The sequence below is a fragment of the Sorex fumeus genome, unplaced genomic scaffold (genome assembly GCF_029834395.1).
Source record: "Sorex fumeus unplaced genomic scaffold, SorFum_2.1 ptg000072l, whole genome shotgun sequence".
NCBI classification, from domain to species: domain Eukaryota; kingdom Metazoa; phylum Chordata; class Mammalia; order Eulipotyphla; family Soricidae; genus Sorex; species Sorex fumeus.
The window spans coordinates 20,022,004-20,094,092 of record NW_026606129.1 but is presented as its reverse complement, the minus strand read 5'-3'; the positions used below and the strand labels follow the sequence as shown (position 1 = coordinate 20,094,092).

The 72,089-nt window shown below is 38.0% G+C and overlaps 1 pseudogene; it reads right to left on the bottom strand.

Annotated features, from left to right (window-relative positions):
- Nucleotides 1-38,372: 38,372 nt before the first annotated feature.
- Nucleotides 38,373-38,523, bottom strand: LOC130038005 (uncharacterized; annotated as a pseudogene).
- Nucleotides 38,524-72,089: the final 33,566 nt, after the last annotated feature.

Below are 72,089 nucleotides of genomic sequence, written 5' to 3'. Positions count from 1 at the left end.
TAGTGGAATGTAAAAGTACAAGAAAACAAATAAATAATTAAGTGTGGATAAGCATAAGTAATCAGTGACAAGTAAAACAAACATAATAAATAATATCACTAAAATAATAGTTTATGGATGAGGTTAAAATATTAGAGAACAATATTTAGGTGAGAATAATTTAACTAAAAAGATTATAGCATTCTTATAAATTGCCTGAGATAAGCAGAGATAATATTTTCAGAGTATTTTATGAAAATCTATAAACCAACTTCTTACAAAAATTAATTTAAAACATATGAGTAGATTTTTTAAAATGAAAATAAAATTTTGTATAAGAAGAGAAAATTCTGACTAAGGTTGAAGAGATGAAGAGAGATGGAAAGAAATTATATGATAAATATAAATACAAACTAGTAAAAATATGTCAATGCAAATAATTAAGCTTTAATAAATATAAACAAAGAAGATAAATATTTCATGTTATTTATGAAAGGTATATTTAAGATATATTGAGACTTAACAAAGAGTAAGACTCAAAGGAGAACACTGAACTAAATAAACAACTATAACAATATTAAATAATCAAGATAATTTAAAGTCTATGGAATTATTTGAAAAAATTATTACTGAACCATTTACACCAAAAGGTATGAATATCCTATCAACATACATTAGCTAAAATGGAAAGAACTCTCTGAAACTGATAACCTTCAAACTTAGATGGAGATTTTCATACCTCTTTAAGAAACTGATATTTATGAAATGGATTGGAGAAATATACCTGAGTTTAAGTCATGTGCCTCGTGTGCAACCAACCCTGGTTTAATCACTGACACCACACAGTTTTCTCAGCATCACTGGGTGTAGCTCACAGTGCCTCCTGAGCACTATTTGGGGAGATCCCCACCCGAGAAAAGAAACAGATCAGTTGGAAAAATTAAAAATTTTGCCAAGTTTGTATCAGTGATGAATTCAAGTCAGTCTGTGTGAAACCAATGCACTCTATCCATGGCCTGTGTTTCTCATTTCTTTAGGTTTAAATATTTTGTGCTCTTTGTGCATCTTTCCCATAGCCATGAACTACTCTGCTCCCAAATTAACAATGGTAAACAATATATAACTTATATAACTTCACGTACCTCTATTAGATATGTCCTACTTTAGGATATACCATAGAAATACTTCTTTACTCTGCTCATCCAAGGCTGCGGACCTTCCTAGTAGCATATATATATATATATATGCCGCGCCTGGCTGTCCTCGCTAGGATCCCTTGGAGGAGGGCGGGTTGAATTTCCCTCCCCACCCCGAGCAGAGCCCCGGCAGCTGAAGACCTCCAGAACCAGCCACAACCATGCTGCAACCACTCTCCACTTGCATGAAGGAACCGGCAGAGGAACAAAGGCATGCAGGTCCCGGGGCTGAGATTCCCAAACCTGCTCGGATTGGGGCTGAGCATCCTCCATCCAGAGACTATAAAACCCAGTTCCAGCGAATGTGGCCGCTCAACATCTTATTATCTCATTCTTACTTTGGACAACCTGGCAGGCTACCGAATGTAACTTGCCCACACGGCAGAGTCTAGCAAACTTCCCGTGGCTTATACCAAATACCAGTAACAATGATGGGTCTCATTCTCCTAGCCCTGAAAGAGCCTTGAATATGGCACTTTTTAAAATCTCAGAGCTAGGATGAAGGAGACGTTACTGGAATCTGCTCGAGGCAATCGACGAACAACAGGATGATTGTGATCATGGTCGTGATACATATATGTGTATATATATACATCTATCTTTTATTATTGTTTTTTGTTTCACCAAAACCCACCACTCTTTTTTTTAATAAAGTTTTATTTTAAGCACTGTGATTTGCAGTATTGATAACAACTTGGTTTTAGGCCAAATGCATTCTCACCACTAAACCAAGCTTATCTTATCTTTCCTTGATAAGTTTGAAGCTCTTGTAGAGAAGTGGTATTCTTTTTCTTTTTTAAGAGTCCAATTTCTCTGAGGTTTCTGCCACCCTCACCCTGTAATTTGGACGTGTATTGCCTCCTTACTATTTTTTTTATACACCACATATGAGAGAGATCATTCTGTATCTGTTCCTCTCCCTACTGACTTCACTCAGCATGATTTTCTCTAGTTCCATCCACATGCATGACTTGCTCTTTTCATATAGCTGAGTAGTACTGATTGCACGTGTATGTGTGTGTGTGTGTGTGTGTGTGTGTCTCACATGCTATTTTTATGCAACTTTGTCATCCTCCAGACTTTGTTCTCTATTGTCTAGCAGTGTCCTTCATCTATTATAAAAATATGTTCTGAATGGATTATTGTTTTCTTTTATTGTATTTCATTTACCATTGCTTTCCAAGAAAAAGAAAATGGAATCTCAGGGTAGATATGATCCTATTTTGGGAGAGTAGAGGTGAAAAATAAACATTTTTCCTTGTGTTTAGCATTTTAGTCATCATATAATACATCAAATCACTTGCAGAATGTGATGATCTATTGAAAAATCTACAAAACATAGATTGTAGGCAACGTTTCTGCCTGCTTCTGAAACAATATAGAGAATGGGGAAAAAAAAAACTAAAGTAGCCAAATATATTTTTTCCGGTTGATTGGAGCGATAGCATAGCGGGTAGGGCGTTCGCCTTACAAGCGGCCATGTTGGCCGACCCGAGTTCGATTCCTCCGCCCCTCTCGGAGAGCCCGGCAAGCTACCGAGAGTATTCGATATGCCAAGCACAGTAACAACAAAGTCTCCAATGGAGACGTTACTGGGCCTGCTCGAGCAAATCGACGATCAACGGGAGGGCCTTTACCTTTACCTTTACCGGTTGATTATGACTACTCAGTTTTTAGCTTATTTACAGAAATAAACTTATTTCATCTCTATAACAACCCTATAAGTTATGGCATTGTTTTCCACTTTATAGATAGGGGAAGAATGTAATGGAATGATTTATAACTTTCCCAAATCACAGACAGAAGTTACTGAAGGATTCTAATGCTGAAAATCTAGCACCAGAAACTTCACCCTTATATTACCCCATCCCCAATATGACTCTGTGGTTATGCACATACATATCAGGTCATTAATTTAGAAGGAAAATCACAACCGGGCAAGATTCCTGCCACCTCAACACTACAAATGTTGTGTCAGCTTTTCTCTAAGGAGATTTATGCATTTCACAGAAAAGAAATACATTATGGGACATGTAGTGATTGCATTATTGTTATTGATATAGTTCTTTCCATTAGGGGCAGAACATATTTTCCATAATCCCATCATTATTTATGTCAGGTTTGAACTGCTGATTCCCTGTTGCCACTAGAAAACAAGTCAATGTGACAGCCTGTTTCTTAGACTCAATCATGTATTTATTCTCTTTCCTATATATATACCATTTTCATGAGAAAAGCATGCCTTGAGTAGTCACTGATTCAAGGACTACAAGAGGCTCTTAGGACAAATAGAAACCCAACTTTTACTTGGATACAAGCAGGGTCAAACCCAACTTTTACTTTAACCAAACCTTAGTTATTTGACAAACTTAAGAATGAAAAAAAAATTAGGCAGCTGAGTAGGAGTGATTTGTTACACAGCACTATTGTAAGAATAACTAACTGATACAAGGTGTAGAGATGCTTTTGCATCAGTGGTTAGAGAGTAATTTTCTTTTCTATTAATCAATACAAACCTGAAGATGACTGAATATGGGGTTCTAATTAGCAGAGCAAATGTCAAAGTGAGAGAAAAATACAGTTGGGAGTTTTCATTTTCTGCCATGTTGGCATTTTACTCACATTAAAAGTCCCTGAAATATCGCTTGTTGGCTGTGCTGTCACGATGAGTTCTATAGACATTTTGATGCACTTTATTACAAACTTTAAAATCATATTAGCAGCTGTTATTTTATATCACAATGGATTAATAAGATGCATTTTCACAAATAAGACACATTTTATATAGTTTTGAAAAAATTTCAGTGTGAAAATCTTGTGCCAGGATTCCACATTTTAAATGACACATTTCCAAATAGCCTAAAGTGAAAATGCTCAAGTAATATGCCTATTTGTACTGTGCTTAAAACGATCAGCACCTACCCCACCCAGTCCCCCACCCCTGCCCAAGAACCTAGGAAACACATAACCTTCCTACATATTGTGTTGTTTTCTATTGTGGCATATGAAATTCAGGGGAAAAAAAAATCTCCTGTTCTTTGTTTGCAAGAGAACTCCGTGTGTAACTCAGAAAATAAAATAATAAAAATAAAATAAATATTTTGTTAGGGTTTTTGTCACAAAACTTGAATAAATATACATGAGAATTATCAGAAAAACATTGATTTCCCCTTCAACTATTAAAATAATGGAATGTTCTATTGCTTTTTCATGTGGAATAATTAGTGAAGATAAGGATTTTTTTTTCTTGGAGACAATCCTGCTTCCTATGGTGTTGCTAAGGAATAGGGAATTTTCCTTCCAACTTATCTTAAAAGAAATATCTAAGATCTATATTGCCTGTTTATGGATTACAGCTAACTTTACAGTCATGAGCAAACTGTACATTTGAGTGCAGTAAGACATGTCCCTCGTCTCACAATAAACATATTAAGGAACATTATATTTCCATATAGTAATGGTATTCTTATTTTACTAGTAGAAAGGTACAGCACTAATTTAATTGACTAACAAAAAGTCTCTCAAGTAAGATCAATACATTATTTTATCAACAGTTTTCATAGACAAAGATTTAATTCAACCTCTGTTCACTGGCCCCCAAGACATAGATGAAGGGCAGTTGGCTGACCATTTTGCTCTCTGTGGCACAGACATGACCCCCAAGAATCTCATGATGCAAGCAGTGGATTTTAACTTGGCTGCACATTTGAATCACCAAGGAATCTCTTTTTTTAATCATTATTATTATTGACATTACAAATAATATTTATTTGGGTGGGGGCTCATATCCAGAAGTGCTTAGGAATTACTCCTGGCTCTGCACTCAAGGATCGCTCCTGACAGAGCTCAGAGGACTATATGGGGTGCCAAGGATCATATCCATGTCCTCTGTATGCAAGACTATTGCCCTCCTCATTGGATTATCACTCCAGCTATTACACCAGGGAAGCTTTATAAGACTTTAACATATAAGTTCCTCCTCAGATCTCTCAGATCAATTAAATAAGAATTCTTGGGGGTGGTTTAGGGTTCTAATATTTCCAAAGCTCACCAAGTGATTTGAGTGTGCCACCAGATTTTCCATACGTTGATTCAGGCTTTGAATTTCAGAAGCCCTAGGCACAAGCTAAGATCTCAGATCGATGGGCTCACTTGGTTGCCTGCCCTGTATTCTTGTTCTGGTTGCTAAGGGTAGAAATTGCCCACTCAGTGCCCATATTAGGCAGATTTTCTTGTTGATGGTGGTATTTTTTTTTCTTTGTACACTGTGGGTCTTTATTGCTATTGCTTCAATGCTTTTGAGTGCAGATCTCCCATTGACATCGGTGGGGTGCTGATCTTGGAACTAGTTTGGAATACACAATTGAGAGCTCCTTGGCTTACTCAAAGAGAGAATTTTGCCTTGAGCTTTTTATAAGTACCAGGGTTTGGGTTATTATCTTTCTTCCTTTACTTCCTTTATGTTAGTTAATCCTGCATTCTCATGCCTGTATCTTGTGATAGTGAATTTTTACTTTGGAGTTGTTTTTTCTCTTTCTCTAAACTTTTTATTTTCTTTTTTGGCCTCATGAGTTTCACCCTGTTGTGGGGTTTCCCCTGAGTCTGCAGGCAGGAAGAGACATGTAGGTTCAGTTTTCATCCTGATCAAAGTCAGATGTTAAGCTAACAAGATCCATTGCTTAAGGTTCAGTGGATTGAAGGTACTGAATGAGAAAAAACTCTACAGTTCCTTCTGATTAGGAAAGACAATTTATAGGTTCAAGAATGTGGCTCAAGTGGTAGAACACTATTTTTCATGTGTGAGGTTGAGTTTAATCCCTGGCACCATATGATTCCCAAACAATGTGCTAAGAAATCCTTCCCTCCCCATGCTGACACTCCCTACCCTCTGCTGTCCCAAATATGCCCTACCAGATGCAGATTAATAGAAAAACTTTATTAAAGATGGGAACTAAGAGTCTAATATTATTGAACATGTAATTATCCTATAATCTAAAGAGAAAATAATATGTTTGAACATATAGCACAGCGGGTAGGGCGCTTACCTTGCACGCAGCCAACATGGCCAACCCGAGTTCGATTCCTCCGCCCCTCTCGGAGAGCCCGGCAAGCTACCGAGAGTATTCGATATGCCAGACACAGTAACAATAAAGTCTCCAATGGAGACGTTACTGGGCCCGCTCGAGCAAATCGATATTAGTAGGGGAAAGAAGGTAAGTGATAGTTACTTGGGAATTTCTCGAAACTTCCATGGAAAACTACTCATGAATCTACCATTCTGCCTTCTCCCAACCTACCAACCTGGTTACTACCCTATCAACACTATGGAAACCTATAGTGGGGCTCTTTCTCCAGGAGTAGTACAGAATTCTATCCTGTTATAGTAGGCAGCATAAAAACGTATGACTGAAATGATACTCAATCTTTAAACATATAGCCCAAACCTAGGGTGGGAGAGGTACTTCTAGTCCAGCCACACACATGGTTTTCAGAGTGTAGGATTTTTTTTTTTTGCCTTTTAAATGATCTATAAAGTAACACTTCTGATGATATTACATTATATAATATGGCATTCACTCCAAACATTTTAATGGGATGAAGTAAAAGACCTCTTTTGATAAAGAATATTTTACTTTAATCACCTTTCCTTTCCTTGGATATTCTTGAAATACTCTAATCCAGAAATTTCAAGAATGCACGACAGTTCATATCACTGCAAATCCAAATTGCTGATTTATTCTTTCATAGAGGAAAGTGGGTATTTTCATTTTTAATCATGCTGTCTCTTGAAATTTTGCTACAAATTCATGTCATTAGAACCGAGGACAGAGTTCTCAGCAGTGTGGGATCAGCTCTGTGGTTGGATTCCACAGAATCTGCCAGAAGCTTACATTGTGTTGAAAGATTTTTTCCTTTAATGAGTTATTTAGGGGATATTTTCAAATAATGTGAAAAATAGGGAAAGTTGAAGATAAAACTTAATTTAAAACATTCTATGTTTTCAGATGGACTTGTGTTATAATAGTTAATAGTCATGCATTTTATCTAAATAAAACCTTGAAAAATTAATAATCATAAAAATTAACACAACCCTTCACATTTCAAATATGTCTGAGTGTATGTGTGCATGGTTGTTATTTTCTGCCTGCAACACAGAGCAAGCTGTGACCAAATAGTTTGGGATGGGAAATGCTAAAGTTTGACACCCAGTTGATCAATAATATTTCTGGTAATTAAAAAAAAATAGCCAATTTGGTGGTTTTTAATAATTTTCTGTCCTTTAGTTCAGTGGTATGGAAAATAAATGCCTTTTTATAAATTGTGGATTTTCTGCTATTAATTATTTAGCAAAACAAGAGCAAAAATACAGGCTCACTTACTTTTGTAAATCACACATACCAGTGATCTCCCAGAAAAAGTGATTACGCAGAATCAGAAAAACAAAATTAGAAATTTTCAAATTTACATTGGTATATGAGTTTCTTTTGTTCCCTCTGTTTTTGAAAATGGAAAGATTTTATTGAAAAGCACAAGAACTAACTTAGGGCAAATATATGGGGAACACATGGCCTCCAGGTTTCCATGCCTGAAAGGTCCATGAAATAAGCAAAGGAAATGTAGGTGAGAAAGCTATAGATACAGGGTATCTATAGCCACTCTGGTGTTAGAAGACAAGCAAGACACATGCCTCACATGCCAGCTCCTCCATGCTTCACTTAGTGCTTTTCATCCACAAAGAGCAAGAGATTGTGAATGGGGAGAATCTCAGAACCAGGTGTTCACTGAGCAGTATCAAAGCCTGTAACCCATTCCCATGATGTTCTGAGCTGGGCAGAGTCTGGACAGAAACATCTGAGTAAGCAGTGAGTAGTGAATGCACAGCTACACTCATATTTAAGAAAACCAGGACTGTTGCTTAGCTGATCAGATAATTAATGCAAATAAAGAGTGGATAAGAGGCTTCCAACATATTAATCCAAACATAGGTTTCATCAAAGGGTTTGTTATCAATATGGTCGATTAGTTAAGAAGATGAAGATAAGGAAGGAGGGAGGGAAAGAATGAATATAAAGGAAGAAGCAAACAAATAGTATGAAATTTAGAAAAAAAATGTACCCGATGGGAAATCAAATATCTGGCTAGAAAAATGTAAATTTGACTGGACTAGTACATAATCTATGACTAGGTAAGTATATTGTTCACCCTTTGAGTTACTTACATCAGGACTGCTGGAATGTTTCCTTTGACAAAGGACAGACTATCCTTCTGGAAGTTATAGTGGTAGAACCTAAAGTCATTCTAAGAATTTGTTATTACATCTCTGAAATCCATAGAAAGGTGATATTCTTGATATTTTCATCCTAATTTCATCCATCCATATCCATATAAATTTCTTTCCAATCTAGAATAGTCCATGTTCCTCATAAATGAAATTGTTTCACATCCATGATTCACACTTTAACCTGGAGCACACATAGTCCAGTTTGGAGGAACAGTGATAAGGAAAGAGGAAATTAATTCTCAGCTACTAATAATAATGGGCCTTGACCTATACAGAGGTCTGAATAAAATTAACATCTACTCCTAAGAGGACTAAAGAGCCTTGAGTTTCTAGGAATATTTCATCATAGATTCTGGGTCACCAAAGGTGTAACCCTGATCTGGTAAAGAGAGTTACTGCCTAGGAAATAATGAATGACTGGGAGAGTAGATATAAGCAGAATAATGATGAAAGTGAAATATTAATAGATCATATCCACAGATTCCATGTTAGATTAAAAAGTTTCTCCCAATCTCTATCCCTAACACCAATCATTCTTATCTGAGGCTTACCAAATTCTAACATGCATCAGAATTGCTTGAAGACCTTGTCAAAATTAAAACTTCCAGGGCTCCATCCCTGGATTTCTGATTCAGTAGGTCTGGGCATGAGGCCTGGAAATCTGCATTTGTATTGCCTTTTTTTTTTTTTTTCCCTTCAGGTGTTGCTGATGCTGCCATCCTGTGGTCTACACTATGATAAACATGGATCTAAGTCATTGCTGGTCCACGGTTTTAAGGAAGGAATGAACAATGGAAATTTGAGGAACAATTATGAGATTTGAATACTAAATATATTGGTGGGAGGAGAGAGACATAGTGCATAGACAAAAAATTGGACAAATGTCCAAAGAACTAGTAGCAAGTCACTTCCAGAGGGGAATAAATTTAAGCTTAGATGCTGAGGAGGGTCCTTGAGAAACAATTCTTGGTGCTGAAGGCTCCACTTCTGAGTACGGGGAATGAAGATGGTGGAAACACTGTAGATGGGATATGAGAGTGTTAGAAACCCATGCTTCTTTTCCAAAGCAGAGACCTAGAAGGTAGGGTTGTCTAACAAGATCTGCTACTTGTTATAACTGATTCAGGAATTAACAAACCTTTTCCTTAGGGTCTGATAGGAACTTTATTTTGAACTTTCCATGCCATATGAACTCTGTCACACCAATTCAATTCTGCCATCAGCACAAAAGTTGTCTCAGACAATATGTAGATAAATGAAAGTGGGAATGTTCCAACAAAAGTTTCTTTGCATAAACAGGGAGGGGTCAGATTGTCCTATAGGCTGTAGTCTGCCCACTCTTGATCTAAGATGACAAAACTACCCAGATCGAATGTTCTCACCCGGAAGGGAGCATAACATGACACTTGCCATAACTATGCTGAGGAACACTGAGCCATGCTGTTTCACTCAGGGAGTCCCAGAAAGGGGAGGGTTAGAACCTCCCTGCCACAAGGGACCCAGCCCTGGCAGCGAAAAACCTCCAGAACTCAACCTCCACCATTCTCACAACCGCTCTTCACACCTTCTCACCCACAAGTGAACCTATTCCTGAACTGCAATGGCCACACTTATGGCGGTACCACAGTTCATAAGACACAACCTACCCATCCTCCAAGAGTACCACACCACATTTGATGGGGTTCAAAGTAGTAGGCAACCAACATTAGAGGGAATTTTTTTTTCAGATATACATGCGATAGCACAGTGGATAGCGTGTTTGCTTTGCACGCAGCAGACTCAGGTTCAATTCCTCTGTCCCTCTCAGAGAGCCCAGCAAGCCACCAAGAGTACCCCACCCACACGGCAGAGCCTGGCAAGCTCCCGGGGCGTATTCAATATGCCCAAAACAGTAACAACAAGTCTCACAATGGACACATTACTGGTGCCCACTCGAGCAAATCAATGAACAACAGGAGGACAATGCGACAGTGCTTCAGTATATATTTGGTGGAGCAATAACACAGTGGTGGGGCGTTTGCCTTGCGAGCAGCCACCCGGCCGGCCAAGTCGGGTTTAATTCCTCCACCCCTCTCGGAAAGTCCGGCAAGCTACCAAAAATATCTTGCCCACACGGCAAAGCCTGGCAAGCTACCCATGATGTATTCAATATGCCAAACACAGTAACAAAAAATCTCACAATGGAGATGTCACTGGACCCACTCAAGCGAATCGGAGAACAATGGGATGACAGTGCTACAGTGCTATACACACACACACACACACACACACACACACACACACACACAAGGCTCAACCTTTAATAACATGTAGTGATCTCTTATAGAAGGGCTTAATGACCTCTGGATGAAACACAATAACCTTCACCCTCTTTCCCCTAAGGATTCATTTTTATAGCATTTTCAGCGGTTTTTCATAAGAAGCACTACAAAATCTATTGTTTTGGTTCTGCTTTGGGGCAGGGATTGGGGTTGGGGATGGAAACATCTGAAATATGGTGGTGGGAAAGTCCAATGGTGGTGGGATTGGTGTTTGAATATTAAATGTAATAAAATATTGTGAACTACTTTATAAAATAAAATAAATTTTAAAAACTAAATCAATAGAAATAAGATGACAAAATTTAAGGTAGCCTAAAGGAACTTTCTAACCCAACTTGTTCCAGGAGGTGCAGAGCTCTACTAGGTGTGAGAGAAAACAATGGAAGTTGGAAAGGACCTTAAACATCTTTGAGACTAGCATTGACCCCGGAGAGAGAAGGAGCAAACAGATGAGGAGGGAACCAGACCCCTTTTCCCCCACAAAGTCCTGGAATCCCAGGAAAGTCCCCAGCATGTTTACTACTGTCAGCAAGTCGATTGCATTTTCCTCATTCTTGCAGAATGGAGGTTCAAAATAGAAAGTGCTATTTTTAAAAGCCAGGTTTATGCTTTATTCTTGTTTGCAGAGAAAACATACTTTTCTTTTGCTGTTCCTAATTAAACTTTTAACTTTTATGGTGGGGGAGCACATCTAGCAGTGCTCAGGACATGATCCTGACTCTTAACTCAGAGATCACTTTTTTTTTTCTTTTTGGGTCACACCCAACCATGCACAGGGGTTACTCTTGGCTCTGCACTCAGGAATTACTCCTGGCAGTGCTTGGGGGCCCATATGGGATGCTGGGAGTCGAACCCGGGTCGGCCACATGCAAAGCAAATGCCCTACCCACTGTGCTATCCTCCAGCCCTTCAGGGATCACTCTTGATGGGATTAAGGAAGCCATATGAGGTTTCAGGAATCAAACCCCATACTCAAATCCCAAAAGCAGCCATGGGCAAGGCAAGTATCCTTCCCACTGTACTATCATCTGTCCACCCCGTAACCTAAAATATGTATGTTTGTTTACTTTCGTTTTTGGGATCACACCCAGCAATGCTCAGGGATTACTCCTGGTTCAACACTCAGGAATAAATCATTTCAGTGCTCAGGGGATCATATGGGATGCTGGGGATCAAACTCAGTCCATCTGTGTGCAAGGCAAATGCCCTACATGTTGTACTATTGCTCCAGCCCCTATGATGTATGTTTACTTATAACACACTATTAGCTTCATTGCAAGTTTTCATAGCCATATGTGGCTACCATATTTGACTAAGCAGAACTAGGTACCTATATTATTGCTTTGCCCTTTTGGGCAATCAGAATAACCCACCAACTCATGAGCTAAGAATGAGGCAGTTGTGCAAGGAAACTGCAGCAGGTGCCCAGTGCAAAGAATTGGATGGAGGAAAGCAGAACATTTTAAAAGCCTCATTTTAGAGGCAGTGACAAGATTAGGAAGACAAAAGAACTCCCAGAACAGTCAGGTATAGGGAACTTGAGTATTCAGGGTTTCTATCAAGGTTTCTATGTGTGCCTATCAAGGAAAACCTGCACTGTGTCTTAAGTTAAAATATCTAAATATAGCCAATGTTCACTTTTAATAATTTTCAAGAAAGAATGATTTTAAATAATTTACTATCCACAAAAGATAGTAAGCAAATAGAATAATGGTAATCACACATGTCTAAGAGAAACAGCCCTAATTTACACATACACCCCAACATATAGTTTATAATGCAAACACTATCTGTGAATTAAAGTTTAAGATTGGATGTGTCACCCTAACAATAGTAACTTAGATAATGATAAAATCATTATATGCTCCTGTAATGATTTAATAATAGAGTGACTATTAGGTATTATCACTGGAATAAATAATAGGATGTTTCATAGTTTAGGGTGCATTATGAATCCTACTGTATGTTGAATTATTCTTATCTGTGTGCTTCATCTCTAGTCCAGTGGATTTGGAAGTTAAAGTGACACTCAGGTCTCAGATGCCTAAAATTTTACCACCTGTACCAAGTCTGGAAATAAAGAGTCTAAGTTGGACTAAAGAACCCGTCTGGTGGATTTGTATAAATCTGGGACACTGGAAACTCTGAACCTTTTTTTTTTTTTTGCTTTTTGGGTTAAACCCAGCGATGCACAAGGGTTACTTCTGGCTCTACACTCAGAAATTAATCCTGACAGTGCTTGGGGGACCTTATGGGATGCTGGGAATTGAACCCAGGTAGACAGCATGCAAGGCATATGCTCTATCCATTGTGCTATCGCTCTAGCCCCAACTCTGAACTTCCGAAGGTTATAAAACATTTGCATTCCCATGCACTCGAACAGTTTATTGATAGCACTTTTATTATTATTATTATTATTATTATTATTATTATTGAAACATCATGAGGTACAGTTTTAGACTTACAAACTTTCATGCTTGGGTTTCAGTTATACAATGATCGAGTATCCATCCCTCCACCAGTGCCCATTCTCCACCACCAATGATCCTAGTAGCCCTCCCACCCCCACACCCCATCCCCCCACCCCACCCTGCTTCTGTGGCAGGGCATTCCCTTTTGCTCACTCTTTCCTCCAGGGTCTTGTAGTTTGCAGTAGAGGTATTGATGATAGCACTTCTTTTTAACTGTACCCAAATCAAGTGCACTGCTACTGGATTTTCATGAAAATTAAGAAATGCTTGTAATTAGTGAAAAAAGTGCTTTTTTCTGGTTTAAATTGAATGTATGAGGTGACAATGAATTATTGTGGGGTTTTATCTGGGCAACGCCTCTCCTCTCTCTCTATATGAGTACCTTCCTATAGAAAAAGGCATCATGCACCAAATAAAGGGTGTTTGGAGGATCCTCCCAGGAGGGGAGATGCATGTCGAAAGTGGACTATGGACTGAACATGTTTGCCACTCAATGCCTCTTTTGCAGACCACAACACCCAAAAGGAGAGTGAGAACACAGGGGATTGCCCTGCCACAGAGGCAGGGGGATGGGGGGATGGGGGTGGGGGGGATATTATCCATAGTGGTGGAAAATGGGCACTGGTGGAGGGATGGGTATCTGATAATTGTATAATCGAAACCCAAGCACAAAAAATTGTAAATCTACAACTGTACCTCATGGTGTTTCACTAATAAAAAAAAAAGGAAAAAAAAAAAGAAAAAGGCATCAAGCCTCTGACATCATTTTAAATTTTCTAAGAGCCACATGTATAGAAAAGCCAAACAAATGTAAAAAATAAATACTATTATGTTACCTAGTGTATTCCAAAAATTTTATTTAATATTTTATCTATCAATCAATCAATCAATCACAACCATCCTGTTATTTGTCGATTGCCTCGAGCAGGCCCCAGTAATGTCTCCTTCGTCCTAGCCCTGAGATTTTTTAAAAAGTGCCATATTCAAGGCTCTTTCAGAGTTAGAAGAATGAGACCCTTCACTGTTACTGGTATTTGTCATATTGGGTACACCACGGGGAGTTTGCCAGACTCTGCCGTGTGGGCAGGTTACATTCGGTAGCCTGCCAGTTTGTATGGAACATTATTAATGAGATACTTCACATCTTTTTCATAGTAAGTCTTTGGAATCTGAAGCATATTTAGATTGAACGCATGACCTGGGCCATATTTAAAGAGCTGAATAGCCACACGAGTTCTGTGAACACCAGACTGGACAGTGTCACCAACGACACCCGTGATCAGTAAAGAATAATAAGAAATAAGACCTGCTTTCTGGCAGACGTGAACCAGACATTTTCCCCCCGAAACCAGCACAAAGATGCTTCTCAAACTGAGTTTGGTGCAGTCAGCACATTTTACTGAATGGAGACTCTTAATATCACTGATTTAAACATACATGCTTGTGTGGAGACCCTGATTATTTCCACCCACAGAATAGGAATCACGCTTAGTTGTTAATGACAGCTATGTGTCAAGTAGCAAACACTCAGCATGACACCTAGAGCTGATCACATGCCCTTTATCTCTCTCTTTTTAAAAAGAAATCTTTCAAAGGTTTCTTGAAATTGCATGCTTCTTATTTTTAGATTTTCTAAACAGCCAATGCATTGAGAAGCAACTAGGATAAGTTCGTGTTCTTTTGCAGTTGACATGCTTTGCTGGGAAGAAGTTTCTGGGAAGTATAGTTAGAGTAGAGAAGAAAGGAAAATCTCACTATATTCCCATACTATCTAACTTGCTAGTGTATCTCACTACAAAAAAAAAAAACTGACCAAAAGAGACATGTGTCACTTCAGGTCACCAAGTGCAAAATTGGTGTTATCAGGATTAAAATATGCCCCCATTAATGTAAAATGAAAATATGGTTTAGCATAATGCCCAAAAGCAAAGAGAGAGTATGGAGAAAATTGTCTGCCATGGAGGCGGGGGAGAGTTGGAAAGGGAGGGTATACTGGGGGACATTGATAGTGGAGAATGTGCACTGGTGGAGGTATGGGTGTTTGATCATTGCATGATTAAAACTCAAATATGAAAGCTTGTAACTGTATCTCACAGTGATTCAATAATACAAAAAAATTAAATATGGTTTAGCTAGTGTACTAAAGGGACTGTTTTCTTGTTTCCTTGGAGGAGAGAAAGCAAAACTGTGCCTTCAAGAGAGAAAAGCTTTCATATCAACCAAGATTCAGAAAGTATGATTCTTAGAATTACTAGAATGAATGTGGTCAGAACTAACTCAGTCATTTGCCAGGTTTCCTGGGACCTTGAGGAGGCTTAGTGTGTCTCTCTTGTTCTCTGTGAAGAGAAAAAAAGGTGTAGTCTCTTTGGTTTTGAACCACACAGATTGATAAGCTCAAAAGCATCCTCAGAGGAAGTCAAGGGATGTGTCTATACCACCTGAGCTAGAATGAACAAGGCTGAAAATGTTCTATGACCTGGCTGGCTGAGTTACCAACTTGGCTCCAGAAGGCACAGCCAGGCCCAGTGAGCAGGAGCTGCTGGAAGTAGTTTTCAATTATTTATTTAGAAAAGCCTTTTAAAAATTAAGAATCTTACAATAGTACAGATTCTGGAAGAAGAGAGCTTCAAATCAATGTGACATCCAGGCAGCCATAGGAAATCATTTCTTAAACAAATAGCCTAGGAAGCTTTTGTGTTCTATAGGGCCATTTGGTAAACGTTTCCTGAGAAGCAAGATGTGTTCAGAAATGCAATAGCCATGATCTTGGCCCTAAAATAACTCTGAGGTTCATGATATTTTAAATCACGGAGTGATGATGCGAATTTGGTGTATGTTAAGCAATTTGCCCATTTAGTGTCCATGTTCATATAAGACCTCTCACTCCATTAACACATAGAAATTAATCAAAACATTAGGACTGACACATTTTAGGTCATGCCAGAAATCTACTTTTCTTTTTTTTCCCTCATTTTATCTATTATCTCTCCAGTACCAGGAAAGGCCCTACACCTCCACACACACATTCCTTCCCTTCTTTGACAATAAACTGGAATTGATTTATAGTCTTGAAAATCCTATTTAATACAGTCAACACCATCATGCTTCAGTCATTATGCCTACTTTCCCCCTTTGCAATAATATTGTAAAATTTGGGGCAAGCGCAATCTGCATTTTCTTTATCCTTTATTCTGTCAGTTATGTTTTTGTATGAATCATACAAATGAAAATACACTTTGTACAAATGAAATCTTTCAAATGAAATGAAAATTCAAAATGAACAATTCTGACAAGTCAAATGTATTATAAATAAAATAAAATGTGAAAAAAAAGTACTTCCTGGTATTTAGGAAACAAAAAAGCCTAGTTCTAAAAAAAAAAAAGGTGAAAATGCAAAAAAAAATCCATACTATGGTAATTCAAATATCTGCTGAATTACTAAATTAATTACTACCTGAAATTCAATACATACATAAATGCATTTATACTTGGAATTCTGGGTTTTGTTGCATATGCTCAATACAAAAGACTGGATTGGGTGATTTGATTTGATTTGATTTTTATTTTTTTTATGTGTGTGTGCTTTTGGGGTCACACCTGGTGATGCACAGGGGTTACTCCTGGCTCTGCACTCAGGAATTACCCATGGCAGTGCTCAGGGGACCATATGGGATGTTGGAAATCGAACCGGGATCAGCTGCATGCAAAGCAAATGCCCTACCCACTGTGCTATTGCTCCAACCCTGGGTAATTTGATTTTAAAAAATCATGTCCCTCTCATGTTCCCCCACCTAGGATTTTCAGATGTTTACTGATTTCAATATAAAGTCAACTCAAAGCCATCTTCATATTCTCTAAGTATTTCTTCAAGGTACTCAAACATTCCACAATAACACAGGCCAAACAAACCATGATGTGAAAACCTACCTAAGTTCTTCCTTTGGAAACGACTTACTCTTCCCCAAACTGAATGTCATTTTAAACTGGTATATTTCAATCTTCCTCACCTTTCCACAAAGTAAAGCTATAAAAGCATCCTAGTGTTGTCTGAATACTGTTGATCACTCTCACGTGGCCCATATGGTCTCAAACACCACAGGGTTCAAGCAGCACTGCAACCTCAGGTCCTAGCATCAACCCAATGTTCCAGTTATCCAAGAATCACTGGAAGTGACCCCAAGAATTAATGGGAGTAAACTCAAAAATCATTGGGAATTGGATTCCTGGTTCTCCAGGCCTCAGTTTAAGAATATATATATATATATATATATATATATATATATAGTTCTACAGATATGTATATATATATATATATCTGTACCTCGTTGTGATCAAATAATTGTAAACACCACTATCTGGGAGCTTACAATTAATAAACTTTTATAATTGGTAAACGTTTCCTGAGAAGCAAGATGTGTTCAGAAATGCAATAGCCATGATTTTGACCCTAAAATAACTCTGAGGTTCATGATATTTTAAATCACAGAGTGATGATTCGAATTTGGTGTATGTTAAGCAATTTGCCCATTTAGTGTCCATGTTCATATAAGACCTCTCTCTCCATTAACACATAGAAATTAATCAAAACATTAGGACTGACACATTTTAGGTCATGCCAGAAACCATGCCAGGGTTTTATAGTCTCTGGGTCTTGGCTGTTGATGGGATTACATGGTGCTGGGGGTCGGATGGTGGGTGTGACCCCTGCCTACTGGAAGATGGAGGATCTGGGTGGAGGATGCTCAGTCCCGATGCAAGCAGGCTTGGAGATTCAAGCTACTTCCTGATGGTCATCTTGAGCTTCACATTCTAACTTACTTACTTAATTTTCTTGCTATATGTGATTCCCTTACATGGTTCAAAAATTCAAATAATGAAGAAGGAAAAATGATCTCCCTTCCACTTTTCCCCCACATCCATTTATTTTCTAGAGAAGAGATTTTTTTTTATCAATATGCTTTTCTGTCTTTAGTGAGATGTTCTTTGCATATAAAGTACATTTAAAATATTTTAATATATTTATTAAGATATAGATGTCCTTGAACTCCTTGTTTTTCTCACTTTACCATGGATTCTGGAGATCAGTTCAAGACATTACATCCTTGTCTTTAAATTTTTTGTTTACATCCCCTTTATTGCTATTTTAGTTATCTATTTTAAATTGATTTACTACTGATGTAATGTTTCAGAAGTTTAACTTCATACTCTGATAAGTGATATACTATACAACATTCTACTACCATAATCACTATCAACTTGATCCCTACTTCTTCCTACCTCCATTCCCACCTTTTCGATAGCCACCATTTTTTAATTGGTATTTGAGAATTTTATTGCATTTTATTAGCAAGGTTGACATTTTTTAATATTGTACATAAGTTAAATAACTCTGTATTTGTGTTTGTTTTTCTCTTTCTTATTTATTTTGCTTAGTATAATCACCTCATTTTCCATGTGGGTTGTTGAAAAAGCAAAGATTTCACCTTTTTCTAACTAGTCGAGTAGAATCTCACATCTTTATTTAGCTATATATTGATAGGCATTTAGGTTGTTTTCATGTCTTGGCTACAGTAAATAGTGATTAAGTGAAGATAGAGGTGCATAAATCTTTTTGAATCTTTTTATATTCTGCAGAAAAATATTTAGAAATAGAATTTCTGGATGCTTTGGTCCTTTTAATCATTGTCCAATTTTCCATTGTATGAAAACAGCAAAATTTATCTGTAGAATCCTCTGGTGAAATTTTGTTTCCAAATTTGATGTTGAAAATGCTGTAACATTATACTCATATCTCTAAGCAACAATAAATTTCCCCCTCCCAGGGACTGTTTCTGGCTCTGTAATCAGGGGTTTTCTGGTGGTGCTTGGGACCACATGTAGGGGATGGAACTGGGATTGGCCACATGCAAGGTAAATACTTTAACCCCTGTACATCACTCTGGTCCCAACAACAGATAAATTCTTAGGAGTGGAACTGCTGAGCCAAGGGGGTTTTCATGCCTTTCATAGATATTTTAAAATATCCAACTGACATATATTTTCTTAGTTTGTTTAAGTTGTTGGGTGCAAATCGCCAACAGTAATTTTTTGGTCTCTGTGTGTTTATTCTAATGCAACTAATATGGTGAAAAATGCAACTCCTGTGTGTTGGGGATGGAGTGGGAGGGAGCAGAATGCGAGCTGTATCACCAAACAGAAGAGATAAGGGTTGATATTTGGAGGAAAGAGGGGAGAAACTGAATTAAAGCAAGGGGACAGTTGGAGGTATGCCAAAAGAAACACTCTTTTATCATTCTGAGGAAGCAAATTCTATGAGGCATCTTGAGGATCACAGTGATCAAAAAGGCAAAGGAGAACAAAATCTGCCTTAGGTAAAGCCAGCACCAGGCAGTGAAGGGACTAATTAGGAGAGTAAAGAGACAGAGGCTCACTCTCACATATGGAGTCAATCTTTAATTGCTTTAAATAGGTTAAAGATTCATTATGATTTTTCTCCCTAGACGCTTTCTGATAACAATAGATGCTTTATCCTTTCTCCCAAATTGGACACAATCAGAAGAATTAGAGTGGCACATCCAATGTCTCTGCCAAACAGCAGGAACTTCCTTTCTCCAAGTATATCATTGATAAAGAAGCAATATCCCATTCTTTAGATTCTTTCGTTTAGGAATATACCTCTTAACACATAGGGTGTGGGGTCTCTCTTCCTGCCCAGGCAAGAGGGTGGAAGAGAGAGACAGTTTCTTCTTCATAAAGCAGCTGGACTCCAGGGACCAGATAATTGAGGAGTAGAGCATTGAGAGTTCACCCATTCTGGATGTTCTCTAATCTCTACTCTTGATATCGACCAAGTTCAATCTCCCTTTCCCTTACTCACTTGGCTTCCGAGATCCAGGTCTCAGTAATATGATCGTTTCATTAAAGTTTTCTAAATAAAAGGGCAAATTTTTCTGTTTAAAGGGAGTTTGGATAAGTTCAAGCTGAGTCAATAAGAATACGTTGCTGTGGATGTAAACTCTATATTTCTATCACAGTAGACTTTTGTTGTGCATTCCTGATGTCAGCCAAAGGAAAACATAGATGACAGGAAATAAACCTAGAAATGCTTTTAATTGACAAAAGAATAAGGTAATATAGGAATCTATGATTCAGACTGAGTTGATTAAATGACCCTTTTAAAAGACAAGACAGCCATTCATCTTCTTAAAAACACATATTTTGCCATAAATTAGCCTTGGCTATTTAGACTGACAAATATTTCCCTCTTAGTGCCAGGAATAGAAACTAGGAGGCAGGAATCATATGGTAGGGTAATGTTGAGCCATAAAGGCATTTGAAATGTATATTAGTCACGACTTACTTGAACCGCCTGCCCAGAACAAGTGTTTCTGTACATATCATGACGCATCAAGCAAGAAGTAGAATCTGTCTTCCAAATGTAATAAAAATAATTCTATAGTTCTATATATTTTAATATAGTTTGGTTTGAACAGAAACAATTATATCCAGATTTTCCATTTTAGAAATAATTATGCTGCATGATTTCACCTTCAAAATTTAAGTCATATTAAAGGAAGTTAAATGGCCTAAGAGAATTTGCATCTGTCAAGGAGAATAAAGGAGTATTCCAATTTGTTCAATCATTGTCTATATAATGGTCTTTTCTCTATCTCTTTTTTTTAAAAATTATAATACCGTGATTTACCAAGTTGCTCATAATACAGTTGTTTCAAGCATTAAATATGCCAACACCAGTCCCACCACCAGTGTGACCTTCCTTCCACTAATAACTCCAGTTTCTCACACCCCAGCTTGCCCCCATGAAGGCACAAGGAAATTTACTTCGCATTGTTTGTTACAACACAAAGGAGAATTGGATGATCAAAACTTAGATCTATAGAAGTCAATTTGCGATAATTATTATATCTCGCAATGGTGCTACTAAACTCATAATTTGAGGATTTACTGGGCTGGTTGGTGCTAGTTGAGTCTTCTATGGTATGTTTAGGCACATTGAGCTTGGTGGTCTTCTGTGCAAATTTCCCATTAGATTTGCAGTGATCCTACTGGGCTGACAGTACTAAAATTTGGTGGTGTCATGCAGCTTCCCAGTCCAGGAGCTATAGAGTTGGAACATTTTGGTGACTAGGCAGTTTGATGAGGTTAGGTTGTGGAGCTGAGCCATTTCTACATCATTTCTGTGTTGAGTGTCAGGTGTTGGGTGTTCATGGGCTGCTATAACTTCAGGCAGAGAGGGAAATCTACCTCCCCTGATTCCAAGAAAGCCCCAGAATTGTCAGTCTGGACTAGTTTACCTGGGAAGATTCAGTGATATCATGTTCTCTTATTATTACTTTTCATTTTTTTAAAATTAAGGAATGGTGTTTTACAGTTACTGATAGTTGAGTTTTAGGCATATATTTCAACACCAATCCCAACACCACTGTTGAATTTTCCCCACCTGTGTTTCCATATTTGAATCCTCCCTGTCCCAACCCCCACCTTATTCTTGCCTCTCAACTTTGGCACATTACAAAGGTTGCATTTTAGATCTCATGTTTTTGGTTCTGTTGAATCTGTGTTTTGTGAATATGGCTATATCACTCACCTCTATCACCAGTATAACTAAGGCCCTTATGCTTGCTCACGCATTACTTTCTGTTCTCTTCTTCCCCACTTGATTCCTTCCCTTTATATTTCTCCTCTCTAAACATTGGGGTCAAGTGTGACCTACACATTCCCTTTTTGCTACAGTACATTTACTCATCCAGTATTCTATACATCATAGATAAGTGAGATCATCCTGTATTTGTCTTTCTTTTGGCTTACATTCAACATGGTATCCAAGTTCCTACCATGTAGCAAATTTCATGATTCCATCACTCCTTGCAGAAAGCCCCAGAGTTGTCAGCCTGGACTAGTTTACCTGGGAAGATTCAGTGATATCATGTTCTCTTTATTATTTCTTTTCACTTTTTTTAAATTAAAGAATGATATTTTACAGTTATTGATAGTTGAGTTTTAGGCATATATTTCAACACCAACCCCAACACCACTGTCAAATTTTCTCCATCTGTGTATAATATTTCATTGTGTATGTATACCACATCTTTGTAATCCATTTATCTGTCATTGGACATCTAGGTTGATTCCATCATGCTTGATCTATAGTCTACTTTCAGCACACATCTCCCATCCCCAGTGGGTCTTCCAAGCATCCTTTAGTTGGTGATCCCTTCTCTATCTGAGCTGTATTTTCCCCCAGCATGTGAGGCAGGCTTTGAAGCTATGGAGCAATCCTCCTGAGACCAGTTTATCTTTGCTTTTTGACCCATATCCAGTTGTGCCTGAGACTGCTCCAGGCTTGGTGTCTGGGGGTTGCCTTAGTAACCATGCAATGACAAGACTTAAAGTCAGGGTTCTTGCATGAAAAGCATGTATTCCAGGCCCTTGAGCTATCCTCCTGGCCCCCAGAGACCAATGCTTACCCATATAATGTAAATATAAATGCTGTGTTGTCGGTTACTTCTGGTTTGATGAAACCAAGAGAAGGTGCAACTTTTACATACTTTCACCTTTCCTGCTTCAGCAATTCTAGAGAACACTTGTTTGAGATGTCAGAACTAGAAATGAAGCAACCTGGATCCCTGCTAGCTAAAAGAATGCTATGCTGCTAGCCCACTTCAGACTCTGTCTGACATAGCAAGCGTTAGATCTTTGCTATGTTAAATTTGCTCAGCATATATGTCCACTCTTTGACTAATGCAGACTCTCAGCATTTTGGTAAATTGGCTTGGCTGAGGAACATGCTAGAACCTGTCTAAGCAGATGCTGATACTTACACATCTGCAGACATGGCTCGTGAAGTGAATGATCAGCTGTCCATTGAACAGTGTCCAGAGAGATTTTCTAGACTTGAGGGCTGGTGTCCAAAATTTTGCGTCTAATGAGAAAGATAACTTACTGGGATTTTCTGAGCAACCAAGATATTTTAAAGTCCTAAGGAGCACCAATGAGACTCCTGGCTCCAGATAGCTGTGTTTTGAAGCAGTATTCAGTTAGCTGCTAAGAATATGCTGTCCAAGGGGCTGGAGCAATAGCACAGTGGGTAGGGCGTTTACCTTGCATTTGGCTGACCCGGGTTCAATTCCCAGCATCCAATATGGTCCCCCAAGCACTGCCAGGAATGATTCCTGAGTGCAGAGCCAGGAGTAACCCCTGAGCATTGGCTGGGTGTGACCCAAAAAGCAAAAAAAAAAAAGAATATGCTGTCAGGACTAAACTCTTGACAAAAAGAGATGTTTGGGTTGAGTTCTATAAAGGAGAACTAAGGTTGCTCATAGCACTAATATCCCAGAATGAAAAGTTGTGTGTGAGAAATTCATTGATTAAAGAAGACGCCTGGTTTGGGTTTGAGTGAACAAGGAGAAAAAGCAACATTCTCTGAGAAACAAGTAAGAGATGAGACATTGTACTAAGTTTTTTGGCAGATAAAATACCAAGATATCAATAGCAGCACCAGAAAATACCTTGAAGATGTTCATAGGTTTACTGTGATTTCAATTTGCCTTCTACTTGACTTCCACAATTATACAGAATTAAACAGCTTATATGGTTTTTAGACAATTTCATCTTTCCTTTTCAGTCTGCAGTACTGTTTCTAAGTTCTCTTCTATACAATTGTGGCATTCTCCACTATCAAATACAGCTGCATATTAAGTAATTGCATACATGGGCTTGGTGGTCAATCACAAGATTTGGAAAGAAAACTGTGTTCAATCATTAGCATAAAAAAGAAAACATAGCTCAAGGGAGAGAAGGGAATTACCCAAGACAAAGGTGTCAAATGAGGTGACCTATATAAACTTGAATACCAATACCTGTGAGCCATGTTGAATATGAGGTTCTATAAAAGTGATTAAAAGAAGGGGCCAGAGAGATAGTACCACAGATAAGGCACTGACCTTGCTCAAGACCAACCTGGGTTCAATCCCTGGCATCCCCTGGTCCCATGAGCAATACCACGTGACCTTCGGAAAGTGTGACTTGATCCTCCGAAGTCTGCACTCTTGCTTCTTCCTTGTTCTGGTGGATATTTTCTTTTCCTCATTACAGCTATCATATAACCAAATCACAAGGATGGTTGATTGGCCCTATCTCCATGTTTTCTACAATATGATCTCATTCAAACAGGAATTCCTGTTTTATTTTACAGATGTAGTCAATATACAAGCCCTGGTATCTCTGGAACAATGAATACCTTCAACTCAGTGTCAAGAAAATGAAAGGCATTTTTTAAACAGGGGGTCACTCTCATATCCATGTTGGAGCAAAAGAGGGGACAGAGGCTGAAACATGGTCCCCCTGGATGTTAGAGTTAGTTAAATCCATGGAAGTGGTAGATGAAGGTTCAGGGATGATACTAATGTCATAGGCTAGGTTCATTTTGACTGGTTAGAGCACATTACCCCAGAACTCCAAATTCTAGGTCCGATTCCCACTTGACTTTATCTTTTGATACTGGCCAAGAATGTCATCTCACAAGGTCTGCAGTTGGGCATAAAGGAGAAGAATACCAGATTGGATTCTTGTGCATTTGTAACCTTTCCTAGGAAAAAGGGTGGTAGCTGTCCCATGCCAGAAGATAAACATACACAGCAATTTTCAATTTCCCCACTTTTTACAGAGCAAGACTCTTGCTATAGATTTCTCTTAATTGAAAGAAAGACTTGCAGAAGGATGGTGTTGTCACTGCTGTCTGCCTCTCCCAGGCTGACAAGGCAGCTGAGATCTCATCTCTTTGTCCCTGGGTGTTGGCAAAGCCCAGCTCCGTTTCCTTCAAGGGGAGCCTTCCCACTATGCACTCTGTGGAAGCAGGCAGACCTGACGCATCCCTTAGGCTCCACAAAGATAACCTGATAACAGCTTGGCCAGAGCACCCCATCCTTCCCAAGCCCCACAAAGCTACTTGGATCGTGAAACAAATATTTGCTACCCTCACAGCAGTTCCCCTTGCCCCCCACTCAGAATCATCGACAGGCTGCCTGCTAGGTTGCTTGATACGGCTTTTATTTAGCGTTCTGTTAATTTGCTAAACACTGTTTTGGTCTATGTGACTGTAGAATATAAAAATGCAGTAGGTGGTTTATAGGAGACAAGTTGCAAGAGGATGCTCAGTGCTCTGAGCCAAACACACAATACCTACCCTCCGAAGGGCTGGATTTTCCCCCGGGCTATGGGAGCGAGCTACACGAGGTTCCCATCCCATTTATGGCTCTCTTTGACCTGCTCCTCCCCTTGGTGCTGTGTGGTGGGCGTACAACTGTTGCAAGTAGGTGGCACAGCTGTTTGCTTTGACTGCCTCTGTACCTCGGGGATCCCAGTCACACAGTTAACATTGCAGGATGAAAATGGCATTTATGCTTTAATAAACTCACCCTATTTCTTTGTTAGAGGGGGAAGGGGGGCGGAATCCCACCCACCACGTTGCCAGCTACATGCCACTGCTCAGAGCACACCACCGTGGCTAATGTTTTCCAAATTCTCCCTTGCGTTGGAAATGGAAACCATTAGAAAAATATTGGGATGGTGTGAAGATTTCCCAAACACCTGCCTCCCACCTCTTAGACACATGAGCCTGTTTTTTTTTTTTAATTTTTTTTGCAAGGCATGTGGCTTTGTGAGGCTTTTTCCTTTTTGTTCTATTTTTTTTTTGCCGTTTGGTGCATTTTCATTTTCAAGCACATGTATATTTTATAAGAGTATGTGTACATACTTCTTGGTGATTTACTTGTAAATTTCTTAAGTGGGGAAGCCACACAAAGGTCGCCAAGCTGTGGACAGAATTAAATAGCATTTTCTAAGAGGAACTAATAAAGCAGGTGTCAGAAATATATAGGCAAAGAAGGAAATGCATTTTCAACTGGAAAGTTATTGAATGCTTATAATCAAGAAACTGATCCTGTAAAGAAGCGGATGTGCCCTTTTCTTTCCTGTCAAATTAATCACTGCTGGCTCTCAACGTTGTCTCTTTGAAAATCTAAATCTTTCAACCTTCCCTTCTTTTTGTCCTGCAAAAAGAACCATGGCCCGAAGTCCTTGTTGGTATACCTGCTCTTCTTCTCTTTGCCTGAATTAGCAAAAAATATTTTACAGTTACTTTTTATGGCTTATTTTTTAAAATTTGACTTAAAGTTTCTATAAGGTAAAGTTTCTATAAATTTGATGGATTCCTTTGCATGGCACAGAAATCAGCTGCAATCCCCCATCGAGAGGACTTCTATTCAGAGGAAACAGTAACATCAACTTTTTGTTTTGATAGTCATATTACTTTTATTAAGTAACCTGATATTATTTTAACATTGGGAAGCAACAAAGAATTCAGTCTGGATGTGACAAAATCTGTAGTTTTAAGAAAATCTGGAGTTGGAAGAACCCTTTGTAGCAAAGGTTACTAGAGCACATAGTGATCCTCATGATTGCTTGGTGCATGTTTACTGAATTCTTTTGCCTTTAGATGTTAGGCTGTTCTAACAGTGACTGGTGCATTTTGGAGAAAATATTCCATATTGTTTTCTCAAAAAATTATGTTTGTTATTGAAACAGGAACTGCTTTCTTCATTCACTTTTTATGTTGAGTATCTTAATTGAATATCCACTGTGTTTTTGGTATTATTCTTGGTCCTGAGAATGATAGCATGAATAAGGTACATAGTCTCACAGCTTTTGCAGAGAAAGCAAACAGAAAAGGAATGATTTCATAAACATAACAATTTATATTATTGTGGATGCTGATAAAATAAGACAGTTAAGTGATTGTGGTAAAAGGTTGGTTACCTTAAATTGAGAAATTCTCTGAGCAATGACATTAGGTTTGAGTATTGACTGAGAAGAGAGAACCAGCTGGTGAAAAATAATTTGAGATAAGAATTTTTCAGATAGTAGCGTGGGGTGAAGAGATAGGACAGGGGGTTTTAGGTGCTTGCTTTCTCATGACTGACCTCGGGTTGACTCCCAGCAGGAGTGTTCCCTATGCACAGAACTCTGAGCACCTCTGGCTGCGTCCCCCCAAAGCAAAAGTAAAAAGAAAAAGGATTTTTCAGGCAGGGATGAGCCTGGTAAGTCTATAAAGAGAGTAAATGAGGGTAGCATGTACGTGAGAGATGAGATCAGAAAGTTCCTGATTGCTGGTAAACTTGTAGCTCTCTGTCTTGGTCTCTTTTGGTTGTTATCACAGAATTCCATCAAAGATGTAACTTAAACAGAGGATAAATTTGGGGCTGAAGTGATAGCAAAGCAGGTAGGGCATTTCCTTTGCATGTGACCCACTGTGGTTCGATTCCCAGCATCCCATATGGTTCCCCCGAGCACTGACAGGAGTAATTTCTGAGTGTAGAGAAAGGAGTAACCCCTGAGCATCACCAGGTAAGATCCAAAAGAGAAAAAAAAGATAAATTTTATTTTTTATATTTCTGGAGTTTTAGAAGTCTAAAAGCAGACATCTATGGACATCTATGGGTTTGCTGTCTGGTTAGAGACCACTTCCTGGTTCCTAGATATCTGTCTTCTGTACTCATGTGGTATAGGGCAAAGGAACTCTCTGGAACTTTTTCTGTCAAGACACTAACTCCATTCGTGCAAGTTCTTCTTTCATGACCCAATCCACCCAAAAGTTCCACCTCCTGATACTGAAAGTTATATTTCAACACATGCATTTGATAGGGTCACAGGCATTCAGTCTGTAGCAGGCAGTCTTGGGTGGAGGTGAGGTGGAATTTATACAACATAAGCTGTTGGGTAGTAGGAGGGACTGGATGGCACTGGTCGGTGAAGGTACATTTCTGTGAGTCCATGGAGACCGAGTCAGTGTAGGCAGGGGTACTTCCCTAAAGGAAATCCCAAATGTTGTGAGCAGAAGGAAGGGGAAGGGATGGCAGGCAGCCAAAAACAAAGATGTTACATGCTGGAATCTTTTTTGAAGAAAAAGAATTGCAGGGTTTTATACGGGGGTAAGAAATATGGTAAAACATCAGAGCATATTGTTTGTCTATCTATATCTATCTCCTTACCTACCTGTCTACCTACATTTCCATCCTTTTCTGTATGCAAAAAGCCAGAAGGAATACCTGAAGAGGACACTCACTCTCTAGAATATTTTGGAGGAAGTGAAGAGGCAATGTTTTTTCCAGTAGCAATATATTTACACTATTATTTAGAAACTTTTTATAATGATATCGTCTAGTGATGTTAAAGATAATCTCCATTTATCCGTTTTGGTTGGAATTTCTTCAGAGCAGATGAGAAGACAAAGTTGTGGGTACAAATCATTTGGTGGGTGTGTGGGGGGGGGTGAAGATGATTCCACAAATTGGAGGGATCAGGAAATATAAGAGGACCTGTAAAGAGTGTATTCCTGAGTGGCTTTCCATTGCCAGTATTCAGTGTATGCTATGCATTAAAATTGTGTCACCAAGAGATCAGACAAGTGGAATATTTATCTATGAGTTTTTATATCTCATTGCTGGTCTGGGGCAGGGGGAGGTCTGTACTGGCATATTGATTCTGGTTCGTTCAGTCTGTCCAACATTCCAGGAACTAGAAAATAAAGATAGAAGAAAGTGAAAGAATTATAAATTCTAGTATCTCAATAAAAATGGTTTAAAAGAAGTAGGAAGAACCTTGTTGACACACGGGTACTGCTGTTGCCATCTAAGCTGGGCTCAAACCTATTTGAAAGTTTGTGGACATGTAAGATATCCTGTCATCAGCAACTCTTTCATGCCCCCAAAGAAAACTGTACTCACATGAAGCATTGTCATCAATAGACTCCTTGATGCGACTTTGGTCTGACTATAAAAATCTTTGCAACAGTTTTTATTGTCATTGTACCGTTGGTTGCTAAAACTCTTGAGAGTGACTAACCTGTAGTGATCTCTCCCTAATATCTGTCATCTTATCCCCTCCCATGTCTGAAAATAGTTGCTGTTTATTCAGGTTGAAACTTTTTATATATCAGGAGCTTCCTAGAATGTCAGGAAATCCCTGTCAGTGGATGTTATTCTGGATATCTTAGATCACTGTTCAAATTTCTCTTTAGGGTGGATATAAACATTCATTCCCCTGCTGCTGGGTGTATGGGTGCTGGTAGTTGATAGCTAATGTCTTATCTTTAGTCAAAGAGAGCTCCCGGTATCTAGCTTAGAACCTCTCTTGAGGGGATAACCCACCTCCAAAGACTAGTTGACATAAAAATACAAAGGCCAGTTCTTCCTGTGCCCCTGGCCACAATTAGGGACAATTCTAAAGAGCCACTCTAGCTCCCTGTGCGTCAGATGAGATTCCTGTTGCAATTACATCAAAATCTAACTTCTTTCCAATTTTGCTTCTTTTATGTCCCCAGATGTGTTGAAGCCAAAACTACCCCCCACTCCCCCTCTGTAAATCTCCTGCCTCCAAATCTACTTGACAGAGTTTGTTTCTTATGGAATCTGACTTAAGAGACTGATAAGTGGCCCACTGTCTTCTTATTGGATACTTATTTTTGTCCCCAAATCAACTGGTAGAGTATATAAAGGGTCTTGTGATAGTCTTGGAAACTTAAAGGTGCTTATGAGTGTTGGTCTCTTAGGGAAGCCCAAGAGATCACCTTTTTTGTAGAGCCATTAATATTTCTGTGGAATAATATATGTGTACATATATGTATATATTCACATATAGTGTACATATGTACATATAAACATACATATATATGTATAAATACATATGGGCCGGAGCGATAGCACAGTGGGTAGGAGTTTGCTTTGCAGGATGTCAACCCGGGTTTGATTCTTCCGCCCCTCTGGGAGAACCTGGCAAGCTACTGAGAGTATCCCACCCACATGGCAAAGCCTGGCAAACTACCTGTGATGTATTTGATATGCCAAAAACAGTAACAACAAGTATCACAATGGAGACATTACTGGTGCCCACTTGAGCAAATCGATGAACAATGGGAGAACAGTGTTACAACAGTGCTATATTGCTACACATACATATACACATATAGTGGAAAAGAGCCTCCCAGAAACCAAGGAGTCGCAGTAAACAGATGGCACCCCATAGCCTCAGGAGCTAGCCAAGTTCACAATGTTCTGTCAAGTGGTGAAATGTTGCCTTGAGATTTTTATGACTGTAGAATATTTGAAGAGGCCAACATATATCAAGAAATGTAGACAAGGAAGGACAGCCTACAAAAGGAGAAAGGAAATAAGAAGTCTTTAAGATTTAGATTTAATATTCTTGGAAACAGAAATGAATGATTTAAAGCTTATTTGTTTATGTTTGCTTACCATTTGGTGCCTACAGTTTCTAAGATATAATTTGCTTCACAATTTTTGGATTCTGTTTTATATATCAATGTTACCTTAACATTTCTGCATAGAGTACATTTGATCCAGAGACTATTGAACACATAACTATAGAGATAACACTCATGTTTATCTATACATATATAAGGCATCCTCTACCTTTATAAATTATTTGTCACTGAATAATTTGTTGGAGAGTAGGTAAATACAGTGTAAGAATTCTCTGAGTTTGTAGGGTATGCCTGTCTAAATAATTGACAAAATCACAATATGTGTTTTCATTTTTCTTTTCCTTCCTACTAAAGTCATGTCCAGTTGTGGATACTGAAAATCAAGCAGTGGAAATTATATTCTGAGTTAAAATTTTAAATTTTATATCTATACAACATCAATGACTGATTTAATTTGTGAAAGTTAAAGAAACCTATGGAAATAATTTTCTAAATCTTCTAAAAAATATGACACTGTAGATTGATAATAGCAGAATAAGTTTAAAGGAGAATCTGTATTGGCATATTCACCAAATTTTAGACCCTTGTTTATTGGCACAAAGCATATAAGAAACTATTTTATTGTAATCAACTTCAAATTACTGAGATCTGGAGTTAGATTTTATAATAGCATTAGTTAATTACAAATTATCTTCTTTTATAAAGCTTTGCAACTTTGTGGCCATTTCTGAATCTAATGAATTCTTTCTACCTAAAATATTTAACTTAGTAAAAAGAAGCTTTAGACAGCAAGAATTTTATAGCATATTAACAAGGATGCTCATTGCAGTTATGCATATAATACTGAAATATTGGAACAATCTAAATGTCCATCAATAAAAGAGTGGTTATATAAATTATGGGATTTAATAGAATGTGCTCTTAAATGATTATGTAAATATACATCTCTTGGCCATGGAAACATGTCATGCTACTTTCTTATTAAAGCATATTATAAAATACTAAAATTTATTTTATAGATACATAAATAATACCAAGGATATGAGTATACATGAATATTATGTATACTTATGCATAATCATTAGTTAACCAAATGTTCATTGTGATTATCTCTACCAGGAGAATAAAATTTCCAGTGGCATTTATTGGTTGTACTTTTTCAATAACTATATGTTAATTTTCAAAAAAAAAATAAAAACTGCACAGCTTCTGAAGCTACTGGATGATCTCAGTCTTTCCTCCTTAAAACACTTTTTTTATTTGACTTCCAGGCACTATATTTTCTTGGTGTTTCACTGATCTTGTAGGCTATTCCCTGCTTTCCTTTCTCTTCCTTATTCTCTTAATGCTGGAATAATCCATAGTTCAGTCTTTGGTTCTTCACTCTTCTTTATTTATTTAACTGGTGACCATACCTAATTTATGGTCTTATGTGCCATTTGTGCTGATATTGCCTTTGTCCTTTAGCATCCATAAAGTCGTCATTTTATCTTTTGTATTTTCTGTATTTCATGAACCTGAAGGCTAAAAATTTACTACCCAGACTCTAATAGCTTGGATCATGTATGTCATATTGCTCTGCTAATGATAAGCACACCTACGAGAAGTAGAGGACAGCAAGAACTCAGAGCCATATTCTGATGGAAGCCCCATCTGACCTGCACAAACGTTTCCAGCTTCTCTACTCTACATTTCCCGTCCCTTAGTCAGACTCACAGGTTTGAGGCCTGGAATGGAAGTAGTGAGAGCAGTGGCTGGACTCCTGAAATAACAGCTGTGGTGAAAGGTCTTCCAATAGAAGTGATCCCAGAATTTTGTTTTTGAAGCAATCCTCAAAACTTTTACTTTCTGTCTCAAATAGCTTGAGTGACTTTACTGTTTTGCCTTGAATCTTGATGGATAGGTCAAAGATGCTAAAATTTTACCTCCTGCCCAGACCTCCTCTTTGAACTTTGGATTCAGATTCATAACCATCTAGTGACAATATTTGAATATCTTGGGCATCTGAACCAAAATCAAGAGTTGACTAGTTACCAGATAGACACATGAATGGCAACTCATATTTCCTGCTTCTTAGGCCAAAATTTTTGAAAAATGTTTTCATTTTTTTCACACTTTATATCGAGTCTGTCAACAAATCCTGTTGCTGTTATCTTCAGCATCTCTTTAAGTTTCTTCAAATACAACACAAATTCCATAAAGGTATGGAATTATGTCTGTTTTATTATTTGGTATATTGTCACTGTCACTGTCCTCCCATTGTTCATCGATTTGCTCTAGCGGGCCCAGTAACATTGTGAGACTTGTTACTGTGTTTGGCATATCGAATACGTTACGGTAGCTTGTCAGGCTTTGCCGTGTGGGCGAGATACTCTCGGTAGCTTGCCAGGCTCTCCAAGAGGGGCGGAGGAATCGAACTCGGGTTGGCCATGTTGGCTGCTTGCAAGGCAAGTGCCCTACCTGCTGTGCTATCGCTCCAGCCCATTTGGTATATTGGAAGTGCTTAATATTTTCTTAATGAAGAAATAAATGAAGAAATAAATAAAAAAGAGATGAGTGAATAAGATATGAAATATTCTGGTTACATCATAATAGGAAGCATCTTTAGCTAAACTTTCTGTCAGCTTAGAGAAAACACTGGAATGTTTTTAGAAAATAGAATCCCCAAATTTTATGTATTTTCAGATTTATACATATCTTAGTCTTAAGTAGAGTTCGATTCACTCAGTATTTTATCTTTGAGCATAGAAGTATTGAGGTATTCAGTTCCCTTAGGGCTATTGTACAAAATATGGATTGATTCTTACTTTAGAGCTGCAGGCTTAAACAAAGACCATAACAGCAAAATTCTAATAAGCTATACAATGAACACAGACACAGGTGTGACTTAGAGATAAAGCATGTGTCTTATATGTGTGAGACCCTGGGTTTGATCCTGGAAACCAACCACCAAATAGCTATTGAGCACATGGTATATAGCAAATCCTGTTTAAGGAATTCATGTTTAATTGTTTCTTACAAAGTAATGTGTTTAGTAAAACAAGTTGGAAGGGAAGGAAAAGAGAGAGAAAGGAAGAAAAACCTCAAATTGTACTTCAAAGTTTATAAATGTGGCCTTATGTTCCTGGTTGACCCTCTCCCTCTGGAATCTTCTTCTCCAGAAACAAGCAGTTTCAACTATTTTTGTTGTTTCTTTTGTTCTTTACCTCTATTTTGGGGGGAAGGATTGCCTCTCAAGTGGGGTCCTTCCCATGAATCTTGGTCAGGTAGGCTGATGGTTATCAGTGCAATGCAGTGTTGCTCAGGCCTTATGATAAGACGGTTTACCCAACCCACCGGCAGTACTTATGAGCCTCCAAGTGTGTACTGGGGGTTTCCAGGACTGCACCAGTAATGCCGCCATATGCCACTGGGATTAAACTGGGGTTGACTGCAATCAAAGCATGTGCCTTTTGCTATCTTTCCAGTCCTTTTGCTTCCATTTTTAAAAATAATTAACTTCAATTTCAATTTTTTCAAGTTATATTTAATAACATCATTAATATCTGTCTGTCTTTCCATTATTTCATGATAATTATCTCAAAAAATTGAAAAATTCAATATTGGTTTTTGCCTTATTAGGATCCGACACATTCTGATTTTTTTTGGGGGGGGGGCACTTCTGTTTTTCACTAAGTTATTGCTTTACTTTTGGAAAATTACCATTTTTTTGAAGAGCAGACATAATTGGTAGTGTGCAGGGATTATGTAGGGCTTAGGAGTAAACCCAGACCTCCTATCCAGCCCTTTGAGCTGCCTCCTGGGTCCTCTAGAAACTTAACTTTTCATGTAAGTATCGCTACTTCTTTCTTTCCTCAGGATCTAAAGACTGACACTGAAACTTTTTTTTGGTTACACCCAGCGATGCTCAGGGGTCACTCCTGACTCTGCAATCAGGCATACTCCTTGTGGTGCTTGAGGGACCATATGGAATGCCAACCAACCCAGGTCAGCTGCGTGCAAGGCCCATCACTCCAGTCCCTAAAGACTGAGACTCTTAAAGAGATAATGTTAGATAATCTAACAGTCATTTTTTCCTCTTATTTTATTTTGAAGAGATCTCTAAAGCAATGCTCGAGAAGATCCAGGCAGGGGCCAATCCTGGCAGTACTTAGGCTATTGGTGCTGAAGCCTCAATGGTAGGCTCTGATGCTGAAACACTACTCACACCCAGTGGAACTAGTTGCCATCACAGCCACACACGTAGGTGCGAGGGAGAAGGTTAGGGCAAGCAAAGCCTATGAGCCAGTTGGGGTCATGTATCTCTGACCCCTTAGCTGTTTCCCTGATCCCTTATTATTTGTTTCTCTGGGAGACTAAAGATGCAGGAAGATTATTTTCCCCACTGCACATCTATTCATTGGAACCTCCTTTTGCTATCATCACTGGCATTGCTTGTTTTCTGGTTCTACCCTTTTTTGGTTTTATCTCTTCGTTTTCTCATGAGCTTTCTGAGACAGGATACATGGGGGTTAATATTTTTTGAGGTTTGGTACACCTTAAAATGTTTTTATCTCTCACACTTCAACCAGTTTGACAGGGTACAGGAATCTAGTTTGGAACTTACTTTTCCTTGGGATTTTGATATCAAGTCTTTGTTATCTTCTGAGTTTTAGTGCTGCCATTTAGATAGTTAATTCCCCTATCTTTCCCACACCTTTAAATAGGGGCTGTTTTATTTCCCTAGAGAAAATTTTAGGAATATATATATATATGAAATTATTTGAAATTATATGAAATTATTATGAAATTTCAGTGTGACTTAATTTCTTAGTCCTTTTGGGAAGTTATAACAAAATACCAGAAACTGGGCGGCATATATTCAAAAGAAACTTAGTGTTCACAGTTCTGTAGGCTGATAAGTCCAAGATCAAGGTTCTTGCAGATTCTGTGTCTGGTAAGTGCCTGTTTTCTATTTCATTGACAGATGGCTGCCTTCTCACTGTCTTCTCACAGATGGAAGGGTAAGAGATTTCTCTGGACTCTCTTTCATAAGGTTCTGAATATCATTCATGTGGGTTCCATCCTCATAATCTAATCACCTCTCAGACGTCCTAGTTCCAAATACCATCACATTGAGCAAATGGATTTCAATATATGACTTTTGGGAGGGAGTACAAATTATTCAGTCCATAACTGTAGCACTATAGCACTGTCCTCCCGTTGTTCATCGATTTGCTCAAGCGGGCCCAGTAACGTCTCCATTGTAAGACTTGTTGTTACTGTGTTTGGCATATCGAATACATCAGGGATAGCTTGCCAGGCTTTGCCGTGCGGGTGAGATACTCCCGGTAGCTTCCTGGCCTCTCTGAGAGGGGCGGAGGAATCGAACCTGGGTCAGCCAGGCCTGTAGCTTGCAAGGCAAATGCCCTACCACTGTGCTATCACTCCAAACACAGTCCATAACACTTGATAATAAATAATTTTTATTTACTTTTCAGGACTTTACAGGAATTCGAAATCTAGAAGTACATAATCTTATTCTGTGAAATTTATCCAATAATTCTCTTCATGCTTTCTTGTCTTCTATGTTTCTCTTGTCATTATATAAATTTATTTTTAGTTGAGAGTTGAAATTTCAGATTTCTATCCTGCTTTTTCTGTTTTTAATTTCTTTATATCTATATATGCATATTATTTCTTTTAAAATACAACCTCAACCATATATTTCTACTTTTGCATTAATTAAAAAAAACTTATGTTATTATATATTAATACCCTAACTATTCTTGTGTTAACTCCAGAACATGATTGTCTGTGTGTAGTACCCAGATCTGTTGTGTGATTTGGTCAAGTTACTGAAACTCTTTGCATCTGTTTCCTCATCTATAATATAAGAATGGGAAAAGAGTTATCATGAAATGTCTATTATTTAAGTAGCTTAATATTTACAGTGTACTTCATACCTGTCTTGTGAGTTAGTGAATCATATTTAACTAATATGTAAATACAATGAACAAATGTCTCATGTGCTTATCTTATATATAGTAGCACTGTAGCACTGTCCTCCCATTGTTCATTGATTTGCTCAAGCAGGCACCAGTAACGTCTCACAACAACTTGTGAGATTTGTCGTTACTGTTTTTGGCATATTGAATATGTCACGGGTTGGAACAATAGCACAGCGGGTAGGGCGTTTGCCTTGCACGCAGCTGACCTGGCCGGCCCTGATTCAATTCCTCTGCCCCTCTCGGAGAGCCCCTCAAACTACCGAGAGTATCTTGCCAGCACGGCAAAGCCTGGCAAGCTACCCGTGATGTATTGGATATGCCAAACACAGTAACAAGTGTCACAATGGAGACGTTACTGGGCCTGCTTGAGCAAATCGATGAACAAAGGGAGGATAGTGACAGTGAATATGTCACAGGTAGCTTGCCAGACTATGCTGTGCAAGCGAGTTACTCTCGGTAGCTAGCCAGGCTCTCCAAGAGGGGTGGAGGAACTGAACCTGGGTTGGCCACATGCAAGGCAAACGCCCTACATGTATATAGTATCTCCCATTATTTCTCTGGAATGTCATTACATTCCTCATGGTTTTCTTCTGTGTGTTTTCATATATGCTTTTCACATTAGAAGCATTTCTCAAAGTTATCCAGTGATTCTTGTAATATGAAGACTATATAAAACCTACTGGAAATTGTATGTCTGTGTCTGTTTTCTATTTATGCTCTAAACATGTTACCACAAATATAAAGCTGAACATAATAAAAATTATTACCTATAATTTGTAATTTGAAGTATAATATGGATCTCATGGGGAAAAAATTATGGTATTGACAGAGCTGGCTTTCCTATCTTTTTTAGTTTCCAGAAAATTCTGTGGATCATGGTCTTTCTCCAACTTCAAAGTCATTTGTAGAAGACTTAGTGCTTTATATTTATAAAGAAGAAGACTATGTAGCAATATGTAGAAGACTTAGTGCTTCACATTATATCACTTAAACTCTTCTCATAGTTCTACTTCCTTATTTTGTCTCTGTCTTCTCTTCATTATCCTTGTGATGAGAGTGGGCCCATGTGGATAATCCAGAATAAATGTTATTTATTTATGTATTTTTAGATATTATTTTAAAATTTTTCCTTTTTTAATTGAGTCACTATGAGATAGAGCCTTACAAAGCTGTTCATGATTAGGCTTCAGTTGTATGGTATTCCAACCCGTCCCTCCACCAGGGTACAATTTCCAGCACCAGTGCCCCCAGGTTCCCTCTCATCATCCCCCATCCGCTGTCTGTCTCTATGGCAGGTGCTTTTCTTCTCTGTCTGTCTGTCTCTCCTATTGGGTATTGTGTTTGCAATATTGTTACTGAAAGGTTATCAAGAATATCCTTTGACCTATTTTTAACACGCAGTTCTTGTCCAGTGTGATCATTTCCAGCTATTATATTGGTCTCTTCTCTGTCTTACCTACTCTCCACTCCACACACACTTGTGGTTGATTTCAACCTCTGACCAGTCCTCCCAGCCCCTATTCTCCCTGGCCATGGATATTAGTCTTCTACTGTAAATAATTTTTATATATCCCAAATGAATGCACTAATTCTATATCTGTCCCTCTCCTTCTGACTCATTTTATTCAGCATGATATTCTCCATGTCCATCCATTTATAGGCAAGTTTCATGACTTTATTTTTCCTAACAGCTGCATAATGTTCCACTGTGTAGATATGCCATAGTTTCTTTATGCAGTCATCTGTTCATGGGCATTCAAGTTGTTTCCAGATTCTGGCTATTGTGAATAGTGCTGCAATGAACATAGGAGTGCAAATGGTGTTTATACTGTATGTTTTTGGGACACCAGGTATATTCCCAGAAGTAGTATTACTGGGTCAAATGGGAGCTTAATAAATTTTATTTTAAAGTCAGTTGTTTAGCAATTTCAATAAGATAACATATTCAGATACTACACTTGATCTTAGCCAAAAGGCCGAGAAGCGAGGGCTGGAGCAATAGCACAGCGGGTAGGGCGTTCGCCTTACAAGCGGCCAACATGGCCGACCCGAGTTTGATTCCTCCGCCCCTCTCGGAGAGCCCGGCAAGCTACCGAGAGTATTCGATATGCCAGACACAGTAACAACAAAGTCTCCAATGGAGACGTTACTGGGCCCGCTCGAGCAAATCGACGATCAACGGGAGGGCCTTTACCTTTACCTACCTAACATATTCAGAGGTGTTGGAATTGGGACATGAATATTCTTTTAGGCCCGCTATTCTGTCATCTATCATTTTTTAAGTACTTCGATGTTTGCGGGAATAACAAGATATGACATTATCATATTGTACTTTTCCTACTTCTTCCCTATAATTACGTATTGTATCATTTCATCTTTAGAACAGTGGCAGTTATATATGTACATATTATTACTCTTGTTTGAATAATGAAGAAATATAGAGAGGTCAATCAAGTAACCCATATTCATGCAACTGGAAAGGGGCTGAGATGAAGAAAGGAACTAAAATCTGTTTCATATGGCTGTGCTCTCAGTCACCAGATTTCTCTCCCTAAAAAAAAAACCAACTTATTTTCCAAAGACAAATTTTATTCTGATTCATTGACTGGAGCGATAGCACAGTGGCTAGGGCACTTGCCTTGCATGCAACTGACCCAGGTTTGGTTACTCCGTCTCTCTTGGAGACCCCGGCAAGCTATCGAGAGTATCCCGCCCGCATGGCAGAGCCTGACAAGCTCCCCATGGTGTATTCTAATAAGTAAGTAAAGGCCCTCCCATTGATCATCGATTTGCTCGAGCGGGCCCAGTAACGTCTCCATTGGAGACTTTGTTGTTACTGTGTCTGGCATATCGAATACTCTCGGTAGCTTGCCGGACTCTCCTGTCAAAAACAGTAACAACAAGTCTCACTTTGTGTTCCTGGAGCAGCAGATACCATTGGGCTACACTAGCACACAACAGGGACGAATGGAGATGTTCCTGTTGCCCACTCGAGCAAATCGATGAACAGCAGGACAACAGTGCAGTGCTACGATGCTACATTGGCATGTAGATATAGAACCTATGCTTACTACTAAGTAGTATATAGAGCTATTTTCCAGTATGTAATTGAGTTTGGGATGTTGGAATATGAATAGTATGATTGTTAAGGACATAATAAGTGCCTAACAATTATTTCTTGGCTGATAGGACAATGATCAGTACAGTAATGTTCTCTTATTGCATTTGAGTAAATAAAAATGTATGTGCTTGTTGGAGTTAAGTAATTTTATAGCAATCAAATAAGTGTATTTTATAAAGTAATTTTAATAACTGAGATTTAATAACTTCATTTCAGCATGAAAGCACTTACATTTTTGTTCATGTATTTTATTCAAAGTTAGTGGTTAGTTTAAGGATTTACATGGATAAAGTTTCCTCCACATCTTAGTGATGTGTGAGTTCTAGCAAAACATTTATATATATTTTTGTATGAACAAAGATGAAGTGTATGATTTAACAATATGGGCCAGACTTGATTGAGCCCACTATAACAGGAACCTGTTGGGATATTAACCTCTCACCCCAACCAGTATTTATAATAAAAATAAGCCTTCACCATAAAGCCTCTCCAACAGGCCTTGTAACTATAATGGCACTAGCAGGTGCTGCCACAATAAAGAAGCCAGCCTCCCCATGAACAAATATCAAATTAAAAAAAATCAATCAATCTGTAGTCTCTGCTCTGGACACAGCATCATTTCTTCCAATAACAGCGAATAGGGTTTTCAGTGCATCACTAACAGGTTAAAGACCTTTAGATTATTGTTTGGTTGTTGGTGCCTTTTTTTTTTAAGGATAACAGGTAATTGGCTCTCTTCCTCTCACAATTACCACTTTGGAGTTGGCTTGTAAATGTTGATGGGACTCATGGCCCTAGGGCAAGTCCTCTGGCCCTAAAAGCTGGCAGGAAATGACAGGGTTTTACAGGGTGGGCTGGAGGCTCAACCCAGAAAGATCTCTATTCATCAGAACATACTGTCTTCCAGACTCCTGTTGTGGGACTCTGTCAGCCTCAAAAAGGATTTTGCTTTCTTCTCTTACCACCTTCTTTGTCCCTGTCTCTTTTTTCTCCATAGTTACTATCCTTCCTCTGCTTGCGCTGAACTCCTCATTCTCCTGACCCTACTCTGATGATCCTGATTCTATTTCTGACATTTCTTAGAGAATAACCCTTCTGAGTTATTCTCCAGCTTGGGACTGCAATGCCAGGCAATCTGTTTGGCTCCATGGGACCTGTCCCTGAAACTTTGGAGACCAGTGTGGAATTTTCTACTTTATTGGGAGTGATAATATATAGATTAATTTTTTTTCAATCTGCGTCAGTTCACCCTCCCAGTGTATGGGGCTACTGATCTTTTGTTCTTAGGGTTCTCAAGCTCTCACAGAAGAATTTGTCTGTGATTTTTAATTTTAATTGGGGTTAAAAATTCAGTCCTTTGGGGACTAGGATTTCTGCTCTCTCAAGATTTATGTGCTGTGACTGAGAAAGATCTGAGTGCTTTCTAGACTTTCTAATAGAATTAGCTCCTGAGTGATGCCAAGACTGAAGGTTTACGCATGACACTTGGAATAGCAGCATTACAGTGCATCAGTCTGGGGGTTCTTTGGAAACATACTGTTTTTCCTTCTGGTCACCCATGGAAACTGCCTTTGGTCTCCAAGGAAATATATGCTTTTTCTTTCCTGGAATTTTTGGCTACTAGTCAGTGATAAAAAGGTGTGTATAGATTATTTAAGCAGTTCCTTAGTTATGATTGCTCTCATAATAATGTTTGTGCACCATCCAAGGGTCATGTGAAAGTTTCAAAATAACAAGAGAGGGGAGAGGACAAGAAAATCAAACAGCCACCAACAAAAGGACATAAGACATGTGTGTATTTCCTACCATGTACAACACTGCTCCTTGGATTAGGGAGGGATTTTTGGATAAGTCAGGTTGGAAGGAAAGAGGTGTATATAAAAATAGAACAAGAGATATATTTACCAATATTTTCTCTATCCTAAATGAAGGTCCCCTTTTTTTATTTCATATGTTTTCATTTTCATACTGATAGGAAGGGGCAGGAGAGTCTATAACATCCTTCTTCTGCTCTTCTTGACACACTTTAAAGCAATCAATCTTCTCTTTTTAAATCTTTGCCTGAGGCAAAAAAAATTCACCATAAAAAAAGACTACAGATCTTAAGTGCTGAGTTTGTTCAAACATCTTAGTTCCTAGCTCTGCTAAACTTCCTGTAAGACACCTGTAGCTAGAACTTTAAAAACTTATTTTTCAATTTGACATAAATTTCCTGAACAGTTTTCTAACAGCCATTTTTGTCTCTCAAGTGGATATATATAGTATTAGATGGAATACAGTAATTTACAAAGGAAAACAATGAATAGGAAAAGCTTTGCCCATAAAGCTGAGGACTAGAGTCCAGTTCACAGTATGTAAAGGGTGTACCTATTGTTTCTAATGCTTGGAGAAGGGGAATATAGGATTTTGAGAAGGCTGGAACTGAGGATCATGGGTGCTTTAATTCAAAAATCATGTAGTGTTTTAGTTTCAGCTTTTTTATCCATAAAATGGGAATGGCATGGGGTAATAGATTTGTATACTGCACCTGTTAGTTTTGAGAATCAAGTGAGATGATGTATATAAAAGATTTGATATGGGGCTGGAGTGATAGAACAGTGGGTAGGGTTTTTGCCTTCCACGTGGCTGACCCGGGTTCAATTCCCAGAATTCCTTATGGTCCCCTGAGCACTGCCAGGAGTAATTCCTGAGTGCTGAGCCAGGAGTAACCCCTGTGCATTGCTGAGTGTGACCCAAAAAGAAAAAAAAAAGAGTTGATACAGAAAACAGTCTAGAAAGCTATGATAAATTATATTAAAATAGCACTCAAAATCAGGGTGCCCCTAAATTATATAATGTGACCTTGTACTCCTTTTATTAGTTGCATAAAATAGTTCAAAATCCTACAAATTTTGGGTAGACATAAACTCATCCCCTTCACAAACTTCAAGCCGACAGCTATGGAGAATCTTAAAGACTCACATTTTATCTAGATACTAACTTTTTCAATTCTTTTCACCAATTGAATACCTAACTTCCTCAAATTTTGGCTTCTCTGCTTGATATTTTATCTCACACGATCACTTTTTCTTTGATTTTTCAAGGCAACAACTTCCACAGGGCAGTTATGTAATTAGTTGCTCTCGTTATGGTAGCAATTGCAACACTTCATTGTTTTTTAAAAGACCTTTATTTTTTTGAGGCAATTTTAGCTAAGCAGACACATTCAATTAAGTATTAGGTGTTTTTCCAGGTCTAAAAAAATCCCTTGGAATTTTGGTCACACAGAATTTATCACTAGGCGTTTCTTTTTTTTGAAATCTTGGATCTTCAGTCCTATGATTACGCATTTCTCTTCTTCAGATCCTATTGTCAATCTGTCTTTTCTTGCTTTTTAGGCCTTTGTAATCCCCATTATGGTTAAGCCTAGCAGAGAATTCTGTTTCCTCCTAAATTGTGCCCCCCCCCCCCCCCCCGCTCATCCCTCCAATTCATTGTTGAAGTCCTAACTCCAGTACCTTAGAATGTGACCATATCTGAAGAGACAGGGACTCTAAAGGGCTAATTAAGAAGAAATGAAATTATTATAATAGACTTCAAAAGTTTTGGATTATTATGATTTATGTGTCATCCTTATAAAAATATTAAGGCACATATATACCCAGAGAGGACCATATAAGTACAGAAAAAAAGCTTGGCATCTACCTACTAAGAAGAGAGACCTCAGAAGAAACCACTTCTATTCTATCTTGATATTGAACTGTCTGCTTCCAGAAATAAGTCACCCACTCTGTTGTTATTTTTTTTGAAAACTAACAACAACAAATTGAAATATAATGTGAGCCAAATATGTACTCAATAATGTTCTAGCATCCACTTAAAATTTAAAAACAAAAAACAGAGGGACCAGAAGGATAGTTCAGGGGTTAAGGCACCTTTCTCATGCATGGCTGACCAGTTATGTGCACCAGTTCAATTCTTGTCATCCCATACAGTACCCTGAGCACTGCTAAGAGTGATCCCTAAGTAGAGCTAGGAGAAAGACCCAAATATCACCAGGTATGGCCAATCTCTCCCCTGAAAGAAAGAAACAAGTGAAATTAAATAATTATACTATCTTCAGTGACAGAATCTCCTGTCCCCATGCGAGGCTGTCTTCACAGGGGCCCCTAGGAGAGGGGCGGGTTGAGTTTCCCTCCCTGCCCAAAGCAGAACCCTAGCAGCTGAAAACCTCTAGAACCCAACCACAGCCATGCTCAAGGTTATTCTCCACACACACTCAGACGAGCCTCACACACGAAGAAACAGGCGGAGGAATCCAGGTATGCGGGGCCTGTGGCTGAGATCTCCAAACCTGCTCAGATAAGGACTGAGCCTTCTTCACCCAGATCCTCCATTTTCCGGTAGCTTGGCAGTTACACCCACAAACTGCCCCCAGCACCATGTAATCTCATCAATGGCCAAGATTCAGAGACTAATAAAACAAAGCTCCCTGAAGAGACCAATGTATTCTCTGTCCCTCTCGGAGAGTCCAGCAAGCTACTAAGAGTATCCCGCCCACATGGCAGAGCCTGGCAAGCTGCCCTTGGCGTACTCGATATGCCTAAAACAGTAAGAATAATGGGCCTTATTACCCTGACCCTGAAAGAGCCTCCAATACAGCAGTGTTGGGAAGGACAAGTAAGGAGAGGCTGATAAAATCTCAGGGCTGGGATGAATGAAGACGTTACTGGTACCCGCTTGAGCATATAGATGAACAATGGGATGACTGTGATACAGTGATACAGTTAGTTTCAGTTACTCAGTGCATCCATATCAATATATAATCCATATAAAAATAATGGACTGGACAAGGGGAAGCCAGCCTCACATACTAGAAGAAAAGGAAGCTGAGAAAGAGAAGGGACTACCAAGTAAACAATGCTTGAAGGGCTGGCTTGGGATGGGAGATGTGAGCTGAAAGTAGACTATGGACCAAACATGATGGCCACTTATTAACTGTATTGCAAACCATCACCCAAAAGGAGACAGAGAGTAAAAGGAATGTGCCTACTACAGAGGCAAGGGGAGGCATTTGTGGGGGAGGGGGATACTGGGAACGTCAGTGGTGGAGAATGGACACTGGTAGAGGGATAGGAATTTGATTATTGTATGATTAAAATGTGATCACAAAGGTCTGTAAGTTGGAAAATAAAATAAAACTGGAAAAAAATAATGAACTATTTTAAAATTATCTTTTTTTATACTAGTCTTCGATATTGAAGCATATTGCACCCCTAGAGCACATGTTAGTCTGGTCCAGTAACATTTGAAATGCCCCAGAACCATATTGCCTACATACTTTAGCAGCACAAAGTCTTGCTGTAAAATTTAAAATTGACATCTCTTTCTAAGTTTGGATCAACTCAAATCTTAGGCAGAGTGGAAAGGAGTGATATACAAATTTGCCTTTTCCTCATTGTGAGCTCTGCCAATGTCCCTTCCTGAGCTATACCAATGTCCCTTCTAAAAACCTTAGAAGTCAGAGTCTTTGTTTCGAAACAAAATTTCTCTTACCAATCATCAAAGTGTTCATTAATAGGAATAAGATGTACTCATTTCCTTTACAAAATTAAACCCTAATTCAGGCTTTCCCAGCCTAACCCTAAGGTTTTTCTACTAGCCAACCATGCAACTGACTGGGCATAATCTTTTTCCTCTGATTCTCTCATTATTCAAGATTTATTTCATGGCCTTATGTCTCAAAAGTTCCCAACCATTCCAGGCTTTATCTTATCTAAATATACATAGCATATGGAGACTGGGCCATATTCCCTGACATTTAAAGTATGTTTGCATCTTGCATCATTTAAGGTTGCTTAACATATACTTAGCTTTTCTATTTCTTTCCTCCACCACCAGATTATAGAACACATGGTGATTTCAAGAGAAGTGCATAGGTCTGGGCTTGTGTTCTGCCTCTGCTCTATAAAGGCTATGTGCCTTTGCATGGTGTGCTGATTCTCTCTCTGCTGCCATAAACTATTTATGAAACTATCTTATGGTATCTTCCTGAGGATTAAATCCTAGAAGTTATCCAAAGCATATCAAGGGATGGGACATGTATGTTGATTCTCCGTAAAAGCAGATATTACTCCTTATAATTGTCTCATGTATTGTTCTGACTTTGAAATCTAGTTGAACTTTAGTTGAAAAGCTAAAGCACAAGATGCAGTTCTCAGACATGTATATTCAGTTGTGAAGTGGAAATGATTTATTTTAACTTCTGGGAAATAAGAAGTTAGCATGTACATCTTTTTTTATTTCACTTGCAAAATATATCGCAGAATGGATAATAAGCATTTGGGAAACACTTCTGTAACAATGTGTACAACATGGATTGAAAACCATTGAGAACTTCTGTGGTTTTGGTGCTTGGTGACTAACATAAATTAGTTTTCAGAGTCTCTTGGTTCTTTCCTCCGAAGGTTTACTTCAGAGGTTCCTTACTTTGACTGAGTGTCAATATGCTGGATTTTAAGTGGTGTTTTGACAGCTTGAGATCAGATTTGCTTTCCTGTAAGTTTCACTGGAATATCATTCTAGGTTGTTTTAGTGTTTTGTCTGTATTGCCAATGGGCACTCAAAACACTGAAAATTACATGGAAGGGCTATGGAACACAGGAAATTTTAGAACAGGAAATCTCGGTAAGTCTAGTTGAGTCTGCAATTGTGCCACCCCATAATTACTTTCCTTTGTAATGCTTATCTCTTTAAAATATATAGTATTTGTATAAATACACATATGCATATATGCAGTACACATATATTAGCAATCTGAACCTGCATAATAGTTTGCACTGTAAATTTACCCCTGTCTTTGTAAAGAAATCCCACTAAAACTTATTTAATATCATGTTCTTTCTGGGCTTAAGTAGATGTCCCTTGTTGTTTTTTTTTTCTCTTTCTTTCTCTTTGGGATTTAGTCCTTGCAAATCTCTATGCTGCTACCTTGGAATTGAGTACATTCTTAGTGAATTCCCTTTACATTTTCTTTTTTTATACAGTGGAAAGTAGAGCAACTGTTTCCAACCTTTGTAAATAATTAAGGTCCTTGAGTCCTTGTATCATTCTGCTTGCCCTCTGTTGTACCTTCTTGATTTCAATAATATTCTTTTCATATTAATGTGATCCGTCTTGTAGGACTGCTCTCGCTGCATTCCAAATGGAGACTCTGCTCTGCTCCCCTCCATTATAATGCAATAATTGTTGTTGACCTGTATGCTGTGGCTGTGTAGCCAGGATTCCATTTCTTATTTTTCAACTGCTAGAATTTTCTTCTCCTCCTATTTCTTATTATTCAATCTTCATTTTCCAACTCCAGGTGATCTCTAGTTTCATTCTGTCTGTGCTTGATTGCAACTAGTCATCAGCAAAAGACCAGTGTTTAAAATTAAGCATGCCTTAAAGATATAAATAGGCTCAAGAAATGTTTGCAGACATTTGAACATAAAGACCCCCAAAAAGCTCATAGAAGAAATAGGAGTTGAATTTCTGAGCTTTACTGGGTGAAAAGGAAGCAACAGCTGTGCTCAAAGATCATGATGAGTTGATGCCATTACTAGAAATGAACTCTATTCCCAATGGCTTTATAGTATGAGCAGTTGTGTATTTCCTGTGCCTTGTACTAACACACCTTGAATCTTCCAATTGATTCTTCAATTTCCACTAACCCAGTTTCTGGTGTACTTCTTGGATAACCAGAACATTCTTCTTTCTCCACTCCAACACATTATCTCTAACCACTCCAAATTATTCTGCACAAAGCTGCCAAAATAATTTCTCATGCCTGGCACTGGAAGCATGGTATTCAGTGACTTAATTCTCCTGTGACTCTTTATGGTTCTAATCAAATAAATCTTCTACTGTTCCTGTTGAAGGCCTCCAGCAACTTGAACTAGATCTGCCCATATGAAGTGCTCTTATGCCACATCTTCATTTACTCACCTAATTCAGCTGGACTTGACTTCCAATAACTTGTATCCCTTTTCCCTTTCCTAGAAATCTCACCTTTATGTCTTTAACATCCTTCCTAAATCTTCAAATCTTGTGTTTACATTTCTTTAATTCACTAATTAAATTCAATTTCTTCTATAAAATATAATTTGATCCAGGTAGGAACCATTAAACCAATTATATGCTTATCTCATATACTTCTTACTTTCCACAAAATGAAGGAAGAGTGTGAATGTGTCTAAAACATGCCTCCAAGTTGGAAATATTTATATTCATTCTAGATATCTATATTGATTCAGAAGTACCAAAGCAATTGCTGCTTATGGCAGTTATATCAATGATAGCCTGTCAATCTGATTTTGAAATATCAGATTAAATCTGATGATTTATAATAATGTTTGATTTTTTAAAATAATCATTTGCAACATTTCTACAAATATCTGAATAAGAACATTTTAACTTTTAATTTTTTTATTCCTCTGCATGGCTAATTTCTTTCACACACCTACATAAGAGTCTGGTCATTTTGGGCCAGAGTGATAGTACAGCAGGTAGGACATTTGCCTTGCAGACAGCTGATCGGGTTCAATACCCAGCATCCTATAAGGTCCCCGGAGCACCACCAGGAGTAATTCCTAGTAACGCAGAGCCAGGAGTAACACCCCAGCATTGCTGGGTGTGACCCAAAAAGCAAACACATATTCTGGTCATTTAGTTAAGTTCTTATTCCTTTCTTGAGGAACGTTTTAGTTTTTATATCCAACAAATCCTAGGGATTGTGTGTGTGTGTGTGTGTGTGTGTGTGTGTGTGTGTGTGTACTGAGAAGTGGTTGGAAGTAACAAAATAAATAAGACAATTTTGGGGTGGGGGTCTTTGTTATTCATTTTTATTTCTTTACTTAATTTATGTTTTGTTGAGGTAGAATTGATGTACTAGTGTGTAAATGTTTATATGTTTTGGGATAACCATGCCAAGCATGTCACTCAAGTATCAATATTCCTCCACCATGGTTCAGTGGAGACTTTTAGCCCATTCCCTGGCTCCATCCCTGTATAACCTCAGTTCTGTGGGAGGGGGGGTCTAAGGGTTCATTTTTATTGGACATACGTTGCTTCCCTTGCTCCAGATCTTTATTTACCATATATGAGTGAAATCATCAGTATTTGGCAAAGCACTTTTAAGGACACATATTTGAGGGCTCCCATCAGGCTATCCTTAAACCCCACGCATATTTAAACCCTGCTCAGGTTGTCCTTTCATGAACCTTCTTGTTTTTGGGATTTTTCTAGTCTCATGGATGATGATGCTGGAGCGATAGCACAGCAATAGGGCATTTGCCTTGCAAGCTGCCGGCCTGGCCGAACCGAGTTCGATTCCTCCGCCCCTCTCGGAGAGCCCCGCAAGCTACCCAGAGTATTTTGCCCACATGGCAAAGCCTGGCAAGCTACCCGTGAAGTATTCGATATGCCAAACACAGTAACAACAAGTCTCACACTGGAGACATTACTGGGCCTACTCGAGCAAATGGATGAACAACGGGGGGACAGTGCTCCAGTGCTCCAGTGATGAATAGATAATGTCCATTTCAAGAGCTGGTTTTGTAGCATCTCAAATATAGCTATTCTTCTAGTTCCCCACATTATGGCATCATTGCATTCATTGTTATCTGTGTCCAGCAATCATTATTGAAGAAAGACTGAAAAACATTTTGATGGAAGTTATACATTTATTCTCTCCTTTCACTGCCTCTTTGTTTTTTTGTTTGTTTGTTTTTGTTTTTTGTTTTTTTATTAGTGAAACAACATGACGTACAGTTGTAAACTTACATATTTTTGTGTTTGGGTTTCAGTTATACAATGATCAAGTACCCATCCCTCCACCAGTGCCCATTCTCCGCCACCAATGAATCCAATAGCCCTCCCACTCCCCCATCCCCTCCACCCCGCCCACCTCTATGGCAGGGCATTCCCTTTTGCTCTCTCTTTCCTTTAGGGACACTCCTTCTCTTTGGAAACAAGAGAGAATATTCTCAACTTTGGGGACTTTAGTGAAATGATTTCACCCTCTACTAGTGAGAATGAAAGTCGTTCCACACTTTCCAAAGGGTATTTTGCCAGTACCTTTCAAGAGATTGCATTTCCCTATCCATAAACTTATTGCTGAACTGCTAGAAAAATAAAAATCACACAAGATAAATATGCTATGAGGTTTGGTGCATATAATTAGTTGCATTTTGTTTTAATTATTTTGACTTCATTTATCTCTTTCTGTTTCTCTTAGACATTGTTTTGTAAACTGGTTCCAGAAAGTTCAAGTTGCCATACAGGCATATTAGGAAAAGATAAGAGACTGGAATTATAGTATAGTAGGTATGTAATAGGGTCCTGCCTTGCACACTGCCAATGCTGGTTCTATTCCTGACACCTCATATGGGATTTGAGCCCTGCCAGGGGTAATATGAACTCTTAGACAGAAAGTAAGCCCTAAACACTAACAGGTTTGGCCCAAAAACCAAAAAAAAAAAAAAAAAAAAAAGGAAAAAAGAAAACGTGGTTAGGGATCACTCCTGGTTGAACTTGGGGAGACCATATTCAGTGGTTAAACCAGGGTCAGCACACACAAAGTAAAAACCTTAACTCTTATACTACCTCCTAGCCCTTATGACTTTTTCGAATCATTTTTTAAATGCATTTAGACATCCCAAATGTGTTCTGCCATCTAAACTCAAACTTGCCTTCTAGAATTATTCACTTTTTAACTAAATTATATGTCAGTGACCTCTGTATCAGTTCTGAACTCTCGTTGAAGCTACAGATAGATTCAGTTTCTATTATGAGCAGCTAAATACAATTCCTAACTGGCATAAGAAACTTGGAAGATGAATGTCTTTGGATTGTTGAAGCAATTATAAATATTCTGTTATTATTTTTAAATTTTCCAGGGTATGTTTTCATATCTTATATTTTAGATCAGTCACGGTCATGGTCCTCCTGTTGTTCATCAATTTGCTCGAGTGGGCCCAGTTAACGTCTCCATCATGAGACTAGTTGTTACTGTGTTTGGCATATCGAATACGTTATGGGTAGCTTGCCAGGCTCTGCCGTGCGGGCGAGATACTCTCAGTATCTTGCCAGACTCTCCGAGAGGGGCGGAGGAATCGAACTCGGGTCGGCCATGTTGGCCGCTTGTAAGGCAAACGCCCTACCCCTGTGCTATCAATAAACAATAATAAATATCAGGGGATTGGAGCAATAGCACAGCGGGTAGGGCATTTGCCTTGCCCGCAGCCAACCCGGGTTCAATTCCTAACATTCCATATGGTCCCCAGGAGTAATTCCTGAGTGCAGAGCTAGGAGTAACCCCTGTGCATTGACAGGTGTGACCCAAAAAGCTAATAATAATAATAATAAATATGAGTATAAAAATTTACACTTTGTATAACATATTAACAGACCTGATTTTACCAGCTCATTTCAAGAAGCTTGAATGAAAGTTCAGGATAAATTTTCCTTGGGAAATGAAACTTACAGAGTAAGGTGGGGTTCTACCTTTGGAATTGGCACTAACTATAACTCTTTATGGGTTTGACAGGCAAATAACATGATTTACCCACTTATCTTGCCCACAGATCTCCTAACATATTTGAACCTAGAGCTCCAGATTAGAAGATCTCAAAGTTTCCAGATAGCTCAATGTGATTTTCAAATGGAAAGTAATTGCTACTTCATATTAGAAAGTAGGTTTAAGAAAAATGAATCTACTCAAATACCTGATTAGTATATGGATTTTCTTGTTAAGTAGCATTCTTAAGCAATACATTTGTGCATGTGTGTTTTTTGAGAAGCATAATTAAGGGAACCATGGTGAGTTAAGATTCTAGATCCATTCAATGCAGTATACTAGTTGTCAACCCCATTTGTTTATTTTCATTTCAATTTGCATTAATGAAAATGAAGTAAATACTCAATTCCTAAATCACACCAGTCATATTTTTATGTTTTCAATTGTCACTTGTGACTGTGGCAATCATGTTGGACAATATTCACTTTAGAACATGTTGATCATTACACAAAGTTCTACTTGACTGTGCCACGCCATACCAGTGGTTCACCACTTTTTCTAACATCTTCAACACATCTGTGATATATTCACTGTCACTATCCTCCCGTTGTTCGATTTGCTCGAGCGGGCCCTGTAATGTCTCCATTGTGACAATTGTTACTGTGTTTGGCATATATTATTTCTATGATATATTATTTCTATGAAAAGGCATCTCACTTTATAATATGTTTTTCCATACTGGGCACTTCCTCTAAGCATGGGAGAGGACAGTGAAAGGGAGTCTTAGTGAGGGGTAATTGAGATCATTCCAAGAGGCCCTCAGATTACTCTCTTATGTACTCTCTTATGTACTCCCATGCTTCAATGTCCACTGAAAATAATTATAGCCATACATATGTGAACCTGTTCTCCACTTTGGCTCTACATTGGAATCACCAAGAGGAGTTTAAAAAATTGTTCTGGGTCTTACTCCCAGAAAATACACCTTAATTGGGTTTTGGGATTCTGAAAAATCTTCCTAGGAGACTCTAGTGAACATCCAAGATAGGGTAGAAATGGGAAAACTATTCTTTTAGGGACCAGTGTTCGGTAATTAACAAATTGTTCCTAAATTGTTCTCATTAGGAAATTATGAATTATGAGTCAGAGTTCATTTCCAGGAACATCTTCTAATAACTGTCTAATTTAAATTTTTTAAATATACATTGTTATAAAAGGTCATCAGCAAATAAGATTGATGATTATACAAATCATCAATTTGATTATACAGAAGAATTCAAGCAGGGGAATTCAAATTGAAAACCCTTCTAATAACTTCCTGTCTCTCTTAGGTAAAGTTGCAAAGCATACATGCTCCTTGGCCTCTGCTAACATCCCTACTGCCTGGTCATTTTACTATCTTTCAATTCCTTAAACTTGCCTCACACTATTTTACTCCAAGGACTATACATTTAGAGTTCTCTTTGCCCCACCACTATCCTCATTCCCCTTTGCCTGGTCTTCAAATCTTAGTTTTAGCTTCACTTTTTCTGGGAGAACTTAGCTGATTCTCCTGATCAAGATCAGATTATTGTGGCAGAGAGGCTTAAGAATATTTATCAAAATTCCACTCGCCACCCCCTCCCTAACCTCTATTTTCTAATCCTCTTTCACTCAGCACTGCAGAACTTTTTCTGGACAATGAATAGAAAATAGAAAAGGTATGTGGTTATTGAACTATGATAGTCCTCTCCCTATGCCCCCAGGCTGATATTATAACATCAATGCTAGAATCTCTTTCAGTTTGAACCTCTCCAAGACCATGTGGAATGCAGTGTCCTATGCTGAATGTGGAGCTTAGGTGAGAAGGACAAGTTTCTGATGCAGTTCTTTCCTTCTCTTTAAACTGTCAGATTCTTATGGGCAAGAATGACATTTCTCTCATTCATTATTTAGTCCCAGTACTTAGTTCACTAATTGGCACATATTGGTTGAGCAACACATATATGATGAATGAGAGATAAAGATAGGAGCTAGTTATAGCTTCTCATTCTTTCAGTGTATACAGAGCACTCTATTTATAGAATATAGGCAAACCCCACTATTATGATAATTACAGAGAATATGAGGTTGAGACATTACTTATAAGGATAAATTCAAAGAGCTAAAGCTAGAAGGAGACTTAGACATCATCTAATTCAGGGTGTCTCTAAGTGAGGTCAAAGAACATTATGTTGACATAACCCAGTAATGTTTCTTAAAATTAGCTAGTTTGATGAATGGGCTTAGCTGAGGGAGACTCCACCATTCTGAAATGATACTTAGCACAACAGAAGAAAAGTAAAACCTAAGAATAAAGCAGAAACTCATTTTGTAGAATTGAGTGCAGTTCTTCTATGTCTGTCCCTCTCTTTCTGACTCATTTCACTTAACATGATGCTCTCCATGGGACTTGAATATTTTCAATGTTAGCAAGCACTTTAGGCAATTTTTTTTTACTTTTTGGGTCACACCTGGCGATGTACAGGGGTTACTCCTAGCTCTGCACTCAGGAATTACCCCTGGCGGTGTTCAGGGGACCATATGGGATGCTGGGAATTGAACCCAGGTTGGCCACGTGCAAGGCAAACACCCTACCTGCTGTGCTATTGCTCCACCCCACTTCAGGCAATTTTTAAAAGCATGGGAGTTTTGTTTCTGTTTTCAATCAAAGTAGCATTGCATTAGAACATCATATGTTTAAGGTGAAAAATCATTGAAAATTCACATATGTATATACAACATTAATTTCACCACTGAAAATTTAATTCTACTCTTTACTATTCAGTTTTGTCTTTCCTTTGTCTCTATACAGTTATGCCATCATTCTGGTTCCAGATTATTGAAATTATAATCTAAAATTCATTTTTATTTTATTTAGTTCATCTGTTTATTTTTATACCACATATGAGTGAAATCATACAATGTTTGTCTTTCTTGTCTGGCTTATTTTATTAAATATAATACCTCTTGGTCCATCCATTCTTTGGCAAGTGGCAGGACTTAATTTCTTTAAATAGTTAAATAGTTAAATAGTATTCCTTTGTTTTTATATACACCACAGCTTTATCCATTTATTAATCAGTGGGAAAAATTTTTTTATTCTTTAATATTGTAGCTAGACTTTTACAATAAACATGAGGCACATATATTTATTTAGAGTTTGCATAATTTCTCTTAAATATCTGGAAGAAGAATTAGATCATATAGAATTTCTTTGTTTTATTTTATTTTTCTAGCCACTCCCAGTGATGCTCAGGAATTACTTGTGGTTCTAAGCTCAGGAATCACTTCTGGTAGGGCTTAGGGAACCGTATTGAATGCCAGGGTTCCAACCTGAGTTGGCTACATCAAGTTCCTTACCCACTACACTATTGCTTTGGTCCCTATCTTTATTTTTTTGAGGAATTTACATACTACTTTTAGTAATGTTGGCACCAATTTACATTCTTAAACGTGGGAATTTTGTCTGCTCCTTTGTTTATGTGGCATATACCACTTAGATTTGCATATGCTGACTCATCTGGAATAAATCTCAGCAGGTCATGGTTTATGATCCTTCTGATAAGTTGTTGATTTGAGGATACTAAATTTTGTTGAGAATTTTTGTATCTATATGAATCAACGGTTTAAGTTTTCTCTGTGTGTGTGTGTGTGTGTGTGTGTGTGATGAATCTGTTTAGTTTTATAATCACAGTAATGGTAATGTTGACTCATAGAATGTGTTTTCCTCCTTTTCAATTTTAAGGAGGACTTTGAAATAGGTAAGTTAATTCTGTGACTATTTGACAGAACTCATTAGTGAACTAATCTGGTCCTAGCATTTTGTTTTTTGGGGGACATTTGGTTACTATTTTCATTTTTTCACTCATAATTCATCAGTTTAGGTTCTGTATTTCTTGCCAGTTAAGCCATGGAATATTTTATGTGTATAAAACTTTGTCCATTTCTTCTAGGTTGTACAATTTATTGCCATATTCATAAAACTCTCCTATGATCATTTGCATTTCTGTATTATCTCATGTGGCTCTTTTGGTTTTAATTTTATTTATTTATGTTCTCTCCTCTAAGTGAGTCTGGCTAACAGTTTAATTTGATCATCTTTTCACAAGTAAACTTTTGGTTTCATTGATATTTTAGATTGTATTTTTATGTCTATTTTATTCAACCTATAATTTTTATGAACCCTTCTGTCTACTGATTTTGCATTTTCTTTTTTAAAAAATATTTTAAGTGCAAGATTAATTTTTATTTATAATTCTTGTTTCCTGAGGAAGAATTGTATTGCTATAAATTTTTCTCTTTGTACTGCTTTTGCAGCAACCATATATATTGATAAGTCATGTCTTCATTTTTATCCATATCCATGTATTTTTATGGGTATCCTTATTGATCCAGTAGTTGTTCCTAAATGTGATATTTATTTGCCACACATTCTTATTTTCTTTTTTGGAATGCTTCTGGTGGTGCTCTGATTTTATTCCTTACTCTGTGCTCAAGGATCACTGCTGCTTGTGTTGAGAGGAGGACAGTAAGTGGTTGTGGGAATTGAACCTGGTACAGTCTTGTGCAAGGCAAGAACCTTAATCCTTGTACTATCTCTCTAGTCCATCATCTATACATGGTATTTTTTGTTGTCTTTCTTCTTTTATTTCTAGATTGTTGGGGGAGGCTGCCTGGTCCTACCCCAAAGTTCTAATCTTAAAGACCAATATTCTTTTGTGTGTCTCTGGATCATGACCAGTAAGAAGCTTAAATAGCAGCTGGAGGGAGTTCGTGGCCCTAACCTCCAAAGTTCCATAGGAAGGAGGAGCTGAGAAGAGAAGGACCAACCCAACCCCTATCCCTTGAGGCCTGGGGTTTGCCATCACTGAACCAATGTAATCCATTATTATTAACAACTTTATGAAAATAAATTTAAAAAAGAAATGACCCCTAATATTAAAAAAATACTATACCTGGAATTTTCGGTAGTGTTGTTTCTTTGCAAAACATAGCCATGATGAAGGGGAGTTGAGACCGTTGTTACAGTAGCAGTTGTGGGGGTGTGAGTGTGGCTCCAGGGCACGTCATGGATTCCTCCAGAGGGTGGCCTAGAAATTTCATCCTGGAGATGAGTGTACCCATGAATTTTCACAGCTTGTTGATCTAGAAGAGGTTCTTTTTGACAGATTATTTTTATCCATTAAGTATGGAGAACCATTAATTTAATTCAATAAATTGGGGGAGGCAGGAAGATGCAACCACATTGCTATCTTGTTGTTTGATGTTCTCTGATAATTAATAATGAGGTAACAACATGAAATATTTCTTGGGAACAATTTATACCATTGATTCACATGTAACTAAACTTCTAGGTTTTGTTACAGAGAGATCTTCCTACTTGGAGGGGAAAATTGGATAAAAATCCAATTGGTTAAAAACCTTCTGTATTCGGATTGGTTTTCAATACTGGTGCCACCACTTTTTATTTAGGTTAACAAATTAACCTAACACTAATTTATTGTTTAATTTCTCTGATGTGAGAATAATAAGAAAGTCCATTTCATAGGAGTGTTTTGCAAATGAGTTGATAATACTTATAGAACTCTTGATATCATAATAAGCACTCAATATTTATACACTACTATTTTTGTGAGTATTGTTCTGAGTCAAGTGTTCTCTTAAGCACTCACATTATCACTTTGAGGGGATTACAGTGGAAGAATCTTTTCATGAGAAATATAATAATAAAACTCTCATTGTGAATAAATGTATTTCACTGACCTTTATCAGTTTAACTTTCATGAGGCAGGCAGACTTTGTTTTACTAATCCAAATATGTAAAAATTGCCGATAAACACAGAATATATATTAGCAGATTGTTATTTACTTTTAAAATATAATTTCTTTTTAAGGAACATTTCCAAAAGATCAATTTGAATTAAAAAATTGCTGTGGTGCACTTAATATACAACTTAGTACACAACCAAGGGTGTGATTCAGTGGTAGAATGCATACACTACATGTGTGATCTGCTGCATTCAATCCCTGGTATCATAAATACATAAAATGCATATAATATAATAAATATATAGGTATTATTTTAAGAGTGGTAATATAACTATGACTGTAAATCAGCGAAGCACTTGTAAGATTGATTGCCAGGCACTTTTTTTGGCAGGTGTGCATCTAGAAAGGATATAAAGTTTCCAGTGAAGCTCAAATGTCATGTGTAGAAGGTACCAAACCTTAATGGTGTTCACTGGCTTGTGGTCCAGTGAGAAAAATCACTGTCCACTGTCCTCCCGTTGTTCATCGATTTGCTCGAGTGGGCCCAGTAACGTCTCCATTGAAGACTTTTGTTGTTACTGTGTTTGGCATATCGAATACATCATGGGTAGCTTGACAGGCTCTGCCGTGCAGGCGAAATACTCTTGGTAGCTTGCCGGGCTCTCCGAGAGGGGCGGAGGAATCGAACTCGGGTTGGCCATGTTGGCTGCGTGCAAGGCAAATGCCCTACCGCTGTGCTATCACTCCAGCCCTAGTGAGAAAAATAAGGATAACATAATCAGTTTGTACATAAATAAAATTTCATCAAATTCAAAGGTCATTCTTCATTTGCTATTATGTCCTTTTATTTAGGTACTTAAAATTCCCTATCTTGTGACTGGAGAGATAGAGCAGAGGGAAAGGTGCTTGCCTTGCATGTAACTGACCCGGGTTCATTCTCTGGGACTACATAGTATCTGCTCCACCTCAGGTTCACCAGAAATGAACTCTGAGTGCAGAGTCAGGAGTAAACTCTGAGCACTGCTGTCTGTGCCCCAGCTGCAAAACAAAATTACTGTCTTTCCTGAAATGCTGACTATAATATTGATATCCCTATTTGGGGAGGCCTTAATTGGGTAAAATAAGAAGTTTACACTTCAACATAAGACACTGACTTAATTGTTGTATCTTATTTTAAGAGTCTGGGAAACACTAAAGGTTAACCCTGATTTTTAAGAGATCGCAAGGATCATAGAAAACAAATAATCCTTAGCCAGCTACTATCAAAGATAGCATTTGAACTTTGGTATTCGGATGCTTTTTTGCTACTTAAGACACTATTTTTTTTCCATGATTGCTTTGTATTGTTCTATCCCCCTCAGCTCCCCTTTTCCTAGTTATCTCATTCTGATAACATTTATATCATTTATATTGTGTTCTAATGATAGAGATTTTTTCTAGCATATAATAACATTTCTTTTTATATTACTTAAACTTTTTTCAATTTTACAAACAAAAACTTGTTTATTTTGTACTTAATTGGGTTGTTAGGACTAAGTGATTATTTACTCGTTTGTTATAATAAAAAGAACTATTTAGAAAATTTGATTTTTTCCTTATAAATAACATGGATTTGGGCCCTTCTTTCCTCTTCTAAAATAATTTGTTATCCAGAGAATCCATGGAAGGAAGTAAGGGTAACTTATTAACCTTCCTTCCTTCCTTCCTTCCTTCCTTCCTTCCTTCCTTCCTTCCTTTCTTTTTTCTCATAAAAAGTTGGAGACTGAAGTGATAGCTGAATGAACTGACTATATATAAGTTTTGTATTCAAGGACCCTGGGTTTAATCCCTGGCATAGCACGAGCATCCAAGCACTGTTGGGAGTGATGTCCAAGCATTGAGCTAGGCTCAGAAGCAAACAAAATCTTGGAGTGAGTCTTGTAAAGAAGAAATCAAAGCAGGTGTGTGTGTGTGTGTGTGTGTGTGTGTGTGTGTGTGTGTGTGTGTGTTGGGGGGATATTCCTGTGATCATATTGTAAGAGGACAGGAAACCCCCTGATAGAAAACACCCTGATTATGATAGAAAAATAAGAATATTCACAGAACTTTCTTTGTTTGAGTCTCTGAAGTTCGATTACTCTGCCCACTGGGCAAGGTAGATCTTAGATGTGCTCACTGCAATATTTTCATGATCCAGATGGAGGTCAGCAGTCCAGCTCAAGTTTCATAAAATAGCCCATGGTCTTCCATGGTGCTGCCTTTTCAGTTTTTTTTTTTTAATTTATCCCTGGTTTTGATTTTCCTTTTTATTTCCTTTCATGATGAAAGAAAAAAATCTCTTTAAAAAGACTGTCTCCAATTGCTGGTAATAATTTGTTGATTCATAAAGCTATTTTTACTTTAGATGTTCATTATACATCCATCATGTATATGTGTCTGTTCCTTTGTATTTTGTGTCCTTCTGTTTACTTTATTACCAAGTTATATGTAAGAATATGTATGTATACACGAATTTTTTTCTGTAATTTATTTTTGTATCAATACCCATTCTATGCTTAATACATATAGCTCAATGTTTTAAGGGTATCGTGTATATGTGTATACATAAAACAGAAATAGAATCATACAAAATGTAACTATTCATTTATTCAAAATTCCATATGTTCCTTATAGGAAAAGCCTTGGTAAACATTCTTAAATAAACATTTATAGATAGATAAATAAAATATAAACTTAATTAACAAGCTTAAAAGAGGGAAATACCCTGTAGAAAATTATATATAATAAAACACTAAAGCAAAACAACGTTGTGTACACAGTTCGCTATTGCCTTCATATATTTATATATCCTATATGTTTTCTGGCCACTGTGACTAAGCTTATGGGCCGAGTATAATTTGAATCTGTTTAAATATAATAAACTTTTCTGCTCTACATGGTTAAAGAATGATGGTGCAGAATCTCCATCATCTCTTCAGTTTGAAAATATTCAAACTCCAAACATCTAATATCTGTCTAGTTTAGTGGCAATAAGTCTTATGGGAAGATTTCTTTTCTCTCTCTTTTTGTCTAATTGGAAAATGTTCTTCTTATTACCTTTAACAGGTTTTGAACACCTAGATACTATTTTGTTAGTCCCCTATACTCAAAGATTGCTCATCTAAATCCTACTTGCTATAGCAGTCTGGGAAGGGTCCAGAGATAACAAGCCCCTCCATAGAGAGTCCAGGGACAGAACCCTTAAAGAAGGTCTGGAAAAAGCGACAGGAAAATTAGAGCAACATTCACCTAGGAAAACCCACATCAAACAAGAGGAAGAAAATGCAGAACAAGACTCTAGCCCCTATTTTTCTTACCAGAGAGATAAAGACAAATGAGATAGGTTGATATTTGATGAATTGGTTTTATTCAAGGGAGTGATATCATTTTAATGTCCCCCCCTTCTTGAAAATGCACCCACCGTCTCTGAATTCCCATTAATGCAAAGATCAGATAAAGCTGATGAAAAGCATCTGCCATCTTGATAGTTGCCATGGCAGATGGCGCCAGGCTTTATGCTTTTATCAGTATTAGTATCAGAACACACTCTATGTTCCAAGCTGAGATAAAAATCATTGAAGCTGTACCTGGAAGAGGCAGTGCCATTCTGAGGCCCCACTGCTCCGCGTCTTGAACAGAACTGCCTACATAAAAGCCTGTGCAATGTATTTTTGTGGTTCATTAGTTCATTAGTGCTTGATGGTATTTTGAAAACTTGGAGCCAGGGAATATTTTCTAAAAAAAAAAAAAAAAACCATACACATACACACACAAAATAAAACTCCTCTAGCCCTTTGCTGCTTTTCCTTACCATTATTCCTTGAGTGATAGCACAGCTGGTCAGCTGGTAGGGTGTTTGCCTTGCACGCGGCTGACAGGGCTGACCCAAGTTCTATTCCTCCACCCCTCTCCGAGAGCCCGGGCAAGCTACGGAGAGTATCTCACCGCCTGGCAAAGCCTGGCAAGCTCCCTGTGACGTATTCGATATGCGAAACACAGTAACAACAAGTCTCACAATGGAGATGTTACTGGGCTCACTGGAGCAACTCGATGACCACTGGGAGGACAGTGCTACAGTGCTACTCCTGGAAAGGTACAAAGGAACTCGCCATCAGTCACTATTTGTGCTCACCTTTCTTTTCCTCTTTTGGAAGTCTTATGGGAAACTTCAGTGCCAATTTTGGGAATCCAAGAGCTATGTGAACAAAGGGGCTTCAAAGTACATTGAGCTGAGTGTTCAATAGGACTCTGGACAGTACTTGCCACTTCCTTTAACAATGAGGTGCCCACCTCTACATCACAGTCTCCATTACTCAGTGCCAAAGGGTAGAAACTCTGTACCGTCTCCAACTCTTGGCCCCAATCCATGCATACAGTCTCCTCTGTGACATCCAGTGGGTGTTGTTTAATCCCAATATCCCGAAGATGTGACTTCAGAAAATGGAAGGGTTTCCACCAGCTTGTTATCATAAAGATTCTCCCCCACCCCTTCTTATTCCTTCTCTTTAGTTGTGTGAGCAGTTATTTTTGGTAACATCATTGCCTGACAAATAGAGGGGTTGTGAGATCTTAAGTTATTATGCAAGATTTAGCTACATAGACGGGTACACCAATATTTGGCTGGTGCAATTGGGGGTGGTGGTGAAGAGTCACAAAGAGGAGGAGGGCAAGAGAGTTATTTTAGATTAAAGTGTACATACATATCTATATGACATTAATAATAAGGGTGGAGAGCCATTTGAGTTGGTTGCACTGACTTTTCAGGCACTTCCAAGAAAGCTTTAAAAGAATGGGGGGAAAAAATGAAAAAAAAAAACTCATTTCCTTATTTTTCCTGTGGGTTAGAGAACTGGAGCCAGATCCCAGGGTCAATTTCTGGCTCCACCCTACTGTGTGATTTAACTTCCCTACTATATGAATAGTCTCTTTATTTTGGTTTTGTTTTAGTCTGTTTGTGAAAAATGGATTCTACTCACATCCATCTCTTAGATTGAACGCATGAGGAGTAGTAAGATCATGCGTATAAGGCCTGGTGATATAAAATGCTCAGTAATTATCAGTGATTGCAATATTATTTCCATTTGTGCCTATTAGTCCTGAAGTTGTTTTAAAGGGGATAGGTATCGTTAAAACTTACCTCCCCAGTGAGTGGCATTTACCTGGGCAAGGCACCTGGTTTGCTTTACAGAATTTTTAATGCTCAGTAGCTAGTTTTAAACCCTTTCAAGTCAGCTCCCAGGCTTGCTTTCTGAGATTCTTCTACTATCTGATAAATATTGTACAATCTGGTTCATACTTTTAGCCCTGAGTTGGATGAATGAAGGTCAATCATTAATTCACATCTATAGATTCCTTCCCCCAATTAAAAGCATATCTATAGATAGCTTCCTGCTTTTAAGTTCACACAGGAATATTTTTGTATTCTTTGAAAAGGGAACTGATATTTGTAGCCTTAAAGAGCACTGGCTCAGGAAGAAAAATTTTATAATGTGAAGGCTATCATTGTATACTTTGTTGTTCGAGTATTAAAATCACCTGTGGCATTTGGAATTCCACCTTGCCATTTGGAAACTAGGGTAAGTGTTTTCATATGACAGTGTTTCATTGTCTATGGTTAAGGCAATGGGATTTAATCTAGAACTATATGGTTTACAAAGATGGGGAAAGGCAGAAGGTTAGTGCATTACACTAGTTCAGAATCTGTTGCAATGTCCCCTTGTACCTATCTGTGCTTTTGTCTCAGAGGAAGGTAAATGAGGAAATATGCACTTTGGTGAGTATGTTCAGTAATATAGTCTTATATTTGAAAATGAATATGATCCATTTTACCTTTATTTTTAATTTAGGAGTAGTTTACACATAATAAAATAAACTTTTTAGTGTACAGGTCTATAAGATTTGCAAACATATAGTTATGTAACCACCTCCACAATAATGTAGAATAGTTTCACCATTCTGAAAAATATCCCCCAGTGCAGTCGCTTTCAGAATTTCTTTCACACCCATCTTGGACATTTACTAATCTAGTTTCTGTCACAGACAGTTGTGTTGAGTCCATATAAATGTAATCATACAGTGTAATCAATCTCTGGGTATGATTATTTTCATGTTTATGTTTTTACTTTCACTTTTATGTTTTAGGTTATGTATGTTGTATGCTTAACAGCAATCTGTTCTTATTTTTTATAGATATATCTATAACTTTATAGGTATTATAAACATATCACAGTTTGTTTACTCACTATGCTGTCGAAGGATACTTGAGTTTTTCATTTTGAAAAATTATGATTAAATTGTATAAACATTTATGAACATGCATTTATGTGAATATTAATTTTTATTTTATTCAGATAAATATTAATGAGTGTTATTGTGGGCCAATAAGTCATATGTGTATTTTTTAAAAGAACCCACTAAAAATTTTAATCTTGTAGTTGTACCAGTTTGCATCCTGGAAATAAATAAGAGTTCTGATGTTCCATATCCATGCCAACACTTGGTATTGTTTCACTTTTTGTTCTCAAATTTTTGTTTGTTTTTTGGGAACTCATCTGGCAGGGCTTTCTCCCAGCTTTACACTCAGGATCACTTCTTATGAGGCTTAGAGACCAAAGAGGGTGTCTGGGATCAAATCCAGATAGGCCACGTACAAAGCAAGCATCCTCCTGGGTGTACTCTCTCTTCAACCCCTTGTTTTTATTTTTGATCTTTTTAATAAGTGTATTTTGATTTCTCCTTGTTTTAGTCTATCTTTTCTTTATTTTTTATATTTTAAGTTAAATTTCAATTCAAATGTATTTTTGAATTCTATTTTGTCTTAGGTTTTGTTTGTTTGGGGACCTACTTGGCAGTCCTCAGTGCTTATCCCTGTATTTGTACTCAGAGATCACTTCTGGCAGGGCTTAGGGACCAGGCCTAAAGTTAAACCTGGGTGAACTGGTACTGCTGTACTATTGTTCTGACCTCTTCTTACTCAGTTTTAAGAGTGTTTTTAAGCATGTTTCTTTTTTGTATTATACCTAAGAAATTTTTGCTATATGTAAAAGTATATTTTATACATTTTAGTTTTGTGTTTTTGTCTAGAGGCTTGATAGTTTAAAATTTTATATTTAGATCTGTGGTCTATTTTAGTAAGGTATAAAAGAAGTTATAAAAGAAGTTTAAACTTAAGGTCCTATTATGCTTTTTATATGGATCCAATTCTAGCATCATTTATTTTCAACAAACGTTATCCTATTTACATTAATTATCATTTAAGTTTTTTAAAATTAACTGACTTTACATATGGGTCTGTTATGAATTTATATTCTCTTCCACTGAGTATGTCTGCCTTATCTTTGATAACACATTGTTTTAAAGCAACATTAGAGGAAGTCTGAAAATCAAGTAATGTGTGTCTTTCAACTTTGTTTATTTTTTAAGAAGTCAAAAATTGCACAATCTAAAATATAAATTTATTTCCCAATTACTATCTGTCAAACATATACCCCTACTTTAGATTAAGGTGACTGTCTATAGAGACCCAAAAGGGGGAATCCCTACCTCACCTCCACTCTGGGGATTTAAGAACATTGCAGTTTATATACATGTTACTGAAGTAGTGAGAAAAATTAATATGAATTCCTAGAGAACTAAAAACTACCTGGATAGCTAATCAGAAGGAATATTTTGTTAAGACTGTAGATATGGATAACATATAACTTAAAAAATTCATTTAAATATTTTTGTGGACACCTTTGCATGAACATAACTGAGAAAATTTTTATCTGCTTAGGCTTCTGCATGACATTTCAGGTATAAAAAGAACATTACCATTCTCTATGGGAAGGTTTTGCGTAAGACTTATGATTAAAAGTTTGTCTTGAGAGAGAAAGATAAATGGGGGGAGGGAGTCAAAGAGGGAGAGAGGGTGAGAGAGACACAGACACAGAGAGAGAGAGAGAGAGAGAGAGAGAGAGAGAGAGAGAGAGAGAATGTGTGATGGGGAGAGGGAGGGGTGCTGGGGGTGGATGGGAAGGAAACAGGGGACATTGTTGGAGGGGAATATACACTAATGGAGGAATGGGTGTTGAACACTGTATGACTAAAACTCAATCATGAACAGCTTTGCAATTTGTTATCTCATAGTAATTCAATTAAAAAAATTTAAATAAATAAAAGTTTGTCTTGAGTACTGCCCCAATATTTATAAAGTTCTTTTATGTACATAATTTCATCAAACCCAACAACCAGCTTTGGAGTAGGTTTTCATTTACATAGTATTTCAAATCATGTTTACACTGGGAACAGTGTGTTAGTACCATGTCCTCATATTAACTCTTTGGAAACTGTGCCACAGAATCCCAACTTTGTATTCCAACTTTAAGAAGTTTAAGATCTCTGAGGTCAGACTAACAGTATGGTGGGTAGGGCACTTGCTTTGCACACGGCTGACACAGGTTCAATCCCTGGCACCCATTATGGTACCCTGAGACCTCCAAGAGTGATCCCTGAGCACAGAGCTGGGAATAACCCCTGAACATAGCTGGGTAGCACTGGAGCACTGTCCTCCTGTTGTTCATCGATTTGCTCGAGCAGGCACCAGTAACGTCTCTGTTGTTAGATTTGTTGTTACTGTTTTTGGCATATCGAATACGCCACAGGAAGCTTGTCAGGCTCTGCTGTGTGGGCAGGATACTCTTGGCTCTCCGAGAAGGACAGAGAGTTGGCTGTGTGCAAGGCAAACACCCTACCCGCTGTACTATTGCTTTGCAGGTAGCACAGCTGGGTATGGCCCTAAAATCCACCCCCTGAAAAAAAATGTTTAAGATCTCAACTTTAAGAAGCTCAGATTACTCAGGTCAATAACATCTGGCCCAGAATATCTTCAAGTATGACATTGTAAAAATTCTATGTCAAATTCAGCCAGAATCAGATCAATTTGCAGGCAGTATTGGATTTCATTATTGGCTTTCTATCAGTGGTCATATTCCACTGTGTCAAGTTTAATTCAGTTCTCCAGATTTGACTGAGTTAGAGAATGCAGAGGAGGTATATTTTTAAAGGGTATGCTGTACAGGAAATTCTCATTATACTCAAACTTGCTTCTTTGTCAGAATGGGTAAAGATGCAACTGAAAGTTTTTTGTTGTTGTTAATAATGAGAGTCCATCAGCTACCCTGACTGAAAATTATCAATCATAATATCTGACTGAAAATTATCAAATATAAAAAATAATGGCACCAAACTTTGACATAGAAAGCAATATTATAATATAGAATAAACTCCTACATTTTATATTCTTAATTATAATTACTCTAAAATAATTTTTACATTTTCTTTTCCCTGAAAGTACTGTGGATCCAGAGGCAGGGTGGAATTGGGGTATGGGGGGTGGGAGGGATACTGGGATCCATGGTGGTGGAAAATGGGCACTGGTGGAGGGATGGGTACTTGATCATTGTATAATTGAAACCCAAGTACAAAAGTGTAAGTCTATAACTGTACCACATGGTGTTTCACTAATAAAAATTTTAAAAAGTACTGTGAGTCATAAAATGAATCACTAGCAGTAACATTACCCCTACCTGAGAATTAGTTAGAAATACAAACAGTCAGCCCTTCACTGTTGACTTTTTAAAAATACTTGCTTCTCAAATGAACAGTATCTCCGGAAGACAGCCCGAGAAGAGGAAAACATGCTTAGATCATCAGAAGACTCATTTGTAGATATTAGGTGCCATAAATAGATTAATGCTAAGAAAACACAAACATTATTATCTGTGGTTCAGGAAGAGCTGGAGAGTGGTTCTAAGATCAATTCTGTAGCGTATCTCTTCAGATGGAGGGTGCCCACAGTTGTCTCATGGTTGTGAGAGGTACTGACTGTGCTATTTATTTGAGAAGTGCAGGCTGTTCTGATAGGAACCTGTTCCCAGAATGAGAAAATTTATCCTTAGTTTGTATTTTCATATTCACAAAGCTTAAGTTTATACTTTAAATTGGGAGATCCCAGAAAAGTGAAGAATTGTCAGGAATTCTCTTTCTAAGACTTGTCCTTCTAGACAGTGAGCACCTATTTGTCTTGTTCACCCAGGAAAAGAGTCACACTAATTGAATTCTTCCAAACAGATAAGACATTAGGAGTGGAGGAAGCTTAAAAAACGTTGGGAGTTTTTCAAACAGTCTCTCCTAAATTTGAGTGAGGGTATATTTCAAGGTGAAACAGAGTCCTATCTTAAAAATGTGTTACGTTCCTGGCCTCTAATCCTGCTAATAATATCCTCTATTTACTAAGAGAAAAAACTCTCAAGATATTTCTAAATACTTTCAAAAATGCTAAGTTAGGTTGAGAACTCTAGTTCGATCAGTCAGAAAACTGAGAACTTATTGGTTAATAGCAGAAATAACTGCTGACCTTGATGTATTGTCCCTTAGTCTCATTATAGTGTAACAATTATAGGGCAAGAATTTTTGTGTTTTGAGAGAGAGAACAAAAGGGAATACCCTGCCACAGAGGCAGGGTGGGGTGGGGGGATGGGGGGTGGGAGGGATACTGGGATCCGTGGTGGTGGGAAATGGGCACTGGTGGAGGGATGGGTACTGGATCATTGTATAACTGAAACCCAAACACAAAAATTTGTAAGTCTACAACTGTACCTCAAGGTGTTTCACTAATGCTCGAGCGGGCCCTGTAACGTCTCCATTGGAGATTTTGTTGTTACTGTGTCTGGCATATCGAATACGTCACGGGGAGCTTGCCAGGCTCTGCCGTGCGGGCGAGATACTCTCGGTAGCTTGCCGGGCTCTCTGAGAGGGGCAGAGGAATTGAACTCGGGTCGGCCATATTGGCTGCGTGCAAGGCAAACGCCCTACCGCTGTGCTATCGCTCCAGCCCTAATAAAAATTAAAAAAAAAAAAGAAAAAGAAAAAAAGAATTTTTGTGTTTTTTGTTCATTACTGAACAGTTGGTGACCAGTACAATTTCAAGTATAAGGTAGACAATAAATATTTATGAATGAATAGATAAATAAGTGAATATATAAATTACTACACACTCGGGTACACCATTTCCAAGGTCCACTAAACATGTAGTAATTGATTTGATGATTTCCAAGTCCCTAAATGTAGTCAGTTTTCAGGTAACCAGAACCAAATAAATAAATAAATAAATAAATAAATAAATAAGGTCTATCATCAGGACAAAGGAACCACAGAGTAAACAGGATTCTTTCAGAGGGTCCTACATTGCTATAGAATCTTGACTTGCAATTTATATACAATATCTCTACTGCTTGTGCAATGTCTCCTTTATAATAATAATGCTACCACTAAGACTTTAAATTTATGTGCATACTTATGGAGGGAGCTGTTTATTGATGGATCATAATGATGATGTCTCTGCTACCAAAGAGTCCAAGCCTGGCGCCACAAAATGGTCTGCGCTATTGGAACTTTGCCACAGGTACAGTGTCCAATGTGCCATCAACTCTTGGGAATTGCTCACTCCATGAATTACTACTTAAAGGGTGTTTTCTTTATTCATTCCTTCAATTAAAAGCGTATCTGAAGGTTGGCCTATGCTTTTAAGTCCATTTGGGAATATTTTTGTGTTCTTCCAAGGGGGACTTGGTATTTTTATACTAAGATAGATAATGATAAGAGCATTTCTTCTGGGAAAAACACTTTAGAATGTGCAGGGTTGTAGTGTGCTTTGTTCTGCTAATATCAATAGCAACATGCCAGTATTTGGAATCTCACCTCACTATTTTGAAACTGTATGTTTTCATACACAATTGTTTCTTTGTCCACGGTTTAGATCTGAATGAGGCAGAGGAAACACGGAAAACTGAGCATCTTGAAAATTAATGATGGTAGTGGTCAACATCTGTGCTTCAGTGACTAAAAAATTGAGGACAGTAGATTATGCCTTCTTGATTGTAAATCAAGAAACTGATGACTCCAGTTTTATACTCTTAATTTAAACCATCTTATTATCTCCATGACTAAAGTATTTTCTTTAGAAGACCTCATTTTTTTTCAGTCAGAGAAATAGATCTCTCTGTGTCCAGCTAATTGGGGGAGAAACGTGACATTTATAGATCACTTGAGGTTCTGGGGTGGGTACAATCCTCAGGTTCCTTTTCAGCTTTTGGGCTGTGGTTTTATGATGTCTGAATGCCATGTCTCATCCCTACTGACCTGAGATGGCATTTGGCCTCTGAGATCCAATATCTTTTTTTTAATAACATTAAAATCATCAGTTTAGTTACAGACATTCAATAATCCAATCCAATTCCACCACCATTGCACCTTCCCACCACCATTACTTCCAATTTCCCCAACCACCCGTGAAGCTTGTCTCATAGCAGACCCTTAATAATTTATTTTATGTTGCTTGTTATAAATAATTTGTTAAAAGGATGATCTGATCAAAAAACGTTTTCATAGAAGAAAGTTAAGATTGTTGTACCTCAGCAGGGAGAAATTAAAACATTATATAAGATATATAAGATATTACTAAGTGGTTGTTGCAGGTTAAAGTCTTCTGTGTTTATATTTTGTTAATTAAGGTTTGTTGCCTTTTACATGACAGTCCATTCAATATGATGTGCTACTCTTTATCAGTGTTGTAGAGTTTGAGATGTCATGCAACCTGGATATTTCAGTCACAAAATATGCATATCTGAACTTTTCGACAGATTTTTTTCTGTATAAGTCTCATCCGAGCAGTAGAGTTTGGTCAGGAACATAGTGGCGATTGTGGAGTTTGGGGGTTTTGACTGCCGGAGCTCTGTTTGGGTGTGTGCTGGGGTCACGCCCCCCAACCCTTCCCTCTCTGGGATGCCCTTGATGACTCAGCCTTGTGCAGAGTTCAGAAGAAATTCTGCTGCATGGTGATCTGTTTCAAGATTCTGAGATCCAATTTGCTGCTCTTTTAATTTTCTCTTTGACTTGAACAAAGTTCCTGATATGACTCATGCCTCTCTTCATCACAAGACCTCTGGGCTCATTTTTGAGCTCTTTGAGCTTTGGTTGGAGCTAGTCTTAGTAATCCACCCATCGACCCACAGCTACAATGAATTTATTGGTCCATGAAAGCACAGACCTGCTTCTAAGGCTAGTATGTGCAACATGGGTTCTGGAAAGACAAAAATCTTTCCAAAAGATCTTTCCAAAAAGATTCTGCCTCTTTTCCATCATGATCTCATGGCAATTTACTTAAATATGGTTGGGTTTCCAGTTAGTAAAGATAATCTTCACAAAGTCACCTCCTCTCACCCCTACTTAGGTTGTTGGTTGTAGGGTAGGAGCCACAGAAGAGGAGTGTCATTCCTCTTTATGAAACATTCAACATCTCTTCAGCGTAAGTCTGTTCAAGCTAAAGCAATAGGGATCTGCTTCCTGGCCTCTTTTGCTCTCTCTCTCTCTCTCTCTCTCTCTCTCTCTCTTTCTCTCTCTCTCTCTCTCCCCCTCCCCTCCATTCCCTCTCCCTCTCCTTCTCCCTCTCCTTCTTGACAACTCTCTTTTTTTCTATGCCTGCCCACAATACCTTGGAGCTGGAAAGGGTCATACTCCTCCCATGTAGTTTTATGAACTCTCCTTAGAAAGTCAATTCTGACTTTCACAATTCCAAATATTGTTCTTAAGACAATATTGTTCTTAAGACAGCTTGTTCTTAATATAAGGGCTTAGCCCAGAAGATGACCATCTTGCTGCCAAATCTCACATTTGAATGTCCAAAAATTAATTTTTGAATGTCCAAAAATTAAAATTATAGTATTTTGTCTTTAGATGCCTTGTTTAGCATTTCTAATCTTTTTGTTTTAGGATAGATGGCCCAGATATATGGCATCTATAGGGTGAAGGGGCTGCACTTGAAAAGACAAAAAAGAAAAGCACATTAATTATTCTCAACATAGCTGCACTCTAATGTTTATGCACAAATTAGAGAAAATTAATATACTTTTGGATGGAGATGAGTGTTTCATTTATTCTGCACTCCCATAGACTTTAAAATTTGTACTAGGAGAGCACAGGCCTTGGAAGTGTGAGAACCTGGGTTGAATCCCCAGCCATGCCATGCCATCAGGTATAATCCCCAACATCATCATAAGGTAAGGTAAGGTAAAGGCCCTCCCGTTGATAGTCGATTTGCTCAAGCGGGCCCAGTAACGTCTCCATTGGAGACTTTGTTGTTACTGTGTTTGGCATATCGAATACTCTCGGTAGCTTGCCGGGCTCTCTGAGAGGGGTGGAGGAATCGAACTCGGGTCGGCCATGTTGGCTGCTTGTAAGGCGAACGCCCTACCGCTGTGCTATCGCTCATCATAACAGAAAAAATAAGTAGAGGAATTAAAAAAGAGAAAAGAAATTGCAACAGAGCATAGAACTTGATTACGTGTGTGTTTTAGTTCATTTACCCAACTAGCATGTTTAAACAATCTGTTGTGCTCCAGATTCCTCGAATAAAGAAATTGGCCCATTTCTTCCCTGGGACTATTGATTAAAAGCAAAACTAAACTAAGCTAAAAGAAAAAACAAAAGTAGCTTTCATATGTGTGTAGATGGTATCATGAGAGCAGAAGAGAATGGGAGTTGCTGGAGTATGGCAGGTAGGGCAATGGAGTTTGGGACTCAACCGGAAGTGTTCAGTGGTCATTCCTGGCTCTGTGCTCAAGAGTGCCCCCTGCTGGTATACTTAGGTAATTCTATGCACTAAGGGTTAAGGGATGCAAAGCAGGTCCCTTAACCCCTGTTCTCAACCCTGTGGGAGATAACTTAACCTGATAATATCCCAGAGAAGGTGACATTTTCTGTGAGTCTCAAGTCCCTGGAGAAGCATTTCTCTAAAGAAGAAAGGAATTGTCAAATTCTCTAGGCCTTGTGATAGATGCCAAAGTGCAAAGGCAAACTAGGTGTTTCCCTCTCGTGCTTCTGTATGTCTGGGAATACTTGGTGTTTTGGGTAAAGATGGGGAGATTTTAATAATGGAACTAGATGAAATATAAGATAGACTGGGGTCAGATCTAAACTGACTTGTCTAACATGCCAAACAAGTTTAGCTTCATCTCAGGTCGTGTGGGTGACATTAAGAATTTTCATTTGAA